The sequence below is a fragment of the Bubalus bubalis genome, chromosome 21 (genome assembly GCF_019923935.1).
Source record: "Bubalus bubalis isolate 160015118507 breed Murrah chromosome 21, NDDB_SH_1, whole genome shotgun sequence".
Classification (NCBI taxonomy): domain Eukaryota; kingdom Metazoa; phylum Chordata; class Mammalia; order Artiodactyla; family Bovidae; genus Bubalus; species Bubalus bubalis.
The window spans coordinates 53,073,774-53,135,250 of NC_059177.1; the positions used below are offsets into that span (position 1 = coordinate 53,073,774).

General features: G+C 46.2%; 1 protein-coding gene and 1 long non-coding RNA gene across 3 annotated transcripts; both read left to right on the top strand.

Annotated features, from left to right (window-relative positions):
• Nucleotides 1-7,019: 7,019 nt before the first annotated feature.
• CCR1 (C-C motif chemokine receptor 1) lies at nt 7,020-13,206 on the top strand. Of its 2 annotated transcripts, none has more exons than XM_006071551.4 (2): nt 7,020-7,355; nt 10,759-13,206. In XM_006071551.4, the coding sequence occupies exon 2, from the start codon at nt 10,824-10,826 to the stop codon at nt 11,889-11,891; it is 1,068 nt and encodes a 355-aa protein (XP_006071613.2). In that variant the 5' UTR covers nt 7,020-7,355; nt 10,759-10,823; the 3' UTR covers nt 11,892-13,206. The 2 variants fall into 2 exon arrangements, with proteins under 2 accessions (XP_006071613.2, XP_045019920.1); XM_045163985.1 differs by lacking the exon at nt 7,020-7,355 and adding an exon at nt 8,236-8,259.
• Nucleotides 13,207-24,322: 11,116 nt separating this feature from the next.
• Nucleotides 24,323-24,870, top strand: LOC112581209. The gene is made up of 2 exons (XR_003105701.3): nt 24,323-24,362; nt 24,677-24,870. It is a non-coding gene; the product is annotated as an uncharacterized LOC112581209 (long non-coding RNA).
• Nucleotides 24,871-61,477: the final 36,607 nt, after the last annotated feature.

The following is a 61,477-nucleotide window of genomic DNA, read 5'->3' on the forward strand; positions in this document are numbered from 1 at the left end:
TAGATCCAGGCATTGCCTAACTCATATTTGACTGTGTGGATCACAATAAATGGTGGAAAATTCTGAAAGAAATGGGAATACCAGACCACCTGACCTGCCTCTTGAGAAATCTGTATGCAGATCAGGAAGCAACAGTTAGAACTGGACATGGAACAATAGACTGGTTCCAAATGGGAAAAGGAGAACATCAAGGCTGTATATTGTCACCCTGTTTATTTAACTTATATGCAGAGTACATCATGAGAAACGCTGGACTGGAAGAAACACAAGCTGGAATCAAGATTGCCAGGAGAAATATTAATAACCTCAGATATGCAGATGACACCACCCTTATGGCAGAAAGTGAAGAGGAGCTAAAAAGCCTTTTGATGAAAGTGAAAGAGGAGAGTGAAAAAGTTGGTTTAAAGCTCAACATTCAGAAAACGAAGATCATGGCATCCGGTCCCATCACTTCATGGGAAATAGAGAAACAATGGAAACAGTGTCAGACTTTATTTTTTTGGACTCCAAAATCACTGCAGATGGTGACTGCAGCCATGAAATTAAAAGACGCTTACTCCTTGGAAGGAAAGTTATGACCAACCTAGATAGCATATTCAAAAGCAGAGACATTACTTTGCCAACAAATGTCCATCTAGTCAAGGCTATGGTTTTTCCTGTGGTCATGTATGGATGTGAGAGTTGGAGTGTGAAGAAGGCTGAGCGCCGAAGAATTGATGCTTTTGAACTGTGGTGTTGGAGAAGGTTCTTGAGAGTCCCTTGGACTGCAAGGAGATCCAGCCAGTCCATTCTGAAGGAGATCAGCCCTGGGATTTCTTTGGAAGGAATGATGCTAAAGCTGAAAATCCAGTACTTTGGCCACCTCATGCGAAGAGTTGACTCATTGGAAAAGACTCTGATGCTGGGAGGGGTTGGGAGCAGGAGGAGAAGGGGACGACAGAGGATGAGATGGCTGGATGGCATCACTGACTCGATGGACATGAGTCTCAGTGAACTCCGGGAGTTGGTGATGGACAGGGAGGCCTGGCGTGCTGCGATTCATGGGGTTGCAAAGAGTCGGACACGACTGAGCGACTGACTGAACTGAACTGAACAGACAAAGGGGCGTCCCAGAAGGTGCTAGTGGTAAAGAACCCACCTGCCAATGCAGGAGACATAAGAAATATGGGTTCCATCCCTTAGTGCAATGGCAACCCACTCCAGTATTCTTATCTGGAGAATCCCCATGGACAGAGGAGGCTGGTGGGCTACAGTCCATAGGGTCGCAAAGAGTCGGACACAACTGAAGCAACTTAGCACATACAACAGGCAAGGAAAGAGGGCATTTGGTAGACGTGTGAGAAATGAGATGGAAGGGAATGAATACCAGCATGCAGCAACCATGGATTAGAGCTCTCAGAGCAGATAGAGTTGGTGGGTGCATACGTGTACATGTGATGGTCTGCAGCTTAGATCTGAGGTACAAAGAAAGGATCATACTCACCGTCTTCATTCCTTCCTGAGTTCCCGCCTAGCAGTGAGCCAGCACCCCGTGCTTGTAGGTACTGTTTCAGGGAACTGTCACCGTCTGGTTAGCAGCCCTTGGCATCCGCTTTTGTGGGCTCAGTGGCCATGCTCTGGGCTCTATGGACAGGAACCACCCCCAGAGGCCCCTGTATTCAAGTAGGTTGTGGAGAGGAGGAAGGAGGCTGGGAGGAGATACAGTGCTCCCCCTTTGTTCATAGCTTCTCAAATCCTGCCCCCCAGTGTCTGCTTCCTGCTGAGCAGCTCCCTGAGGCAGAAGAACTACAGAGAGGGGCTGATCCCTTCCCTGTGTCACTGTTGCCTAGCCCTACCCAGGGAGGCCAGGTGGAGGGACTGTCTCCTGGTTTCACTGCCGAGAATCCAGCTCCCAAGTGGATGTTTTCTTACAAAACGGCTGTGAGCTTCCTTGTTTCTAAGAACCAACAGCAGGAAGAAACAGCACTTTTTGTTAGATGTCATCATGCCTGGATGAGCTCAGCCATCTCGTGGCCATACACAGCGCTGATCCGTGTGTGTTAGAAAGATGGTAGTGCCCTGGGTCCTGGATAAACTGCAGAGCTGTTGCTAATGTGCTCTCTGGGTATCCTGACTGTAAATTTCTTGCAATTTAGCCATTCAGAAATGCTTACTGTGGGACTCCTGGCAGTCCAGTGTTTAAGAGTCCACCCTCCGCATGCAGGAGGCACAGGTTCCATCCCTGGTAAAGGAACTAAGATCCCACATGCTGCACACCATGGCCAAAACAATGTTTACTGAGCACCTGCTGTGTGGGGCTACAGCAGTGGACAAAAGAGGGAACATTCCTCAGGAAGCTGTCATTACACTGAGAGAAACAGTGGACAATAACTACATATTAAATATATGTAACCCAGGAAGTGATAAGTAAATCTGGGAGGGGGGTCATTGATTTCTAAGGTGGGAGAAGAGGAGATTCAATTTTAATAAGATGGTTAGAGAACACCTCCTGAGAAAGCATTGCACGCGTGTGGAAATGAAGGAGGTGAGGGAGCAGGCTTTCCGGACATGTGGGGGAGGGGCATCTTGGCCGAGGAAACAGCACGTGCAAGGGCGCTGAGGTGGAAAGGCACCTGGCGTGTTCAGGGGCATCCTGGGAGCCAGTTTGGCTGGAACGGAGTGAGCGAAGGAGAAACTAATAGATGAAGTCAGAGAGGGGAGGAGGGCAGGTGGTGAAGTGCCTTGCAGACCACTGTAAGGACTTGGAGCAGGTGTGCCTGACCTGAAGCAACCCTTGAGGAATCCCTCCAGCTGCTGTATTGGAAAGAGACTGTGGTCTTGCTTGGTTTGGACCAAACTGGGGCCAGTGGGTGAAGCAAGAAGGGATTGAAGTCTTTGTATGTTGAAAGTGGAGTCAACAGATTCTGCAAAAAGATCGCAAGTCAGGTTCCAAAGAGTAGATTCAAGTGTTACTCCAAGGTTTTGGTAGCTTCCATCAGAAGAAGGGAGCTGCCATTTACCTCCAGGTGTGGATGACAGTGACAATAAAATTTGGAGAGATCAGGAATTCTATTTGAAAAGCTTTCAAGAAAACCACGTGGAGACATTGAGCAGAGTGTTGGGTATGAGCCTAGATTTGAGGGAGCTTGGCAGGCTGGAGATGTACATTTGGACCTCTTCAGAGAGGATATGACATTTTCAGCCATGAGAGAGAGTACAGCCATCAAAGGTGTGACTGTAGATTGGGAGGAGAGGGGTTCAGGGACCATGGCCTGGTGTGTACCAGGAAAGAAGCCAGAAGATTGAGCAGAAACCAACAGTGGCAACTGACAAGGGGCTGCCTGTGAAATGAGGGAAAAGCCTGGAGACCGGGATCCTGCACTCACAGAGGAAGAGTATCAAGAAGAGGGAGCAACAATGGTGTCAAATGTGCTGAGCTGTCAGGTCCAGTGCAGCCTGAGAGCTGACCATTGGATTTAGCCACGTGAAGGTCACTGATGACCCTGACAAAATCACTGGGGGCTAGGCAAGAGCAGGTTCTAGAAACTGGGGTGAAGTGGAATTGGATGCAAATAAAGACAGCTCTTTTGAGTACTGCAAAGAGCTGTGCAGAAATGAATCAGTAATTAGATGAACTTCCCTGGTGGTCCAGTGGCTGAGACTATTTGCTCCCAATGCAGGAGGCCCAGGTTTGATCCCTGGCGAGTGAACTAGATTATGTATGTCACAACTTACAGATCCCGCAGTGAAGATCCCATGTGCCACAACTGTGAATCAGCACAGCCAAATAAATAAAATATTTTTAAAAAGAAATGCATCAGTAAATAGACTTGAAAGTGGAATCAAGGGAGACTTTGCTTGCTAACTTGTGTGTTTCTTTACTTATTTGTTTCAGATCAAATAAGAGCTTTGTGTGTATACTGATGGGAATAATCTGGCAGACAGAAAAAAACTGGTGATACTGGAGACGATGACTAGAATGATGCCCTCGTGCTGATGAGAGAGGATGTGATCCCGGGCAGCGTGGACGAGATGGGCTTGGAGCATGGAGAATCCATCCGCATGGCAGGAGGGAAGCAGGTAGAAGGGCCAGGGAATCGTGGATGGGAAGGGAGGTGGGATGTGTAAACAGTCTCTTCTGAGCCTTTTGTTTGCTCGCTGACATGGGGAACAAGGTCATCAGCTAAGACTGAGGATGATGGAGGTGGTGCTGGAGGTTCAGGGAAAAGGCAGAAAGTGTGACATGTCTAAGAGGGGGAAAGCCATTGATGGGCATGAGGGACCCTTTGCATGTGGCCATCAGTAATTTAGGGGAGTCCCAGTCAGTTCCATTGTGTGGTTTCCTCCAGCCACATTCAACTTCAAGGTGCTGGTGGGGATTTGGATCTGATCAGGACTGGGTTTGTGCCAGGTGGACACAACCAGATCAGAAAAGAGTGAAGGTGTTGAGGATGTTGTACGGGAGGGACTGTGATGATGGCCCCTGGACTCTAAGGTGGAAGTAAGGGCAGGAGGAGGCTGAGGGTCAGGAGAAACTGACACGTCACTGGTTACACTGGGGTCAAAGCACCCCTGGAGCGGAGATGCTCGAGGAGTGAGGAGTAAAGGTGGGCGGGGCACGAAGGGCTGGGGTGTCGGGACCCGAGAACCCCTGGAACTGAGATGCTCGAGGAGTGAGGAGTAAAGGAGGGCAGGACACGAGGGGCTGGGGTGACGGGACCTGAGAACCCCTGGAGCTGAGATGCTCGAGGAGTGAGGAGTAAAGGTGGGCGGGGCGTGAGGGGCTGGGGTGTCGGGACCCGAGACAAAAGGACACAGATGTCGATGACGGTTAAAATCCCGGGATTAGGGAGGGTCAATGGAGTGAGTGGCTAAGGATGGGGCAAGACAGGCCCATCAGAGGACAGGAATTCAAGGAACCCCGGGTGAGGGAGCTAGAGGAAGCCTGTGCTTTTGGTAGAAGATAAATATGGCTTCAGAGCCCTTCCATCTCAGTACACACTGGCTTTTACAATGTGGCTTTATTTCTTCCCCTGAAAAGGCAGATTCTATTTCCTGACTGCCTTGTCTGTAGCTTGGCTCTGTGTGATAGACTGCAGCACAGGTGATCCTCTGTGCCCTCAGAGACTTTTCCTAGAGATGCGTTATAGGTTCTTCTCATGCCTGAGACTGTCATGCACAAAGCCAGTCTGGCCGACTGGAAGACGAGAGCCACGTGGAAAACTGAGGCACTCCAGTCAGCAAGCAGCGCCCACCATCAGATGTGGGAGTGAGGCTAGGTGGGAACATCCGCCTAGCTCACAGAATCATAGAACAATCTCCTTGTGATTTTAAGCCCCAAAGTTTTGAGATTGTTTATTAGGCTGTGAAAAAAGAGATGCATGTGAAAAGTGAAATCAAGGATTATTACAAGAGAGCATTAGAGAGTAGTACCCAACCTGAGCTAACAGCCAACGTTTCTTTTTAGAAAATTATAGTTGCTATTTATTTATTTATTGGCTGTGCTGGGTCTCCATTGCTGCTCGGGCTTTCCCTTGTGGCAAGTGGGGGCTACTCTCTTTTTGCAGTGCCTGGGCTTCTCATCGCGATGACCTTGCTCATTCCAGAGCACAGGCTCCAGGGCATGTGGGCTCAGTAGCTGGGGTTCCCAGGGTCTAGAGCACAGGATCAGTAATCATAGCACACAGGCTTAGTTACTGCGTGGCATATGGGATCCTTTGGACCATGAATTGAACTCATGTCCCCTGCATTGGCAGGCAGATTCCTATCCACTGAGCCACCAGGGAAGCCCAGAAAATTATGGTTTCTATTCTTTTTCATTGTTGAGCTATTTTGAGTGGTGCCTTGCTGTTTATTGTCCAGATGTCCAACCTATACGATAAAGTGTGAATAAGGGAAACTCTACCACCACCACCCCCCTCAAAATCTTAAAACTCTCTGAGCTCCACCACCTGCCTGCCACGAATGACTTCCTGCTATAGAGAGTAGGAAGGCTTCATGGAGGAAGTGTCTCTTTGGTGATCTGGGCAGGATGAGAGAGATCTGCATGGATGACAGCACCCTCTTTGACTTTGCAACCTGACCCAGCACAAGGGGGCAGCTGAGCAGAGCAGAAGGACTACTGGACCTTTCCCTGTGGTTTGTCAGGTTGGGGGTTGTAGAATTCTGGCTGGAGGGCCAAGAGAGCCTATGGCGTGAGAAAGGGTGGCGGAAAGAGAGCCTGGGGAAGGAAATTAAACAAAGAGGAATGGAGTGGGAGGGTGGGGGAAGAGATGGGGTGATGGGGAGGTGGCAGAGGGCTACTGCCTAGGACCCACTTGTACACCCCAAAGGCCCTTCTGTCCATCTGTGGGACACTCACCCATTGGGCTTTGGTGTCTGAATGTGACCTGGGACCAGAAGCAACTTCCTTGGCCCTGGAGGGAGAGAGTGTGTCCCAGGATTAGGCAACAGAGAGCGCTCCAAGGTCAGGATGCTGCATCCCCTCTCTTGGAAATTAACCTGCTGGTGCAGCTTTTGAATCTGAAAGGTGCGCCTCATTGACAGACAGGATCCCTGCAGCCCAGGAGCCTGGCCTCACCCTTCTTGGTTACACAGAGCATAAGCTTTCTAGGATATTGACATTGCGACAGGAAGGAGAAGCAAAGAGAGGACTGGGTCAGAATCAATTGTCATGGATGAGACGCAAAAAGGAAATCTGTAAGATCAAAGAGAAGGGGCCAGACAGCGACAGCCATCCAACAGACCTGTACTCTCTCCAGGTGGGAGGCTCTTCCTCACAGAGCCGCTCCCTGGGGCTTGTGAGGCAGACTGGGGAGCAGAGAGGGGCAGTGAGCAGTTGCTGGCATAGGCACATAGGGGTGCCGAAGAGAAATGACCTCCTGCCCTTCTAGGGCTGGTAGAGCCAGATTGTTTTGAAGACCCAGAACCCGGATTTTCTGTTTAAATCCTTCCATTTGCAATCTTTTAAAAAAAAAAAAAGAAGAAGAGGAAGACTACTTACTGAGGGCAAGAACTCAATTGCTTCAGAAGCTCCAGAAACATTCATTGCCACCCACCTCACCCTGCTCAACTCCACCCAGCCCCACCACCCAATCCCCTTAGAGCAGAGCCGCCTGAGGAGAAGTACAGCTGAGTGAGCAGGAAAAAACCTTAGAGTGAACTTGGCGTTCAGGAACTGGACACCCAGCAGTACAAGAAAGAAGATCTTTGTCCCCTTCTTGTTGTTCTGAAAGCCTGAGACCCGGAGTTCTATCTCCATCATCACACAGGAAACTGACAACTTCCGACTCACTCAGGACCTTGACCTTGAATTCTTAAAGCATCTAAAAGCTTCAGAAACAAACACTTCGTGGACACAGTCCCCTGAAGCCAGAGTAAGTAGAATTTGTCTCTTTGGTCTTGTCAGTTATTTTTTAAGGCACCGTTGTTTGCATGTGGCCAGATTGGACTGTAGTTCTCCTATTGCAGGACATGACTTGTTTAACAGTCCGTCTCCACAGAGATGGGGAGTTCTTTGAGAGCCAGTCAAATGCCTAAGTAACCCACCAATGCATGAAAGGCAGTGCTTTGTATAGCAATACTGAGGATGGTTGGATTTATATGAGTGCTGAGATGTAAAATAGGGTGTTGTTTTTGTTTTGAGCTGATTCTTCTTTCTAAAAACAGTATACTTTCTTGTATGATTGCTTGTTGATGACTGATTAAAAAGTCAGCCCACTATTAACATACTTTCTGGCGAAAGCTATTCAAGACACTGACAATTGCCAAATTTCCCCATGTACTCAAAGACCAAACACGGTATAAGAGGAAATTGCAGCAAAAGGATAATACTAATTAGTAAAAGCTTTGCAGATGCAAAGATGATCTGATACTGAGACAGTTTCTTAAGAGGCTAGACTCAAGGAGCCCCAAAATCAGGACTGTAGACTGTCTTTGAAGAAGGTAAGATCTCACCCACCAGAAGGTAGGCAGCTGGCCAGGTGACCTCCTTGGGGGGGGGGGGGGCCTGCAGGGGAGGGCAAGGGGCATCCATTCTGTTCTAAAGAAGAGGAAGGTCAGAATTTTGTTCTGAAGAGAAGCGACACGGGGGCTACTTGGAGGTATCTACTTCAGCCTTTCCTCCAGTAGGTCTGGAGGGTCCCAGACTTTCAAGAATAAAAATCCCCAGAAGTTTGCACAGCCAACCACCAGGCTCTGTGCCCCTCACTGACCCTTAAGTCCCCACTCTGGCTCCAGGACAACTCTAGGCTATTCAGACTGAAGGGCATGGATGCACTGGTAAGTGTTTATCAGCTAATTCTCCTGAGAAACGTGCCCTGATTCCTAGTGTTGGCCTATTCCCATGTGTAAATATTCCCATTCTGGTTGACTTCAAGTCACCAGCAGGCTGGATGCAGAACAGCTGCACATGGCTGGCTCTTATGAACCAGTAGAAGCCAGCTCCTGCACCGCACCAGGCCTGGGCATCTTCCACCACCACAGATGGCCCTTTGTCTGTCCAGAGGCTTCACCAACTCCTAGGATAAAGGGTGCTGGCGCTGGACCACTGGGGCAGCGGCCTGGGGCAGACGTTAGTAGCAGGCTGCAGACGGACTGGCACGTGACATGGCAACATGCTCCTTGGGTCTCGCCTCCAGGGCCTCACTCCAGTCCATCTCCCTTTAGGGACAACATGCCCAGGAGCTGTTTCTGGTGCCCAGCAAGTGGGGGAATAGTGACCTGGCTTGAAGGTGGGAGTGGGTGTGAAGGTGACTCTGTTCAGATGGCCCCTGACGGTGCTGACGCAGTTTGCCTCCACCTTTGCCAACATTCCCCGGAAACTGGGCTCACGGGCTCAGCCTCGCACCCCTTGCTGTCTGTGCTGCCCCTGCTAACACAGTAAGCCTGAGAACCCACCCGGAAGTGCTGACTGCCACGTGAAGTTGTCGGCACTGGCAGTGGCAGCAGAAATCAGAAATTGCCAGCACAGCTTGTTTAGTGAGTGGCAGCCTGGGTTTCTCCAGAAAGAGGCTTGACTGGCTGTATGCAAGTTCAGAGATGGAGGAGAGAGCCCTAAGGATGGATTGGATGGGAAATGACCGTCCCCCAGCCTGGGGGGCCTAGCAGCACCTCACCCCTCTGTGCCTTAATCTCCAAATGCCACTGCAGAAATGTGAATTTTGTGAGCAGGAAGCATTCATTAAGCTCTGTGGAAGGAGGAGCACTGGAGTCTGAAGATTTTATATGGAAATTATGCTGCAGGTACCACTCACTTTACTGATGGATGTTTAGGTCAAATCAGTTAGATTGATGGCAGCATTTTGGAAAGTTCACAGTGCAGTGCAGATGGAAAGGACTGTCAATGTCCATCACTCTCAAGCAGAATTCATTTTCCAGATTAACTACAGGGAGACTTATAGGGAGTGGGGTGCATCCTGGTGGCACCAGGCCTCAGAGCAGGGCACCTGCAGGGAAGGAGGTCCCCTCGTATTTACTGAGAACCTGATAATTTCCAGGGGAAGGCTCAGACATTGCCTTACATTAGCCCTGCAAGGTAAGGATACTTTCCCACATTACAGATGAGGAACCGAGGCTCAGGGAAGTAGGTTAAATTATATGAAGTCATAGAGGTGGTAGGTTACACAAAAACCTGTGCTCCCTTTGGGGAGGAGTCTTCAATAAGTGATTGGAAAGGATGGAAGGGAGTGCTGAAAAGCAGGGGCTGGGGATTTTCTACAAAGGCAGGCTATCTAGTAGTTTTGTTTTGAGGCAACCCTGGTTAGAAAATATCTAAAGATTTTTTTTTTTAGGAGAATTCCGCCCTGTGTCTGGTCACTATGTGACACTTCCTGCCTTGAGGCTGTTCTGAGCCTTTCTTTCCCCAGGGCCCTCTCTCCTTACCAAATCACCCCACTCCTCCCAGACTGTTACTGACTCCTCCTCACGGCTGTCTCAGGGGGTCTTCGGAGAACCTGGGTGACGACAGAGGACCGTGTGGCGTGGGCCAGGCCGGCGGATGGTTGGCCTCCTAGGATCTCACTATGGCAGCACTGTTGGTGTTTGCTGTAGGGTAATTTTTACATCGCGATGCATCCTCCGCCCTGGCTACCTAATGGCAGTAGTGACCCCCAGTGTTTGTGACAACCGAAAAAACATTCACCTTTACCTGTGCCCCCACGACACTGTATCACCCCTGGCTGAGAATCTTTTTAGCCCCCAAAGCCAGAAAGATCTGCTAGTAAGTTTTGGACTTTCGGCCAGAACTGTTTTCTTTCCCAGCCTCGCTGGGGACGCCACAGTGCAGTCACTGCCCTGTGACTGGGGAGGAGAGCCAGGGGGTTCAGGAATGGGCCTGAGAGTGGCACGCACCAGGGTTTGAGCTCCAGTTCTTGTTCTCAGCAGCTTTGTGTCCTGACTGCTCCCAACTTGTGTGCATTCACCTCTAAAGTGGGGAATGACCATGGTGCCCCCTCAAGGGCTGTTTATCACTGAGCCCAACACCGAGTCCATGGGAAGCCCTCAGGAAGCCTTGGTCGTGAACATGCGTGAGGCCTCCCTTGTCCTCCCCTGTCTGCGCTCTCCATCCTCTGGACGTCTCCTTCAGAGCACTCACTGCCGGAGCACTTGGGTTAGCCATGTGTGCACGCCTTGCTTGTTAGTGTGGTAGACTACAGGTTGCATCAAGTCCAGAGGACCTGGGTCTCCCTTGCTCCACAGGGCGTGGTACACAGTAGGCACTAGTAAACAGTTGCCCAGGGGTTAAGGACGTATACTCACTGCCTTGTTTTTGTTGTCCAGAGCCCACTGCCTTTAACAGCAAATACATACAGAAACATTTCCCTTGACCCGTGGGAGAAGCCAGGATGGAAACTTCAACCACCGCAAAGGACTATGACATGACCACAGAATACGACTATGGGGACACGACCCCATGCCAGAAGGTACAGGAGAGGGCTTTTGGGGCCCAGCTGCTGCCCCCCTTGTACTCCATGGTGTTTGTCATTGGCCTGATCGGCAACATCCTAGTGGTCCTGGTCCTCATGCAATACAAGAGGCTCAGAAGCATGACCAGCATCTACCTCCTCAACCTGGCCATTTCTGACCTCATCTTCCTCTTCACGCTGCCCTTCTGGATCGACTACAAGGTGAAGGATGACTGGATTTTCGGAGATGCCATGTGTAAGTTGCTCTCTGGGTTCTATTTCATGGGCTTGTACAGCGAGATCTTCTTCATCATCCTGCTGACCATCGACAGGTACCTGGCCATCGTCCATGCTGTGTTTGCTCTGCGGGCTCGGACTATCACCTTTGGTATCATCACCAGCATTGTCGTCTGGGTCCTGGCCATCTTGGCTTCTGTCCCCGGCATGTACTTTTCCAAGACCCAGTGGGAGTTCACCCACCACAGCTGCAGTCTTCATTTTCCTCCTGAAAGCTTCACAAGGTGGAAGCAGTTCCAGGCTCTGAAACTGAACATCATGGGCCTGGTTTTGCCTCTGCTGGTGATGATTGTCTGCTACGCAGGGATTATAAAGATTCTGCTCAGAAGACCAAATGAGAAGAAGGCCAAAGCCGTGCGTCTGATTTTTGTCATCATGATCATCTTCTTTCTCTTTTGGACGCCCTACAATCTGAGTGTGTTTGTTGCCGCTTTCCAGGATTCCCTGTTCACCCATAAGTGTGAGCAGAGCAGACAGCTGGACCTAGCCATTCAAGTGACGGAAGTGATCGCCTACACTCACTGCTGCGTCAACCCTGTGATCTATGTCTTTGTCGGCGAGAGGTTCCGCAAGTATCTGCGGCAGTTGTTCCACCGGCTGGTGGCTGTGCACCTGGCTAAGTGGTTCCCCTTCCTCTCCACAGAGAGGCTGGAGAGGGTCAGCTCCATGTCTCCCTCCACAGGCGAGCATGAACTCTCTGCTGGGTTCTGACTCAGGCCCCTGGAGGCGGAGGCAAGACCCAGCAAGAGCGACCTGCCAGGCATGCTGGCTGGGGAGGAGGCAGCTTGGTCTCCCAGCAACTCTGTCACCTGATGTGGAATTCTAACCACATGGGGTTGAGGGGATTCCAAGCTGCTCAGGACAAAATCACTTCTGGCATTTGAATTTTCTCCATGAACTTCTCTTTTGTAGAAAGGAGATGAATAAATGAAATGGGACATCACAGAAGACTGGGACAAAGGATGATAGAGAAGGGCTTAGTCCCAAACAGGAGTTCAGATTTGTGAACATTAACATTAATTAGTGAACCAGCCACTGAGCATCCACCGCCTTCAACACCGGTAACCTTGGAAACTGATTTCCATAGCTGCCTCTGCTCTGAGCTGAGAGCCAAGCAGGAGTCTGCAGCCTCCTCCATCCCCTCCACCCAACCCCCATGGCGCTTGGAAACCGTGAGGAACCTCGAGCTCCTGATGGAAGAACTTGACACCTAGCGTTAAATAGGATTGGGGAACTGCTGTTGGTAGTGGAGCTAAGAAAGCCCTTGGGTAGAATTTTTATAGCTACTGAACTGGAAGAATTCAGGCAGTGGGCTAGACACAGACAAAACGTATAAGATGCTGTACTTCTGTCTTTCTGAATATTTTTCAGAATCTCTCTTCCCTGTCAGTTGAGGGATGCAGCAGTAATTTCTGACAGCTTTACTGTGGAAATTATTATGAGGCAACAGGAGACAGGGTTGCTTTTCTTCCTCTGGACCTCCATCCTAGGCCTTGTAGTTTATGGATCAGAGTTCTGGCTGCCATCTTAGACCCAGCACCAGAACAGTGACCTGGTGTACAAGTGGACCGGGTTTGAGGCAGGCAGGGAGGGCAACGTCTACCAGGAGGGGTGGGGACTCGGTCAGTGTAGGAAGTCAAGGAGCCCTTAACTCAAAGAAATTCATTTACCCTAAAGGTCCTTAACAGCTCAGCTCTCGCCTGAAGTGAGACATGTCTTTATTCCCTTTTCCCTCAGTTGTACATTTCTCTAAAAGATAATTTTTCCAATAACATAAATTGTTTACTAGAAAAGCTTAAAAATACAAACAGAAAAAAGACAAACAAATGTCAAAATCATTCATAATCCCCTAGGCAGAAACAGCACTGTACATTCTTAGATGTATCTTTTAGTTTTATCTTCCCTGTGCATATTTATGTTTATAAGCAAGATGACCTTTGACTGTGGTTACTCTTCTACTATTGTTGTCTTTAAGCAGCAGCATGTTGGGATCACTTTCCCAGGCAATAAATCATTTCTAAGCTTCGGCGTTGGGACCTGCGCTGAATTCTACCGCTGGAATGAACCCTAATTCATTTGCCAGTGTCCTCATGATTGTTTGTGCAAATCAATTCAGTCCGGCAACAGTGACCAAGGACCTGCTTTGTTTAAACCCAGCGCCCTGAGACCCAGGAGACACGGGTGCAGAAGGGCCGTCTGCCCTCCCTGAGCTATTAGCACAGTGCAGTGGACAGGTGCATGGACGTCAGCCCAGCCCCGGCGGGCAGGGGGACCTGCCTCCGAGCCCATGGGCCCAGGACAGCAAAGGTGGGGGAGGACCCCCTCAGTCAGAAAGCAGCCTAAGTGAACGGGGGTCCCACCTAACAACACAGTGACACCACTGAGCGGCTTCTTTCTGGTGGACGCTAGAGTTTGGGGTTCTTATCAAATCGCTCTTTCACTCAGGGACCTACTGTGTTTTCCTCTTTATGCAAAGAAGATGTCATGAAGGTGTAAGGAATTTGTGTGCCAGGAGGAAGCGGTCAGTCTGCACTGGGCTTATGCTTCCACACAGGAAACGTGGGCGAATACAGGCCTCAGGGGTAAGGTCAGGGTCAGCTCTCCACATGTAACCCTGCCAGCCTTTTCTGCAGTGTGAAGAGGAGGTTTAATGGAATTAAGAAATATTTGTCTACTACTTTGGTAAAATAACACTGAATCAAAGTATAATATTTGATCCACTACAGTATCACAATGAGAACTATTTCACAACATTCTCCAATTCAAGTTTTGAAATAATACTTATTTTTAAACTTATTACAACGGCAATCTATGTTCTTTGTAGAAAGCTGGAAACAGGCAAAAAGCCCAAAGAAGAAAATGGAAGCACCTGTTATTCCACTATTCAAATGCAGCCTCTTAGCATATTAGTAATTTAGTGCATCACCTTCCAGTATTGTTTTCTAAATGCATGCACGTGCACACACACACAGACAACCAATCACACTTAACATTTGTTTTGTGTAAACTCAATGAAGTTTAACACATAGCAAGCTCGGTAACTGCTGGTTGAATGGATGACTGTTTCATTATAAAATAAGGATTAGAGTAGTATATACACTATGAGGCTATTCTGAGGATTAAATGAAATACAGGAAGGAAAGTGGGGGTGACCTTTCTCCAGCTCCATCAGATGAGAGATCTGACTGCTCCTGCCAGACACCTCCTTGGTCACTCAGGACACCTCCAGCCCTTCCCAACAGGGAATGCCTGTCTCCCATTCCCTCCCCTCCCCGCTCCTGTGTGATCAGAGCCCTGCCTCATTATATTGTTGTTCTTAACTCTTGTCTCCATTTCATCCTAGACAGAAAGATACTGTGTTTTCTCCAGAACTCTTTGAGTTCAGTTCAGTTCAGTCGCTCAGTTGTGTCCAACTCTTCGCGACCCCATGAATCGCAGCACACCAGGCCTCCCTGTCCATCACCAACTCCCGGAGTTCACCCAGACTCACGTCCATCGAATCAGTGATGCCATCCAGCCATCTCATCCTCTGTCGTCCCCTTCTCCTCCTGCCCCCAATCCCTCCCAGCATCAGAGTAGAACTCTTTGAGAGCAAGTTGCAAATAGGATCCTCATCACCTGTTAGCATAATACTTTGAGATAATTTTATTTAGACAAGGAAGCACTCCTGCACAGTAAAATCTAGAGACTAACATGGGTGCGGCGAATAATTACATGGATTACTCACCATGTAATCCACAGCCCTGTTTCTGATTTTGTCCACTTTGCAAACAATGTCCTTTAATGTCCCAGGATCTGGAACCACTTGTTCCGTGTAGTCACCTTGTCTTTCTAGTTTCCTTCGTTCAAGAATATGGGCCTTTTGTGACTTCATCACTTTGTAACACAAAAAACTACACTTTCACATTTTTTTTTTTTAACCTGACAGGTGGTTCCTTGTTTGGAATTTACTGATGTTCTCCCGTTTATTAGATTCACATTATTCAAAAAATCAGGAAAATCACAGCAGTGATGCTGTGTTCTTTGCAATATCAGGAGGCATATGGTGCCAACTCGCCTCACGACTAAAGATGTTAAACTTCATCAGTTGTTTTATAAGGTGTTTACCAAATTTCCCCACTGTATTTTGTACATGTTAATTCATAAGTGATTATTATTAGCTGACAGTCTACTCTAAATCTTTTCTATCCCACTTCTGTGTGTATTTACGTATATTATTGCCACCTCCTGATTCCCTTTTTTCTCCAGTGGCATACCATCTAATATTGTGTTTCTTTTGATGCACAGATTGTCCCAGATCTATCTAGTGAGGTTCCCTTTAAGCTGGATCTTCTATCCTTTCGCTGCCCCTCCCCCGCCCCCAGGGGTCTCAGTGCATTCACCAGAGTGCTGTGGAACTGTTTCCGTTTTCAAGAGCTGTAAATTGATACCTGACATTTCTTGGACACCACAGGAACTACCAGTGTGAGGTAGTTGACAATTCCAATATGAGATTGTAGTACATGCCTTTCGAAGTTGTCACGTCTTTTGCAGAGCGGGGTTTCCAGTTGTTTGAGATAAGCAGTGAGAAAGAGGAAATGAGGATGGCAGTGCCCAGTGGGATTCCAAGGTCTGAGAAGCTGGGCCACGCCCAGCAGCTGCACATATCCCACTGGTACTGACTGTTTAAAAATAAAATCAGGGCACTCCCTGGTGGTCCAGTGGTTAGAACTTTGTGCTGTCACTGCTGAGGGGCTGGGTTCAATTCCCGGTCAGGGAACTAAGATCCTACAAGCTGTGCAGGGTGCCCCCCCCCCTAAAAAAACTAACATTATTTTTTTCGATTTATATGGATTGTCTTTTCAAGCATGCTTCAGTTGTTTGGATCTAACCATATAAGAAGTGGAATTGTTGGGTATTTTGGTCCAGGACACTGAGAACAAAAAGTATGAAGATAATAAGGGCACCATGAACTGAGAAAGCTTGGGAACCTTTGGAGGTATGGGTTTGTTCGGGAATTGGAGTGTGTACCGCTGTGGGAGCTAGTCGGTGAGTCTGTGCAGGCTGTTGCCTCCACATCCAGTGTTGAGTCATCCCTGCAGAGGAGGGCTCCAGAGGGCACCACCAGAGCCCATAGGATACACTGGGACCTGCAGGGCAACCTGCGCTTTCAGCCTGGTGATGCCTCGGTGCCCCAGGACGCAGGAGCAGTGGACTCTGGGTGCAGACACTCCCCTACACACATCAGGGGAGCCTGTAAGCCAGCACACCGGCCCCTGCTATCACCTTCAGAGCACAGCACTGTGCCTGTTGCTTCGCTCTTGAAATTCACACGGCAGTCATTTCCTGCAGGCGCTCACCTGGACCCTGCAGGGGATTCTGGGCAATGGTCTTTCGGCGTGACTCTGAGGATGCCATACAAAGCACCACCTTGGGGGTTTATTTTGTTCTGTACCTTCTTTCAGCGCTCTCCAGAATTTCAAATGAGCACACCATAAGAATAACTATTCTTTGTGAAAAGAATTGATGAAGGAAAAGAGAGAGGGAAGAGAAGAGAGAAGAGCGGGGAAAGAGACAGGAAAGAAAAGGAGTGATGCTTCTTCCAAGAACATCCAGCATCAGCATTCCTGAGGCAGGAGGTAGTGCTGGGCGGGGATGGAGGCTGGAGTGGGAGCCATGAGAAAATGCTGAGTTTGAGTTTTCTGTTCAAGAGGGGCCCTGTGCACACAGTGAGCACAGTTTTAAAACACAGGTATATAAATACCAGAAGATGCCAGGTAAGTGCTTCACCATCTCCCTGAGCCTTGCTTTTCATATTAAGCAAAAAGAGTAGCTTCTAATAGTTATAAGTTATAAAGACTTGGTAGTTATAAAGACTTGGGATGAAGCTTTGTGGGGTAGTGGTAATTGCTCGGAACCTTCTTGGTACCACACTATTCAGTCCCCAATGTCCCCTGTCCCTCTCATCTCTCACCCTCCCCAGCCTCCCAGGTCTCTGCCCCTTCCTACTTTGTAACAATGTGCATTGCTTGCTTGCTTGCTAAGTCACTTCAGTCGTGTCCGATTCTGTGTGACCCCATAGACGGCAGCCCACCAGGCTCCTGTGTCCCTGAGGTTCTCCAGGCAAGAACACTGGAGTGGGTTGCCATTTCCTTCTCCAATGCATGAAAGTGAAAAGTGAAAGGGCAGTCGCTCAGTTGTGTCCGACTCCTCACGACTCCATGGACTGTAGCCCACCAGGCTCTTCCGTCCATGGGATTTTCCAGGCAAGAGTACTGGAGTGGGGTGCCATCGCCTTCTCCGAACAATGTGCATAGAGCTGCATAATTGCACAGAGCTCCAAACAGGGATTTAATAACTACTATATGAAGAGTATCTACCCCTCATTTTATTTTCACTTCTTAAAAGGTTTTCCTCAAAAGGAAGATTGGGTGCATTTTCTTTGAAATAGTGTCACACCCCAGTAATTTCCTCATATTACTCAGAAGCCCAGATGCCTTCAGGAAGCTGACACATTGTGGCCATTGACAATTGACATCACCTCAGTGCCTGTGAAGACCAATATTTGACTCTACCGCATTTGCTTAATTGGATACTTGGTTCCTAAGAGGGAGGAAAAGAGAAGTCAACCCCATAATTTAAATGTTGAATGTGTGTCTTTGCAAAATTGCAGAACTTCAAGCAGCTTTGTACTTCTGTTTGGTCAAAACTGAGTTTTCTTTATCTTTTTCAGGAAGTAAGGTGGGGACTTGTCCTGAAGGTGAATATGATGGGCATTATTAAATACGGCCACAGGAAGGTTGTTGCCGTAGTTGTGCTCATTGTGAGACAGAAGTAAAACTCTCTGGAGGGCCAGCATTCTTTTATCGCAGGGAATAAAACAGACTGCTGCTTCCTGCTTTGAGGGACATCTTTTATATACTGAAAAAAAACAGGAAGCAAACAAAACTCCTCCAATGACCCTGGTATTGATTAAATAGATTCAGTAATGTGCTGCAGCCAACTTGTAGCAGTTCATAAGAGCCAGTTGTGAGATCTGTCCCCAGCTCCATGATATTATGTAACATTGGTAACCTGAAATTGGAAATGTTTGGATTATATACACCAGGGGAATTCGTAAGTGCCACTTATTAGGGCTCTTGGGTTTTTTTTTTTCTCTTTGTTTTGGTTTGTTTGTTTTTGTTTCTTTTTAGAGACAGTTGTTAAGCATTTATCAGGATCTTGCTATTTAAAATATGTTCATGAAATGGAATAAGTTTCTGTCAACATTAATGTTATAGAAAACTATTTCATAATAAGACAGTTGTGTTTGCAAAAAAATGAACTTAGACCCTCACCTCACACTGTATGGAAAATCTAAGTCATACACTTAAATGTAAGAGAGAAAATAAGTAAACTTTTAGAAGAAAACACAAAAAATCTTTAGACTTTGATCTAGGCAAAATATTTCCTATGTGCAATACCAAAAACATAGTTCGTAAATGGGGAAAAAAAAATGGATAAAATGGATCTCTTTAAAAATCAGAACTTTCGCACTTCAAAAGACAACATTAAGAACATGTAAAGACGGATTTCCCTAGCGTTTCAGTGGTTGGGGCTCCAAGCTTCCACTGCAGAAGCATGGATTCAATCCCTGGTTTGAGAACTAGGATTTGGTGTACCGCATGGCACAGCCAAACAACAAAAACAAAAAAACACCTGTAAGACAGGAAATAGACTGATAGACTAGGAGGAAATATTTGCAAAACACATAGCAGATACAACGTGTAACCGGAATTTACAAAGAACTCATACAACTCAATAATAAGAATACAACGGACCCAAGCAAACACTAGGCAAAAGATGTGAGCCGATATTCCACCAAGAACATTTATGAATGGCTAATAAAGTATGAAAAGATGCTCAACATCTTTAGTCATTTCAGTTCAGTTCAGCCCAGTTCATTTCAATCGCTCAGTCGTGTCCAACTCTTTGCGACCCCATGAATTGCAGCACGCCAGGCCTCCCTGTCCATCACCAACTCCCGGAGTTCACTCAGACTCATGTCCATCGAATCAGTGATGCCATCCAGCCATCTCATCCTCTGTCGTCCCCTTCTCCTCCTGCCCCCAATCCCTCCCAGCATCAGAGTCTTTTCTAATGAGTCAGTTCTTCACATGAGGTGGCCAAAGTACTGGAGTTTCAGCTTTAGCATCATTCCTTCCAAAGAAATCCCAGGACCGATCTCTTTTAGAATGGACTGGTTAGATCTCCTTGCAGTCCAAGGGACTCTCAGGAGTCTTCTCCAACAGCACAGTTCAAAAGCATCAATTCTTTGGCGCTCAGCTTTCTTCACAGTCCAACTCTCACATCCATACATGACCACTGGAAAAACCATAGCCTTGACTAGACGGACCTTTGTTGGCAAAGTAATGTCTCTGCTTTTGAATATGCTATCTAGGTTGGTCATAACTTTCCTTCCAAGGAGTGAGCGTCTTTTAATTTCATGGCTGCAGTCACCATCTGCAGTGATTTTGGAGCCCCCAAAAATAAAGTCTGACACTGTTTCCATTGTTTCCCCATCTATTTGCCATGAAGTGATGGGACCAGATGCCATGATCTTAGTTTTCTGAATGTTGAGCTTTAAGCCAACTTTTTCACTCTTAGTCATTAAGTAAATGCAAATTGCAAATTAAAACCACAATGAGATACCAATTCACACCCATACCCACACAGCTCCCATCCTTCTTAGAACTGGTCATACAGTCAATTAGGAGTTTATCCTGTACTCTTCTTTTCCCACCCAGACACTTGATCCGTAGATGTCCTCATGGCATAGATTATTTTTAACATTTAAAAATTTATTGACAACTATTGAGATAAATGTTTCAAAACTAGGGTGAGAATTCACACTCATGACTTTCAGTTCCATGTTTGACCCTTTGGAGGTTGAAAGATTCCTTGGAAGGTCATTTCCAATGTGGTAATACTCTCTGCAAAAAGCCAGCAGAAGGTCATCCACCCCTTTTGCGTTTTTCCACTGACTGAGAACTTGTTTTCTTCCATGCATTCAGAAAGAGAGGGTGCCCTTGGTCAGAGTCAGCCAGTATTTGACCAGCCTGAGATCAAGAGCTGGACGTTGTATTCTCACCCTCAAAATTGGCAAACAGGAAATGCCACGTGGAACATGAATCTGTAAAGTATTATAAAATAATCACTATAAGAGAACTAAAAATTTGACAGGCATTGTTGAGCTGTATTCACTTCCTCTCCCTTGAGGAAGCCAAAGATCAATGCTGTAGAGATCGAAGTAGTACAAAGTTCACTGGGCACAGTGGCATCAGAGTAGTGGGTACAGGGCAGAGGGAGACGTGAATCCTGGCATGTGCTCATGTGTGTGTACGTGGGTGTGCAAAGGGCAAAAAGCTGAGGCTTCTGTGAGACTCGGTGAGAAAGACAAAAGGAAGGAGGCCTAGGAGAGCAGTACTAGTGCATTTGGATGAGGACAAGGAACAGCAAACACAAGATTCCCGGAGGTGTCTCGTCACGATTTCCACAGTGTTGATTTTGCTGTCTGTCTGCTCGGTTTCTCTCTTTCGACGCATGATGTTACTTGGAAATGCAGCTGTGCTTTTTCAGTTCCTGTGCAGTGAGAGGGTGGGGGGGAGCCTCAGCAACTCCAAGGCCCCTTTGCAGACAGGTCAGCTCAGGGAGAAGGGGAAACAGGTGATATGGGCCAAACCCAAAGCAGTGGAGGGAGGAAGGGCGGGCGGCTTGGAGACAAGCTCAGACCCTTAGGCAGAGCCGCCCCTGTCGCACACAGGTGGGGTGTTTTCTCCTCCGAAGGGGAGGCAGCGGGATGGAACAGGAAGCAGGGGTCTCTGCACTCCTGACTGCAGGCTGCTGACAGTCACAGCGCCGAGCGGGTACCTCCAACACACGAGTCTCTATTCGTTGTCATGTCTGCGCTCTACTACGCTGGTATATTAGGTTAGAATAACACCAAAAGAAGACCAAAGTATGATATAAAAATAAATATAAAGAGCAGTTCTGTTTTCTCCCCACCTCCCGGTGGAAGGTCTTATACTCCCTTGCCCACGTCTACCCCTCCAGGCATCTGCCTTTTTTTATATGGGGAATTATGCGGCATGTGATTTATGTATCAGTACAGCTGTTAGGTGAAAGAAAGGTAGAACACCAGCTGGCAGGAGATGGGGACATCTGGGAAGGCTTTATAACTCTAAGATGAGGTACAAGGAAGAATTTGTCAGCTTGTGTGTGGGGTGGAGTGAAGGCTGTGCCAGGGCAGCTGATGCAAAGACCTGGAAGTGAGAGGGGGCTTTCCTCAATTCAGGAACTGAGAGTAGCCCACAGAGACAGGCGCAGGATGGGGCGGGGCGGGGCGGGGCGGGGCGGGCGAGGAGGGCCCAGACCCCCAGAAGCCTTGTAAGTCAACTGAAGGAAGCTTAGCGAATGAGTGTTCAACCTGAGAGTGACGTGCCCAGGTTTGCATCTTAGAACCATCATCCTGGCTGCAGAAAGTATGGAAAAAGGATAAGAGGGGGACTCTCTTATCAGGAGCAGGTTGTCCTCAAGGGATGAAATGGTGGGGACCCAGCACCGGGGAGGGGCACTGAGGACAGAGCCAAGTGGGCAGGCTGCGAGGGCAGGCCCCCAGGTGTCTGTCTCAAGCTGTTCACTCAAGGGCATTGCCACTTGCTGAGATTGTGAGCCCAACCTGGGCAGGGAGCCTGCTAATGAATTGAGTTCTGGGGTTACCACGTGTGGCTACAAGACGCTCAGTGGGTACCTGGAGGCAGTGCTGCCAGAGATCGCCTAAATGCAGGCATTTAGTAACTATAAGATTTCAAACAAAAATCCAGCTTTCTGGCTTCTCTGCGAAACCTGACACTGGGAACTCTGGCCACTGTGGGTTTGTATTCACTCTTGTGCACAGCTCAGCAAACTAGTCTGAACTGGCGCAACACTCAGCCCTGGGCCTGTGTGACCCTAGACATAAGATTTCTTTGTTTTACATTTTTAGAAGGTTGTTCAGTTCAGTTCAGGTGCTCAGTCGTGTCCAGCTCTTTGTGACCCCATGGACTGAACCACGCCAGGCTTCCCTGTCCATCACCAACTCCCAGACCTTGCTCAAACTCGTGTCCATCCAGTCGGTGATGCCATCCAACCATCTCATCCTCTGTCGTCCCCTTCTCCTCTTGCCTTCTATCTTTCCCAGCATCAGGGTCTTTTCCAAGGAGTCAGTTCTTTGTATCAGGTGGCCGAAGTATTGGAGTTTCAGCTTCAGCATCAGTCCTTCCAATGAATATTCAGGACTGAAGAATGTATGGCAAAGATCGTGGCCCACAGAGTCTACAGTATTTGCTCTCTGGCCCTTAAAAAAGAAATGTTTTTTGCTGACCCTGCTCCTGGCAGGTGTCTGCTGGAGCTGAGTTGCTGCTGCCACCTTTCCATGGGTGCAAGGCCCCTGGTTGCTTCACTCCCCAGGCTCTGCTCCTGCCCAGCCTGACTCACTCGTGTACAGTTTCTCATTGGCTCCCTGCCAGGTCTTGGGGTCCTGAGAACATGTGACAAGAGGAAAGGGCAAGAAACCAAGGTAAGGACAAGCTTTAAGAGACAAGCAAAGAAAAGTCTGAAAGGAACAGAGAAGTAGGAGGGAAACTAAGATAGGGATGTTTTCCAGGTCAGGAAATAGAGCTTTTCAAGAAATGTGTGTGGTCAGGTTCTCTGGTGCAGCTGAGCAGCCTGGCAGGGGGAAGCCTTTAGAACCCCCAGTAGGTTTAACAAGTGACAGCGAGGTGATGAGCTTTAGTGGAGTGAAGAGTGCAGATGCCAGATTTGAGTGGTTGAGGAGCAGCTGGCTTCCAGGTCAGCTATGGAGGGAGAGGGAGACTGGGCAGCCACTGGTGGGACTTTATCAAGACTTGATCAAATGGGAAAGGCTTGAGCTACAGAGAGGGAGAGATGGAAGGTGGGGGCAAAGCTGATGGAGTCATGTCTGCGGAGGGAGTCAGGATTTGCCTTGGCCAAGCGTCCCTTGGGAACAGGGCCTGGGGATGTGAAAGTGCAGGTGGAGAGGGAGGTTTTCTAGCAGGAAGTTTGTGCTTTGTCCTATTGGCTTCTGTTTTCTTGCTGAAAAAGTGGTGGGTCACCTGCTGATTGTGGGGGTTGGGGGAAGGTAACAGAATTCTAGAGTGAGAGGGTCTGAGCTACACGCGGCACAGAATAGGGAAACTTGACAGTGTTGCTGGGTAGCTCAGGAGGCTGTGAGTCACAGAGGCATGACCATCTTCCCCTCCGTGCTCTCAGGGACCCTGTAGGTGTCAACTGGTGGCCCCAGTCACAGGACTAGGCAGATGCAAGCGCGTCAGTCCACACACTCCAGCCAGGACTTCCAGGGGAACAGGAAGAGTTCGAGTTACAATTTAAAAAACAGAAGAAAAGAAAAGCAGAAGGAGCCCTTTCATAAAACTTTGGTTTAAAACCAATACATTTCAACATGAATTACGATTTAGCAGCTGCAGAGTATCTCATCGTTTTAATGAGCAGTCACATTGAATTCCGCTCATGCGAACTGCACGGCAGTGACAGCGTGCCGAGCAGGGAAGGGCCAAGGGAGGCGCGCTTCATTTTTGCAAAGAAAAGGAGTGAAGTTCACATAATGTGTAAATGCCACGTCCAGGAATGTTAGGCTTTGGATAAGCCTAAGAGACATTACTTTGCCAAAAAAGGTCCGTCTAGTCAAGGCTATGGTTTTTCCTGTGGTCATGTATGGATGTGAGAGTTGGACTGTGAAGAAGGCTGAGCGCCGAAGAATTGACACTTTTGAACTGTGGTGTTGGAGAAGACTCTTGAGAGTCCCTTGGACTGCAAGGAGATCCAACCAGTCCATTCTGAAGGGGATCAGCCCTGGGATTTCTTTGGAAGGAATGATGCTAAAGCTGAAACTCCAGTACTTTGGCCACCTCATGCGAAGAGTTGACTCATTGGAAAAGACCCTGATGCTGGGAGGGATTGGGGGCAGGAGGAGAAGGGGACGACAGAGGATGAGATGGCTGGATGGCATCACTGACTCAACGGACGTGAGTCTGGGTGAACTCCGGGAGTTGGTGATGGACAGGGAGGCCTGGCGTGCTGCTATTCATGGGGTCACAAAGAGTCAGACACTACGGAGCGACTGAACTGAACTGAACTTATCCACAGGTACAACTACAACCAGAATTCTGAACTCATCCCGTGACGAAGGGGAAGGCACTGGGGCCCATTTAGTTAAGCTTGAGTTCAAATTCCAGCTCCAGTTTTCTTAGCCTTGTGACCGTGGGCAATGCTTCACCTCCTCTCAGTGTCGTTTCCTCATGAGGGAGGCAGGGTATTGACCACAGTCTTGACAACAGAGGGTGTAGAGCCTCAGTGGGGTCTTGGAGGGAGAGCCCCATGGAGCAAGCACGGGGCACAGGGGAATCCGTCAATAAGGGCTCAGGTTTCTAATTGTCACAGTTATGTGTCTTCCTGCACAGAAAGGAGAAGATTTCAGAAGACCTGGCCCTCAGTCTTGTTTCAACTGCCAGCTTTGTGACCTGAGAAGGTCACTTTTCTTCCTGGGGACGTGACCTCATCGATTAGGCTTCTGTACATTTCCTGCCTCATTCACTTGACCAGCTTAGATTATGTGCTGTCATTTGCTGCATTAAAAGAAAAACCTAAAATTTCATGGCTTAACAATAACAAAAGTGTTTACTCTCTGTTAGGGTTCTGTGAGTGACCAAGCAGTTCTTCTGCTTCGTGTGGCATTGACCAGGGTGCTGGGATGGCTAGAAGTTCCAAATTAGTCTCTCCATCAGCAAGTGGGCAAGCTGGTGCTGGCCGTTTACCAGAGTTCAGTTTCCCATGAGGCCTCTCTGTGCGGCTGCACTGGGCGTCTCACTGCAGGACACTGGATTTCAAGAGGCAGCAAGCAGCAACCGAGAGTGAACGTGCAAGAGGAAGAAAGCAGGAGCTGCCAGGCCTGAAGACCTGAGCCAGGAGAGTTCCAGAACATTAGGTCAAAGCAGTCACAGGCCAGCCTCAGTACGAGGGGCAGGAAATGCAGTCCACCCACCCACCAAGTTCCAAAGACAGAACTGACATGACCTCTTTGGAGATTACCCACCCCCCAGGTAGAAACACTTTTCTTCACCAGTTAATAGTTCAGGAAGATATAGCTTTCCTCTCTGAGGCCCCACCCTTCTCAAATTGTGGAAGAACCTTGGGGACTTAAAGAGCCTTAGTCCTTCTTCCAAACGCAGGCTGGGAGAGAACTTGAATGGGGCTATGGTGCGAATTGTGTTAGCACACCCGTCACTGTCGAAGCCCGAACGGGCTCGGCCTCGAGGACACTTGCCTGTTCAGGAAGTGATGTCCTCACTGCTCTGGCTCCATCCGGACCCCTTACAGGTGTCACACACTGGCCCCCAACACTGTCGCTCCTTCAGCTCACGCGTGCTCAGCCATCGTTCACAACGTGTGGCACCATGCCTGTCCAGGGCTGCTGGTCTAAGCCGCCAGCTATTCCAGAATCACTGCTACGCATGCACGCACACATGCACGCACACACACACACACACACACACACACCTCAAAGCCTTGGGCCCTGGAATCAAGCTCAGACCCCTTTCCCCCCAGCGAGTTTACCTTTGCCCATAGAGCCCTCGTCCTTTCTGATCACCATGGACCCCTCAGCCAGGTTCACTCAGCTTTTGATGTGTGCAGTCCTTTCCCTCCCAAGGCTTTTGGCTCCTCGTGTGAAATGATTTTTCCCTCCCTAAAGCTCCAGGTCACAAGGAGACCCAGGAGGGGCAGCTTTCATCACGCTGCACAAAATACATGGATGTTGCACTCTCTTCAAAAAGCAATTCAGTTCTCCTTGTTGCCATTAAGTTTAATCAACTAAATGGGACATTCAGGAAATACTGCTCCCAGGTGACCTTCAGTCCAGAAGCCTCTGGTCAAAAATTAATGATATAGAGAGTTTACTCTGTAAACCCTGTGAGAATCTTAGCAGAAGCTGGTCCTTGCCAGAGGGGAGGGAGTGAGGGCTTGGGCAAAATAGGTGTAAGGGATTAAGAGGTACAGACTTGCAGTTATAAAACAAATGCTGCTGCTGCTGCTGAGTTGCTTCAGTCATGTCCGACTGTGTGTGACCCCATAGATGGCAGCCCACCAGGCTCCTCCGTCCCTGGGATTCTCCAGACAAGAATACTGGAGTGGGTTGCCACTTCCTTCTCCATTGCATGCATGCATGCTAAGTTGCTGCAGTCATGCCCGACTCTATGCGGCCCCATGGATAGCAGCCTACCAGGCTCCTCTGTCCACGGAACTCTGCAGGCAAGAATACTGGAGTGGGTTGCCATTTCCTTCTCCAAGGGATCTTCCCAACCCAGGAATCAAACCTGGGTCTCCTGCATTGCAGGCAGATTCTTTACCAACTGAGCTACAAGGGAAGCTCAAAGGTCGATAATTATTATTAATAATACTTGAAGAACACATTTAAGTCAGTCTTTTCAAAGAATGATTCTAAAGAAAGCAAAAAACCCAACTTTGGTTCAGTTGCTCCCTTCACAAAGTTGAGTTTATTCTCACCCTGAGTTTAGATTCCAGCCCTAAGCAGAATCCAACCCTGACCCCTGCCTTTGCTTCTTTGTGAGTTTTAAATTTGATATAATTTCAAATTTATACACAGACATTTCAAAAATGGATCAAAGGACCCAAGTTCAGAGAACATTTTATCCATATTTGCCAGTTGTTAGTATTTGCCACCTTTTGTATTATTGTTCCCCTCTTCCTCTGTATTTAATACATATGTTGTTTTTCCGGGTTATTTGAGAGTAAGTTGCAGACACCATGTTCCTGAAGACCTCCTAAGTACTTCAGTGTGTATTTTCTAGGAACAGGGACATTCTCTTATGTAGCCATGGATCAGTGATCAAAGTCAGGAAACGTAACATTCATCCAGTGCTGTTTTCCAGTCCACAATCCATATTCAAGTGTTGCCAGCTGCCCGGTGAGCTATGTCTCCCTGTAATTCAGATCCAGTCTGGGCTCTTGCTTTGTGTCAAGTTGCCAAGTCTCCCCAGCTGCCCTTCATCTGGAAGAGCCCTCAGCCTTTCTTAGCCCATGTCTCCTCTTCAGGCAGGTGCATTTCTGTGCAAGAATTAGGAGTGTGGAACCCTTCACCTCTTCACAGTCGGGCCTGCTGCTTTCCCTCTTTGCCCCCTAGTCCTTCTTGGAACTGCGTTTCTTCTGTAGATTAAGAAGCCTCGCTGAGCAGCCTTGCCTTGGGGCAGAGAAGAGACAGAATGGTGGGGTAAGCATCTCTACTGTTTCTTGTGACTTCTCTCCATTCTGGAAAAAGTGATTCTGGTAACTCCATGCTTGTTCCCTTTTTGTTTTAACCATGTTCTGTTGTAAAAACAGTGTGCTGGTTATAACAAAGGAAAGTTACTGAAGCAGAAAGAGAACAGAATCCTGCTTTAAGAACCTGCTTATACTTACATGTACAGTCTACTACTGTATTTTATATAGTTGAAGTCATTGGGCTCTTTTTTTTTTTTTTTTTGGTCATCTGCTTTTTCACATTTTTTAAAAAATGTTAATTGTTCTCGACCACTCTCCTCCACCTAGGACATTCAGGCCAAGGTTCAGACAGGATCTAAGATAGTTTGTGAGGCCCCTGCCTGGCCTCATCATCCCTAGTATGCACCCCAGGCCAGGCCCTCAGAGGCCCCTGAACCCCCCAGGCCCTTTCTCTGCACTGTCCTTCAATCCCACTGTTGATGCTGACCCATGGTTCCCACCAGGCAAAGGTCCCTGTGATCTTGGGTGGCCTCGGCCTGCAGGGTCTTGAAGCAGGGGTTGCGATTCCCTGGCCAGAGATTGAAGTCCGGCCACAGAAGTTAGCGTGCTACATCCTGGCCACTGAGCCACCAGGGACAGCAGCCACCGACGGCGCCCTGGCCCGTCCGCAGGGTAGGAATGAATGTCCACATAGAGATGGGAAGTAGTAGAACGAATGAAATGTTTATTCAGAGGAAAAGGAGTCCATGTGGATAGGCACACCGGTGGGCTCAGAGAGGGAGCCACACCCTCATGGTAGGGTGAATCACTCATATGCGGCATTTCTTCTGAGTTTCCTTTGGCCAGTCATCTTGTTCTGCCTGGCTTTGAGTCCGTATTTGGTTTATCTCAGGTTCCTTCCATGTGGGCGCACATACACACCCCTTAGCCAAGATGGATTCTACCAAAGAGGCCTATGGAGTGACGCCCCTCCCTTTTGACCTTCAAGGAGCATTTCTGTGCATGTGTAGATGGTAAGATCTTGACTTCGAGAATGTGGAATACATGGTCTGTTTATCTCTTACTTGGCCAAATCTCAGCTTCTGTCTGGTTCCTATATCTTGGAGTATCTGTCCACAGGGGGCAAGCTCCAGCTGCTGAGCCTGGGGCTGGTCTCTCTCTTGCCTCCCCTGGAGGCAGCCTGAGCATCACTTCCTTGTTGCAGGTGCTTCTGACTCTGATCTTGCCACCCCAGCCCTCCCTGCAGCCCAAGACAGTCACTTGCTGCTGGTTCCAAACAGCAGTTAGCGGTTATCGTTCTGTTTTGAGCATGTGCTCTGTGAGTTTCCTGTGGGCAGCACCTGCTCCCTGTATTTCCATGTTCCCCGGTACCAAGCACAGCACACAGTCTGGGAGCGAACCCTGCAGATGTGAGCGTCAGTAGCAGTATCCTTCTTTCACCCTGATTTTGCTCTAACCAACACTTGTGTCCACTGAAAAGAAAGGCAAAACCTAAAATTTGAGAATTCTGTTTTATTCAGGGAATTTCTGTGGACTTAAGCCTGGAAGACAGATAGCTCTGAGGGACGATTCCAAAGAAGTAAGGGGGAGCCCAGGATATAGGAGTTTTGCAACAAAAACCAGGTAGTCAGAACATCAAAAGAAAGTGAAGAGGAACTCAAAAGCCTCTTGATGAAAGTGAAAGCGGAGAGTGAAAAAGTTGGCTTAAAGCTCAACATTCAGAAAACGAAGATCATGGCATCTGGTCCCATCACTTCATGGCAAATAGATGGGGAAACAGTAGAAACAGTGTCAGACTTTATTTTTTTGGGCTCCAAAATCACTGCAGATGGTGACTGCAGCCATGAAATTAAAAGACGCTTACTCCTTGGAAGGAAAGTTATGACCAACCTAGATGGCATATTCAAAAGCAGAGACGTTACTTGCCAACAAAGGTTTGTCTAGTCAAGGCTATGGTTTTTTCCTGTGGTCATGTATGGATGTGAGAGTTGGACTGTGAAGAAGGCTGAGCGCCAAAGAATTGATGCTTTTGAACTATGGTGTTGGAGAAGACTCTTGAGAGTCCCTTGGACTGCAAGGAGATCCAACCAGTCCATTCTGAAGGAGATCAGCCCTGGGATTTCTTTGGAAGGAATGATGCTAAAGCTGAAACTCCAGTACTTTGGCCACCTCATGAGAAGAGCTGCTTCACTGGAAAAGACTCTGATGCTGGGAGGGATTGGGGGCAGGAGGAGAAGTGGACGACAGAGGATGAGATGGCTGGATGGCATCACTGACTCGATGGACGTGAGTCTGAGTGAACTCGGGGAGTTGGTGATGGACAGGGAAGCCTGGCGTGCTGCGATTCATGGGGTCGCACAGAGTCGGACACGACTGAGCAACTGAACTGAACTGAAGGAAAAACTGGACATCTCCAGTTAATGAATTTAGCACTTTTCTGTGTACAGGATGAGGCAACAGTCTAGACCCACTGAAATCATTCCTTTGATATGCACCTTAGCCATCTAGGGTGAGTATCTGGCTTTCCTCCATCCTGAATCCCCTCCGGGTGCACAGCTGGGGTGGCTGCAGAGGCTGCTGCCGCAGCATCCTTTGTTCCCTAATGTAATGGTTATATTTTTCGTCCACCCTGGTAAAGACCCCTGTCTTTGGAGACTAATGGCATCTGCCTGGGCCCTCCCTCCCTCATTGTTCCCATTGTTCCTCATCCCCTTGCTTGTCAGCTCCTCCTCTCTGGGTTTTGAGTCTACTTTAAATCCGACCAAGATTCTTTGCTTGACCAAACTTTAGTCAGCCTGCTGAATCTTCTCCTAGGCCTATCTCTGCACTTCCTTGTAAAATCCAGTTTTAGCTAGAACCCTGCTAAGTTGGTTTAGTAGGAACCTCCATCCTCCATACCTGATTGGATTCCTCATCCTCCACCAGCTCCAGGTGGTGTCTGATCACCCTGGCCTGCCTACAGAGTTTACCTGTTTACCTCTGGCATTCCTGCTTAGTGATCATCATCCACTGCTCCCTCACTCTCTGTTCCTTGGCTATACATTTCCATTTGCTCACTCTGCTATTTGGAGTTGAGCCCCCAATCCCTACCCTACTGCAGAATTTCATTCCAGCAGGCCCTACACTGGTTTGTACAGCCTCCTCTTAAATAAAGTGTGCCTACTGTGCTTTAACAAGTATCCTTGAATTATTTTTTTTTTTAAAACAAACCCCATCTCTCTTAGTGGCTAGCTGAGTGATCTTGGGCAAGTGAACTTCTCCACCCTTGAGTTTCTTGACCTCAAATCCTTTGCCCTCCCCATCCCTCAGTCACCCACACTCTAAACATTGTCACCTCCAGGATCTGCTTTACCAGGAAATCTTTAACATCTCCCTCACTAACCACAGCTTCCTTTATTTCCTACTTTTCATGCCCTTGTTACCATTACTTCCACCTCCCTTCAACCCCATCAAGACCTCTGACACCTTGGACCTGCCATTTCCCTTGCTGTCTTGACTTAATTATTGATCCAATCAGGGTGCATGGTTACTGCCTCTGTCCGTCTCTCGTCAATACATTCTCCACACTGTCCTCTGACACCTCAGCCTGGAAGACCCCAGCCCTGCTACTATTCAGCAGTTCCACCTCTGTTTTTATGCCCAACTGCCTAGAGAAATTCACCCACATCTGAGGACTTCACAAGTTCATGGGCAGTCATTTCAGCCAGACCCTCAGCACCCAAGAAAGCTGTATCAATAATTAGACACCATGTGGACAAATCTTAGCTGTACTATTTCAGGCCTGGAAATGTTTGTCTCTTCATCTCCGTAAGGCTTGGTTTCCTCATCAGTAATTGGGAATCCCAAAAGTGTGTGCCTGTCATAAGGTTTTGAAAGGGTCAGAGCCTGGCAAATAGCATACCCTCAGTAATTGTTAGCATAACCAATTGCTGTTGCTGTTGATGGGTGCTGTTTACACATGAACACGAGGAGACTCTTCCAGAGTTCCCCATGGCAATTCCAAGCCTTCATTCTCCACCAGCCCATCACCCTACACTTCCATCATCACCTACCTCCCACCCTTTCCTGAAGGAGACAGAAACCACTGGAACAGTCATTCTGCCTCGTTAGCATTTACGTGTACCCTTGACCCATTCTTACCTCCATTTTCAGGATCTACACTTCCCTTCCCCAAGGCTAGTCCTCCCAGCCTCCAAAAATGCACAACTTTTCTCAGGACTTAAAGAAACTCGGGCTCTTTCTGTCTCAGCACAGAAGGAATTCGTGAGAGACAAAATGCTAAGTAAGAGGTAGATTTATTGAGAGATACATCTTCCATAGGTAGAATGCAGTTTGTCTCACAAGGTGAGAGTGGCCCTGAAGTATGAGGTGGTTGGTGTTTATGGACTCAGTAATTTCATAGGTTAAAGAGTGAAAGGATTATTTCATCTATTCAGGGAAAGGTAGGGGTTTTCCAGGAACTGGCCCACTTTTTGACCTTTTATGGTTGGCCTGGGCACTGTCATGGTGCCTGTGGTTTTGTCTTTGAGCTTAAGGTAATACATGACAATGAGCATGTAATGAGGCACAAGGTCTACCAGAAGTCAAATCTTCCACCATCTTGGACCTAATCAGTTTGAACCAGTTTTTTTTGTCTCCAATTTTCGTCACCAGCTATGTCATTCTTTAAGGGCGTGTACTGCCTGCTTCCCTCCTGTCTCAGAGAGAAGGCGGCAGACTGACCAGATACCCCAGGACCAAGAAGCAGCATAGCAGTGAGCTCCCTGGGTTCTCTTTTGGCCTCACGTATGCCAACATAGGAGCTGAAGAGGCCGGCAAACAGGAGACACCAGCAGGCAAGGAGGGAGAGAGCTCCCACCAGACCCTGTGCTCCTCAGCTTTCCTGCTGGGGTGGCATCAGCGGATGCCCAGGAGGAAGGGGGGCTTTCATCTCCACTGGGCTGTAATGAGATCCCCTCTCCTTAGAAGTCAGAAGGGACCACGTGGGGAGCCTTTACCTCCACCCCTTCTGACAAGAACCAGCTGCCCTCACCCATCCTGACAAAGGAGGGTTCTTGGGGAGTCAGGGCTTTCACCATTTTAAGGGGTAAAAAGGCCATCGCCGCATCCACCTTGTAGTCAGTGGAAGCCACTTGGAGGCAATAATGAGACACTCCTACCCTTTCTTGGCCAGGGGGTACCAGTGGAAGTCCTCGAGGCAGCTGGGACCCCCACCTCTGCAGGTAGAAATAAGGAGTCTGCCCACCCTGGGTGTAGCCTGACAGGAACCAGGTGGTATCCTCCCCGCTCCTGCCAGAGCCAGTTCAAACAGAAAGTTTAAATAAATTCCAAAGTTTTATAACATATTGCCCCAAACGTCCAGGTTTTTAAGATTGTCTTTAACCATTTTTAAGTGTGCAGGTCAGTGACATGAAGAACAATCACATATTTGTGCTACCATCGTCGCCATCCATCTCCGGAACTGTTTCATCTTCCCCAGCTGAAACACCATACCAGTTAGGCATAAAACATTAAAATGCCTTCATTATCAGGACTTACCTGGTGGTCTAATGGTTAGGACTCTACACTTGCATTGCAGGGGGCACAGGGATTTCAGTTCCTCTGGAAGGGGAACTAAGATCCCGCAAACCATGCAGCCAAATACCAATAAACCCCAAAGTCCCCATTATCAGTCTCTGATGACCACTACTTTAACTTTCTGTTTTTGAAGTTGCCTATGTATTCTAGGTGCCTTTTACAAGTAGAATCATACAGCATTTGTCCCTTTCTCTCTGTCTTGTTAAACTTAGCATAGTGTCTTCAAGATTCATCCTTGTCGTGGCGTGTGTCAGAATTTCATTCCTTTTTAAAGCTGTTCCACTGTGTGTATATACCACATTTTATCCATCCATCTGTTGATAGACATTTAGGTTGTTTTTACCTTGTATTGTGAGTAATGCTGCTATGAACATTAGTGTTCAAATATCTGAGTCTGAGTCCCTGCTTTCAGTTCTTTTGAATATATACCCAGAAGAAGAATTGTTCGGTCATTTGGAAATTCTATTCTTAATTTTTCTGAGCAACTGCCTTACTCTTTCCACAGCAGGTGCACCAAATTACATTCCCACTAGCAGAGCACAAGGGCTCCAGTTTCTTCATATCCTCTAAAACACTTGTCAGTCTCTGCTTTTTGATAACAGCTGTACTAACGGGTGTGAGGTGGCATCTCAGTGTAGGTTTGATTTGTAATTCCTAATGATTAGTGACAGTGAGCATATTTTTATGAGCTTATTGGCCATTTGTATATCTTCTTGGCAGAAATGTCTGTTCAGATCCTTTGCCCATGATTGGGTTGTTGTCATCATTAAATCTTACAAATTCTCCGTATATTGTGGCTATTAATCCCTTATCAGATATGTGAGTTGCAAATATTTTCTCCCACTCTGTGGGTTGCTTTTTCACTTCGTTGATAATATCCTTTGATGAACAAAAGTTTTAAATTCTAAGGAAATGCAGTTTGCCATATTTAGGAAATCGTTGCTGAATCCATTGTTATGAACATTTCCCTATGTTTCCTCTCAGAGTCTGTGAGCCATTTTGAGTTAATTTTTTTAATGTAGTGTAAAAAGTAAAGGTCCAATTTCATTCTTCTGCAGGTGGATATCTAATTTTCCAAACACAATTTACTGAGAAGACTGTCCTATCCTCCACTGAATGTTGTTTTAATTTTCTAGGCTGTCGTAACAAAATACCACAGATTGGGTGACTTAAACAACAGAAATTTATTTCCTCACAGTTCTGGAGGCTGGAAGTCTAAGAACCCAAGTTTCCTCTGAAGTCTCTCTTCTTGGCTTGCAGATGGCTGCCCTCTATCTCTTCACAAGATCATTCTTCTGTGCCCCCTGCCCCTGCCCCCACCATATATCTTCCTCCTTATAAGCATCAATCATATTGAATTAAGGTTCCACTCTAAAGGCCTCATTTTAACTTAATCACCTCTTTAAAGACCTTCTGTCCAAATATGGTTACCTTATTTTCGAGCGCATCGCTGGCGAGGCATCGCGCCTGGCGCATTACAACAAGCACTCGACTATCACATCCAGGGAGATCCAGACCGCCGTGCGCTTGCTGCTACCTGGGGAGCTGGCCAAGCACGCCATATCCGAGGGCACTAAGGCTGTCACCAAGTATACCAGCTCAAAGCAAATATAATATGCCTAGCCGCTGTTAACGGAGAAGGCAATGGCACCCCACTCCAGTACTCTTGCCTGGAAAATCCCATGGACGGAGGAGCCTGGTAGGCTGCAGTCCATGGGGTCGCTAAGAATCGGACACGACTGAGCATCTTCACTTTGACTATGAAGTACTAGGGTTCCAACTAGGGTTGGAACTTCAACACATGCATTTGTTAGGACACAGTTCAATCCATAACAAAGGGTCTTGGCTCTCTTGTTAAAAATCATTTGTGAGAGTTTAATTCTAGTTTCTGTGTTCTGTTCAGTTGATCTGTGTGTTTGTCTTTATTCTATTACCATACTGTTTTGATTATTGTAGCTTTGTATGTAGTAAGTTATGAAATCAGGAAGTGTGAGACTTTTTAGTTCTTCAAAATTATTTTGGTTATTCAAGTTTCCTTGAGATTCCACTTATATTTTATTGTGGATTTTTCTATTTCTGAAAAGAAATGTCATTGGGATTTTGAATTTGTAGGTCACTTTGGGTAGTATTGACATTTTAACAATATTAACTTTCAATATATGAACACAGGATATTCTTCCATTTATTGGTATCTTCTTTAATTTCTTTTAGCATTGGTAGTCTTCAGTTCACAAGCTTTTCATCTCCATGGAAGTGTTTTACTCTTTTTGATGCTGTCATACATGTAGCTGTGTTCTTAATTTCCTTTTCAGGTTGTTCAGTTGTTAATGTATAGATGTGCAACTAATTTGAGGGTGTTGATTTTATATTCTGCAACTCTGCTAAATTCATTTACTAGTTCTAACCATTTATGTGTGTGTGTGTGAGAGAGAGAAATTTCTATATATAAGATCATGTCATCTATTCAAGTGAAAGCCTCTCAGTCGTGTCCAGCTTTTTGCGACCCCATGAACTATACATCCATGGAATTCTTCAGGCCAGGATACTCGAGTGGGTAGCAGTTCCCTTCTCCAAGAGATCTTCCCAACCTAGGGATCAAACCCAGGGATCAAACCCAGGTCTCTGGCATTGCAGGTGGATTCTTTAACAGTTGAACCACCAGGGAAGCCCAAGAATACTAGAGTGGGTAGCCTATCCCTTCTTCAGTGGATCTTCCCAACCAGGAATCAAACTGGGGTCTCCTACATTACAGACAGATTCTTACCAGCTGAGGTACCAGGGAACAGCCCATGTCATCTGTGAACAGAGATAATTTTATTTCTTACTTTCCAATTAAAAAAAGTGCATCCAAATTGGAAAGTAAGAAGTAAAAAAATTTTTTTAAATGTCATCTGTGAACAGAGATAATTTTATTTCTTACTTTCCAATTTGCATGTACTTTTTTTTTGTTTCCCCTTGGTGGCTTCCCTGGTGGCTTGGACAGTAAAGCATCTGCCTGCAATGGGGGATACCCGGGTTCGATCCCTGGGTCGGGAAGATTCCCCTGGAGAAGGAAATGGCAGTCCACTCCAGCACTCTTGCCTGGAAAATCCCATGGACAGAGGAGCCTGGTAGCTACAGTCCATGGGGTCGCAAAGAGTCAGACACGACTTCACTTTTCACTTTTTTTTCCTTAGCTGTCTAAAACTGCCAATTCTAATGTTAAGTAGAAATGGCAGAAGTGGACATCTTTTTCTTATTTCTAATCTTAGAGGAAAAGCATTATTTTTTTCACCATTGAGTATGATGTTAGCTGTGGGTTTTTTATATGTGGCCTTTATTTTGTTAAGACACATGCCTTCTATTCCTAACTTGTCAAGTGTTTTTATCATGAAAAGATGTTAAAGAGTGTTGAATTTTGTCAAAAGCTTTTTCTCCATTAACTGAGATGATCATGTGGGTGTTTTCCTTCATTCTGTTAATGTGACATATTATATTGATTCAGCTTCATATGTTGAGCCATAATTGCATTCCAAGAACAAATCTCACTTGGTCATGGTGTATAATCCTTTTCAGTTCAATTCAGTTGCTCAGTCATGTTCGACTCTTTGCGACCCCATGAACTGCAGCATGCCAGGCCTCCCTGTCCATCACCAACTCCCAAAGTTTACCCAAACTCATGTCCATTGAGTTGGTGATGCCATCTAACCATCTCATCCTCTGTCGTCCCCTTCTCCTCCTGCCCTCAATCTTTCCCAACATCAGGGTCTTTTCAAATGAGTCAGTTCTTCGTATTAGGTGGCCAAAGTATTGGAGTTTCAGCTTCAACATCAGTCCTTCCAATGAACACCCAGGACTGATCTCCTTGAGAATGGACTGGTTGGATCTCCTTGCAGTCCAAGGGACTCTCAAGAGTCTTCTCCAACACCACAGTTCAAAAGCATCAATTCTTCGGTGCTCAGCTTTCTTTATAGTCCAACTCTCACATCCATACATGACTTCCAATCCTTTTAACATGCTGCTAATTTGGTTTATTAGTTTTTTGTTGAGGGTTTTTGCACCAGTATTCATAAGGGATATTAGTCTGCAGTTTTCTTGTCTCTTCATCTGGCTTTGGTATAATGGATAATGCTGGCCTCATAGATATAAGAATTTAAGAAGGATATGTACTAATTCTCCTTTAAATGTTTGGTAGAACTCACTAGTTAAGTCATCTGATCTAGGGCTCTTCTTTATCAAGAATATTTTGATTACTGATTAAATCTCCTTTCTAGTTACAGGTCTGTTCAGATTTTCTGTTACTAGAAGCCATATGCAGATCTGGGGGGAGAACATTCTGGGCAGATAGAAGAGTAGGTGCAAAGGTCGAGGTGGAAGTGTGGTTGAAGAGGAGCAGAGAGACTCATGACTGAAGAAGAGTGTTTGGGGTGGGGGAGGAGTAGGAGATGGGGTCAGAAACGTGGTGAGACCAGATCAGATAGGGTCTTGTAAAGAATGAGACTTCATGGCAAGTTATGGGAAGCTTTCCATGACCAGGCCCCTTTCTCCTCCCCATCTCCCTTCCACCAGCTCTCCACCTTTTGCCCTGCACTGTGGATATCCTGTAATTACCTAGAACTTAGGCTGCTCCTCTCTTTGCCTGGCTAAGCCCTGCTTACTCCTCACAGACCACCCTGGACACCCATTCTTCTGAGAGGCTGTCCCTGACATCCCAAGCTACATGGAGCACACGTCCCTGGGCTTTGATGGTGCCCTGCAGCTAAGTCCTATAAGACCTCTTATCTTCATGACTAGAAATTTTCTCTGTAGGCTGGTCATTTTTGGGTTCCCAGCCTCTGGCTAACAACAGACACTGATAAGATCGATCATCTGCACCCTCTGGTGCACCCTCCTGAGCAGAGAGGCTGATGCCCCAGTGTGTTCTTTTGCTCTGAGTATCAGCTCAGTTGGAATCCTTCCTGGGTCCCAAACATCTGATTCTGACTCTTGGTTCACGCTGTGTGTAGTGGGGCAGGGATGGCAACAGTGAACTGGGACAGTATCTTTGTCAAATAAATTTAAGAGGAGGAACTGAAACTACACATTCTCATTATCACAGACTTTTCCTTCTTGCTATGTACTTCTTCCAATTTTTGTGTTCTCATCAGAGTGTGATCTTGTTCTGACTAAATGAATCAGCTGAGTTTGGATTATTCATCTTAGCAAAAGCATGGGAATGGAGCATGTGGTTGGATGGACCTGCTCATCGACAGGGGGTGGAGATGGGTGGAAACTGACATAGCCTCTCTGGAGAGTATCTTTCACTAACTGTACATTAGCTCTTAAAATGGTTCTTACCTTTTCACCCAGGAACATTTCTAAATATGATCCTAAAGAACTGATCAGAGATATTTGTACAGGAATATTCAACACTGTACTAACATTCATACTGAAAAGTGGGAGACAGCCTAAGTGCCTAACAATATGTGCCTGGTTAAGAAATTACAGTATACCCATATGACGAACTGTATGTGGTCTTAAAAATTATTTTGGAGAACTGAAATGACATAGGGAAATGTGATGCAGTGCAAAGTGAAAAAAGAATGGTATTTCACCTACCCCTCTGAAAAAAGATCAGAATACCTCACCTCATAACATTGAAAATAGTTATTGCTAAGTTGTGTTACTATTGGTGAAGTTTTGAGTTTATTTTTGTTGTATCTCTCTAAATTTTCAGTAGTCACTATGTGTTTTTTAAATGACTTTCATATGTATTATGAAATATTTCAAGCATTCAAAAATATAGGAAGCAATGAGCAGATATATATATTAGCTCTTTACCTCATACAGAAAAATAATTCCAGATTGAGTATGGTACATTAGTGTGAAAAGCAAATTGGAGAAACTTTGAGAAAAGAATTATAGAATTCCCTGTAGGATCTCAAGACCGAAAAGACTCTCTTCAGCAAGACGTGTTTTACTTAAAGATTTCTGCCTAACCAACCAGTCCCAGACTTAACGGCTTGAAACACCCATCTTTTGTTGTTGATGATTCTGTGGATTGGCCGTTTAGGCCGGCCTTATCTGGACAGTGCTTATGGTCCTTGCGGGGCTCACTCATGAACTATGGCCAGCTGCCAGTTAACTGGAAACTGGCAATTGGCTGGGGCCACCGGGTCTCTGAGCCATATGATCTCATCATCCAGGAGGCCAGCTGGGGTTCATTCCATGGCAGCTGGCGGAATTGCAAGAGAGAGCCGCGCTCTGCGCTCACAACTGCCACAGCATCTCTTCTACTGCATTTCCTTGGCCGGAGCAAGCAGTGAGACTGACGAAGGATGGAGACAGAGTGCACCTCCTAACAGGAGAGGCTGCAGAGACACTGCACAGAGGGAGAATAATTGGATCAAAAATAGTGCGGCCGTTTATGCAGGCTGCCACAAGAAATAAAATGCACAAAGGAAATGCAAATCATAAAGGAAAAGGCTGATACACTCAAATACACTGAAACAAAAATCTTCTGTATAAAAACCGATACTTTGAGCATGTATTACTTTTAACATCACAGAGTAAAGACAGGTAGCTCAGGGTGCTGCAGCAGAACACGTTGTCTTTTTTAAAGCGCTGAAGAGCGTTAAAAAAAATCTAGTATGTAAACAGCTCAGCTTTCAAAATGGGGAAAGTATTGGATCAGTAATCCCATTATCCTTGGATGCTTTCTTCTCAAACAAGCATGTTAGAAGACTTAATAGTAGAGCCTACCTCCTGCATTTGAAAAGGAATTGCCCCCACAGAAATCGTTATTCTGGGATATATCTATTGTGTATAATAAGGTGTGCCCTTGAAATTGTGTTTCTTCACCTTAATTCTTGTTACTTCAAAAGGATCCTCAAAGCAATCACCAGAATTTTGAGAGGAAGTCCTTTTTCCTTTTTTTTAGAGAAGTGAAGAAATTGATACGTTCTGTCTTCATGAGAAAGTGAGAAGGAGCTGAGGTCAAGAACAGACTTAGGGGGTGACAATTTTTTTTTTCCCTGAATCTGTCCTCAAGAATGCATCCTCATCCTTGCGTATGACTTGGCATGTGACCAAAACACAGACCTCTCCCCATGGCCTCCTCCAAGGCCACATATGAATGATTTGGGGTCAGACCATGTAATGAGTTATCCTAGAGGCTTACGGCCCTGAATAGGGTGAAAAGAGGGGGCTAGGATTTCTTAAGGATGTTAACACAAGTGCACCTCCATGAGCAGCAAGAAGCTGTGTCAAAATGGCTCAAAGGAAAACCAAGCAGCCCTGGTTTCTCTCTGGATTATGCCCACAGAGGAAAGGAGAGAAAGAGAACAACAGTGAGAGAAGAAGAGGGTCCCAGAATCTTCCAGATGCCTGTGTCACCTGCCCTCCATTCTCGTTTACTCACTGTGCCAGCCAACATCCTGGAAAGAGCCAGGTTTGGGCTCAGAGATCTTTACATAAAGAACATCTTGGAGAGTGGGTCACCTCTGCCTTTGAAGGGCCAGCAAAGTCGACAGCTGAGCGCTGGTGTGGTCTCCTTACCCAGCCAGGCACAGGATCTTCCTGCCAAAGTGGAGGGTACCACAAAGCACACCTCCTTGCCACCTACTGGCCCAGCTCTCCAAGTGGGAGGGCAGGCTGGTGCCTCACTGATGTATGTCAGGGCCCCCTTGGCACAGATGCCCTAGCACTGGTGATAAATCTGGCAGCATCTCGGCCTTGGACAGCCCTGGCCAGAAAGGCCTGCAAGCACTGTGTGGCAGGCCTGTAAGACGGGAGAAGAGCCTGGTTACTAAACTCAACCCAGAGCTGCCAGCCTTTGGAGGAGGGACTGCTGGGGCAAGGGCCACTGTCCTATTCCTGTGGCGCCAGGAAGGTGGGACCTAGGGCTGCCCTAAGGGACAGCCAACAGAGAAAGGAAACTGTTCATTCCTCAGTGAAGGTGTCCTGAAGCATGAGCGCACTGCACTGGAGGGTTGCCCACGAGCCAGGATAACTAGTACCAGGTCATGGACAGCCTTTGAACCAGCTGCAAATCTGCTGCTCACAGATATTGGGGAAAATTAGACATTCTGCCAACCCAGAGAATCCTCTCCACGTATGTGGAAAGGAAAGAAAACAGGCTTACTATTGACTAAGTGTTAAACCGGATTACAGTATGTGCCACAGGCTCCCACTGATGAGATTACAAAGGCAGAAGGAAAGCTACCTAGTGGCTACACCCATTGTGAACTTGTGCCTAAGACGATGGCAGCTTGTCTTACGGGAGGAGGACCGGGCCGCACCATTTGCTATGCATTCTCTCATACTTCACCCAAGCTCACCTGCTAACTGGGAGGCAGGGGCAGCTGTGCTAGCTGATTGCCTCTATCTGAATTGCCTCTGTCTCTGTGACAAGCAGGATTCCCTAATAGTTCAGTTGGTAAAGAATCCGCCTGCAATGCAGGAGACCCTTGTTTGATTCCTGGGTCCGGAAGATCCGCTGGAGAAGGGATAGGCTACTCACTCCAGTATTCTTGGGCTTTGCTTGTGGCTCAGCTGGTAAAGAATCCACCCACAATGCAGGAGACCTGGGTTCGATCCCTGGGTTGGGAAAATCCCCTGGAGAAGGGAAAGGCTACCCACTCCAGTATTCTGGCCTGGAGAATTCCATGGAATGTAAAGTCCATGAGGTCACAAAGAGTTGGACACGGCTGAGCGACCTTCACTTCACTGTGACAAGCTGACAGGTACAGCTTAGAGCAGGTGCCCAGACTGAACTCCATGGTAACAAGGAGATAAGGGCGCTGTTTTCCTTGGTGTTTATCTTTCAAAGAGATCTCAAAAACATTGAGCACTTAAAAAACATTCCTGGGTTTTAAAGCTGCAAAAGGCTTTACTTAGCTCTTCCAGATACTTAAGTTCTATCTTAAGGGACAGAGGACGGATTTACCAACATCAGGTTTCTCATGTATCAAAGCAAGGGAGGAAGTTTCTTTGCTTTTTTGGCCACCAGGAAAGCTGAGTTTTAAAATTTTCCCTTACATAGGTGATGGCAAGGCACTAAGAACTGGGCAAGGCTTGGGTCTTCTTCCCTAAATTCTGCGGGAGATTCCACAGTTTCCAAAAGGAAATGATTAGGGAGCTGGTGGTGACCAATGGATGACACAAAGGGAATTTTTTCCAGACCTGAGAGATTGCTTTCCTGCTGGAGTGATTGGATGCCTTTCGTTCAGTTAGAGGTGGTGTTTTTTCAGTGAACCTGCCAGATACAGCTTGTCCTCGTCTCTGTGAATGATGTCTGAAGTTCTCTGTGGGGTCCAGAGCCCCTGAGATGCATTGCAGGGACTCAGCACACAGGGAAAGTATGCAACCGCCTCTCATCACAGGGCCAGCCCTGAAATGGCCACTCCATGTGCCCCGGGGGGTCTCTTTCTGTGGTCTCAGAGTACTCTTGGCGGGGGCCCCCTTTTAACACCTAAGCCATCTCACCTCTGTGTGAAGCACAGTCATTTCCAGCAGTGGAAGATTGCAGATGTTTCCAGAGTTGCTTCTGCAAACCGCAGGCATTTTCCACAGCACCCCATCCCCTGCCTCAAGTCGGGGGTGTCACGGAGGCAGTGCGGCCTGAGCAGAAGGACTCATTCTCTCTGGAACAGCACCGTGGAAACCACGGCTACATTGCAGACCCCTCCCCAAGAGAAAGGATGCAGGCGTGGCAGCAAAGAGACTGCAAGAAAGATTCCAAGAGGAGGCTGTGACTCCATGCCTCTAGGCAAAAGAGGGTTGCAGAGCAGCAGAGGGCCACCGTCATGTCCTTGGTTGCTTTCCTAGTGAATTTGGTGCCATTCCAAGGCCCAAACACCCCGTCTTTCATGATGCCTTCCTACTCTCCCCGAACCCCAACTGCCCCTGCTCCTTCCCGCCTCCCACCATTTCAACTGAATAACTAAATGACTGTGATCCTTCACATTTTTTTTTTTTTGCTTCAAAAGCAAGAAATAGTCATTATAGAAAATCTATGAAAGAAAAAAAACACAATCCCTCCATCTTGATGGACATTTTTCTATGCTTTCTCTTGTCCATTTTGTATATACCTTAAAAAAAGTAAGAATCAGACTGACTGTATTGCTTTGTAAGCCACTTTGTCATTTTGATCTTATCTATGTTTTCCTGTGTTCTTCTAGAACATCATTTTTTAAAATTTTATTATATTGAGGTATAGTTGATTTATAATGTTTTAATTTCTACTGTATAGCAAAATAATTCAGTTATATATATATATGTATACATTCTTTCCCATATTCTTCCCCACTATCGTTTATCACAGTATATGAAATATAGTTCCCTATGCGGTGCAATAGGACCTTGTTGTTTATTTATCCTGTATGTAATAGTTTGCATCTGCTAATCCTAAACTCCCAGACTGTCCCTCCCCCACCCCCATGTCCCTTCTTTGGTCACCACCGGTCTGTTCTCTATATCTATGAGTCTGTTTTTCTTTCATATTTATGTTCATTTGTATATTTTAGATTCCACATATAAGTGATATATGGTCCTTGTCGTTCTCGTTCTGACTTATTTGACTTAGTATGATAATCTCTAGGTTCACCCATGTTGCTGCAAATGGCATTATTTCATTTTTCATGGCTGAATAGTATTCTAGTATACAGCATATCGCATCTGCTTTACCCACTTACCTGTCAGTGGATGTGTAGGTTGCTTCCACGTCGTGGCTGGTGTAAATAGTGCTGCAGTGCACGCTGGGGTGCACGGATCTGTTCGAGGTATAGTTTTGTCTGCCTACGTGTTCAGAAGTGGGATTGCAGGATCATACGGCAACTCTTCTTTTTAGTTTTTTGAGGAATTTCTACTGTTTTTCCATAGTGGCTGCATCAGTGTGCACTCCCACCAGAGTTGTAGAAGGATTCCTTGTCTGCACACTCTCTTCAGCATTTGTTATTCGTAGACTATTTTTTTAATATTCATTTATTTATTTGATTGCACTGGGTCATAGCTGTGGAAGATCTTTGATCTTGGTTGTAGCATGTGGGTTCTTTACTTGCGGCGTGTGAACTCTTAGTTGTAGCATGGGGGACCTGGCTCGCTGACCAGCGATCACAGCCTTGTCACCTGCGCTGGGAACACAGTCTTAACTATTGGACCACCAGAGAAGTCCCCGGAGACTTTCTGATGATGGCCATTCTAACCGGTTTGAGGTGATTTGCATCTCTCTAACAATTGGTGATGTTGAGCGTCTTTTCATGTGCTTACTGGCCATCTGTATGTCTTCTTTGGAGAAATGCCTACTTAGGTCTTCTGCCTATTTCTTGACTGGGTTGTTTGGTTCTGTGTTATTGAGTTGTATGAGCTAACTGTATATTTTGGAAATTAAGACTTTGTCAGTCACATCAATTGCAAATATTTTCTCCCATTCCATAGGTTGTCTTTTCATTTTTTTAAAATGGTTTTCTTTGCTATATTAAGTTTGACTAGTTTCCATTTGTTTATTTTTGCTTTTATTTCTATTGCCTTAAGGGACCGACCTAAGAAAACAGTGGTACAATTTATGTCAGAGAATGTTTTGCCTGTGTTCTCATCTAAGACTTTTATGGTGTCCTGTCTTATACTTGTCTTTAAGCCATTTTGAGTTTATTTTTGTGTATGGTGTGAGGCTGTGTATAATATCTTTTTGATGCTTATGGACTGGGGTTTATTTGAGGAAGTAGAGAACAATGATTAAAACTGTGGGCTGTGCAGTTGGACCACCTGTGTTGAAATCCTGACTTGGTGACCTTAAGAAAATCAACTTCTCTGAGCCTCAGTTTCCTTATCTGTAAAACGGGGTTAATCCTCACTGGGTTCCATGAATAGTGAAAATATGCATAGTACTTAAAACAGTGTCTGGCTCATATAAGCACTATACAGACGTTAACTGTTCTTGCTTTATTCAAAGTAATGTAGAGCTGAGTGTTTAAGAGTCAGAGTTTCTCTTCTAAGTATCACTGCAGTGACCATCCATGATTTTTCCTTAGGATAACTGGAATTTCTGGGTTATAGTATTTACATATTTTAGGGTTTTCATATGTATGCCAAATGACTTTCCATCAATATGGAACCAATTTAAAATTCACCAGTGTAGGTATGTGTCACAGTGCATGGTAACACAGGATAAAGGATGACGAAGGTCAGATCAAACTTAAAACTTGTATAACCATGGCCCTCCACTTTCAGACAGTGTAACAAGCCAGTCGTATGTTATTCTCCCCTTGTTAAATCACAGGTCATGCACGCAACCGGCTCTCTACGTCCTCTCTATAAAGAGGGAGCGCTGAGAGACAGAACTGTGTGCCATTGTGCAGCTGTTCTGTCCAGAGGAGTAGTCAGTAGATGAGGAGGGAATTGAATTGACTGACTATTTTTAATGTTTTTAGAAGAAGCAAACTCGGCCCCTTAAAATCATAGCAAGTCTTTGTTGGAAGTCTAAATTTAAAGAGTTAGTGAAGAATTTCTCCTCTGTCCATTTCACATTAGCCTTTCTGCCACTAGACCTTAAGCCCAGCACAAACTCAGTGGGTCCCAAAGCGTTGTCCACTTCACCCCTTGAATCCAGCCTTATGCTGGCAGGTATAGGGAAGCTCTTCCCTCTGCACTGGAGAAATAATCACATAAAGATTATACAGAGGTGATTACAATCAGTCACGTCTACCTTTGGTCAAGTGTGTGGCATGAACACCACGTTCTCCATCCCACCAAGAAGAACCCAGTAAACAGACCACTTTTGTCGATACAAGTAGAATTGGGGCTGCAGACAAGAAACAACAGTTCTCACGCAGAGCAGACAGAAGATTCCCAGAGGTCTAGACTTTGATGTGATTGGGGCTTCTCAAGGCCTGTGGCTTCATCAGTGTTCACAAGAGCCAAGAAACAGGAGTGGGGAGTTTATCTCTGGCTCTGTGGAACACTTTGCTGTTACAAAGCATATTCTCATTAGAGCCTCAACACAACTCTTCAACATATGCAGGGGAAACAAGGCCAGTAAGCTAAAGGGGTATGTCCAGGGGTTGCACAGCTCAACAGAACAGAACTGGAACCTGAACCAGTCTTCTGGCTCCTAGTTGCCCCCTCCAGTATAGATGTGAGGTTTCTGCTTAGGCCAGGGGACTCCGGTCAGGACATCTCTGCACACTTTGTGAGACAGGCAGTCATGTGACTATCAGAGTTTGGTTTCATTTTGTAAATATGTAATACTGATATTAATTCTTCCTTGCATCTTGTGATGATTTTGAAACATGCGTGAATTCTTTGACACACCTCACGTTAAGGAGTAGAGTCTGTGTCCTCTCTTCTTGAACTTGGACAGGCCCAGTGGCTGCCTTAATGAATAAAACATGGGAGGAGTGATGCTGTGACTTCTAAAGTCAGATTAGAAAAGATCGTGCAGCTTCTGCCAGTGTTTCTTTAAGACACTCACTCCAGGGTTCCAGCTATAAGGAGTCTGGCTACTCTAAAGCCGTTTGGGGAGCCCTCTTAGAGAGACTAGAGAGGTGAATAGATCTATACATGGATACATGAATAGATTGAGCTCCATCTGTTCGAGTCTTCTAAGCCAAGGCTGTAGTCATATGAGTGAATAAGTGTTCACAATAACCATTGCCCCAGCCACTGTCTTTCTCCAGCCCCCAACAGAACAAAAACTGCCTTGTCCCATCACCTGCAGGTTGGTTTTGCTTTAAGCCACTGTTGGGGGTGGCTTGTTACACAGCTATAGCTGATCAGAACAAGTCCTATTGATTTGTTTAATAGCAGTTCATATTTATAGAAAATCATATCATATTCTCTAATCTGGGACTCCTTCTTCCATGCTTCTGATTTGAGTTCCCTATCCATATTCCAGGCAAAATCATTCCCTTGGTGGCAGTGACCCGAAGATTAGAAATTATTTCTGGCTCAGAAACATACATCGTTCTCATGAATGGTGGTTGCTATTTCCATTATTAATGAAACCATACTAAACAAACTAAGGCCTTCAAAGTCTTCCCCTTTACATGCTCTCCTGCCCCAGAGGAGGAAACTGAGGCTTTCACTTACCTCAGGTTGCACAATTGTCAATAGGGGAGATCAGAACCCTGGTCTCCAGGCAACCAGATGGATGTCCTCATTATTCCATTTCATCACTTCCTGCCCAGAACTTGAAATAGACTGTGCCATCTTTTGGACCCAAAACAAGAGTAAGTCTGAGGCAGAGGAATACTGTAGGCCAACAGGCCATACCAGAGTAGAGAGAAAACTAATTAATATCCTCCTCATTGACCTTCTAGTATGTTAAGAAGTAGTTGACTGTAGGTCAAATCAGGACCCCATTCAAGCCAATACATTTGTGTAAACAGCTATTAAAAACAAACAGAACCAAACAACATAAAGCTGAAAAAGCAGGGATCTCTTTTCACTGAAAGGGTGAAATCAGTGAGAGTTGCTGTGGCTTGCTTGTGTATTAATTACATGAGGAGGCCAGGGAAGATGTGGGAGTAGAAACAGCTCTGAAATCCTCCCTCCCTCACAAAGGTAATAACCACCAAAGTTTTGTGTTTGTGTTTTGTTGTTTTTTTTTTTTTAAAGACAAAACAAAACAGAAGTACATCAGCAGCTATCAAACCAATAAAGGAGCAAATGTCACAAGATGTACCGCTTTGCGAAGTGCTGTCAAAAGCAGAACTAGAAAATTCTTGACACCAGAGAGTGCCTTCCCCCAGAACTAGTGTGAATGGGAAATGGGTGGGGAGCAGGAGGATGTGGACTGGAAGCTGAGTGGACAGATTCTGAAAAGTATTACTTAAATCCCCAGTTTTAAAGAAGTAGATGGGGAAGGACAGTTGCCAGAGTAGAAACCCTTTCTACCAACATACCAAAGATTAAAAACAAACTCATCACAGGTATAAAGAAGAAAACAGCATTGCTTATAACCTCTTCTCTCACTGATAGCACTAATTAATATGAATAGTTATGTTTTATATCATCAAAATCATGTGATATATACAATTTTATGTCCTTTATCTCACTGAGTATTTCACCTTAAAAATTACCTCACATCATTAAAAATGGCCCACATATATCACTTTTGGGAACTGTATAGTATTTGTTGTTGGTGGTTGGTTTTAGTCGATCAGTCATGTCTGGCTCTTTGGCGACCCAATGGACTGTAGCCCACCAGGCTCCTCTGTCCATGGGATTTCCCAGGCAAAAATACTGGAGTGGGTTGCCATTTCCTTCTCCAGGGGATCTTCCCAACCCAGGGATCGAACTCTCATCTCCTGCACTGGCAGGCAGATTTTTTACCACTGAGCCACCAGGGAAGCCCCCATTTGTTTGGGAAGTATTTGTTGACTCAACCATAATTTAGTTATTTTCTTATTGCTGGATATTTCCCCAAATTTTCAATATTATAAATAATACATTATTAAACCACATTGTGTCCTATCTATGTTTTCCAGAGATATGCTTCTCTCTTAGCCTTCCCTTGTAAACACCCAGAAATAACTGGAACAGAATATGATAAAGAGAGAGAACATGGTGTTGTTACAAAAGTGGAGGTTAATGAGCTGGTAAAATGCAATATTATACCATATCATGTCATTAGAATATAATTTACCCCAAAGCTTAGGACAGTTGTGGATATTTGGATTATTTAATTATTTACCAGGTTATCTACCATGAATGTATATCACTTTATAACCAAGAAATTAAGCTTCATTTAAAATAAATTTTATTTTAAGTAATAGTTGACTTTTTTAAGTTCAAGATGACAGCCAACCACATTTATCACCCCTCTCTTTTGAAAACTTGTGGAAATAAGATTAAGAGTTCCAGGGGTGGATAAAATCACAACACTGTGTATAGAGAAGAGGGCAGCAGACCAAATGATGATGAATTTGTAAAGATGGCAAGTGGATGGAATACTGTCTGTAAAATCTGAATTATGGAGGCCAGTGCTTATAGCACTTCGGGAGCAGCTGTCAGAGTGAACATTAGTGACCAGGGCAGCATGGGGCTTTCTCATCAGTCCCCCAGAGGTGACAAGTACACAGACCAGAGTGTGTGTGAAAGGAGGTGACTGATGGAAAGCACCTAAAATGCTTTGAGAACAGCCCTCCCCGCCCCACTGAGCACCAACGCTGTGGACCAGAAGTGGCAGTTTGTACCACAAAGGTGAAGCTGGATAAATCATTTTTCCAAATAAATGAAAGCTGACAGGGAGCGGCTAGGGCTCACAGTAGGGTGGGGACAGGTGGAGCCCGCTTGCCTTCTCCCTGCTCTCCCAGCTGAACATGAAGCCCCCCAGTTCCCCTTCCACACCCAGAAGGCTCACCATCAGCCTTCTTGTTCAGAGGAGAGGAAATGATCTGCAGTTACCTCAAGTAACACCCAGCCTGGTGCAAATAAATAGGGATGGGCCCTATTCACACAGAACAGTAAAAAGGAAGGACTGAGACAGGTACTGAGAACAAATGAGCCTGGAGGAGGAGGGCCTGAGGAATGAGAACAAAAAGAACCCTAAACTAGACTTATCCTCGTGGGAAATCAAGAGTATGCATCCAGAAGACAACAACCGTCTTCTAAAAAGGAGCAGTTGGAAACTAGGAAAGAGTTTGTTTTAAATCACTTGTGAACTATATTTTTAATAATTATAATGCATGGAATAAAAAACAAAATTCAAACAAAAGACTACACTATAAAGTTTAGAAGATCTTGCAGAATAGAGAGTAAATTGACAAGTGGATAACTTGAAAAAATACACAAAAGGTCAATCCAGATGGGCAAATGTTTATGTAACAAGAGTTTCAGGAGAGAAAGGGGAAGAGTGAAAATGGAGAGGAGGAAATAAAGAAATAATTGAAGAATATCTCCCAGCATGGGAGAAAGACAGAAGTTTCGGTTTGAAAAATCCCAAGTACCAAGCATAATGAATAAAGAATAATCCATAGAAATAATCTCATGTAATTTCAGAGTACTGTGTATAAGAAGAAATGCTAAATGCACTCAGACAGAGACACGTAACCAACAAAAGTGTAAGATGATTAACATCATTCTTCTCATCTGCAACCAGTGCTTGAAGATGGAGCAGTTACCTTCAAAGATCAAAGAAATAATTTTGTACCTAGAATTTGATGCATTATCAAATTATTGATCCACTGTGGAGGAGAAAAGCATGCAGGAACTCAGACTCCCAGACACCTTCTGAAAAGAAAATTATTTGATGATGTACTGCCCAAGAAAGAGAAAGATATGAAAACTAAAACCCATAAAACCAAACTAGAAATGCGATTAAAAGAAACTCCACCCCAGATATGCAGTTAGCCTAGTCAAAAGTCAGTAGAGTTTGGTGCATGTAATAAATGCTTTTGAACTGTGGTGTTGGAGAAGACTCTTGAAAGTCCCCTTGGACTGCAAGGAGTTCCAACCAGTCCATTCTGAAGGAGATCAGCCCTGGGATTTCTTTGGAAGGAATGATGCTAAAGCTGAAACTCCAGTACTTTGGCCACCTCATGCGAAGAGTTGACTCATTGGAAAAGACTCTGATGCTGGGAGGGATTGGGGGCAGGAGGAGAAGGGGACGACAGAGGATGAGATGGCTGGATGGCATCACTGACTCGATGGACAGGAGTCTGAGTGAACTCCTGGAGTTGGTGATGGACAGGGAAGCCTGGCGTGCTGCGATTCATGGGGTCGCAAAGAGTGGGACACGGTGGAGCGACTGAACTGAACCGAATAAATAATATAATTAAAACTAGCTGTATTACAAAGGAGGCATATGCTTTTATTGTCAATCAACTAAAGATTTCAGAAGCAGTAAGTTGTAAAAATATAGACAGAGAAATATAGAGAGAGGTAGTTGATAGAGAATCTCATGGCCCAAATATAAAACTCACCAAAAAGTATGTTTTTGTGTATGTAGTTGGTGAAGTTCAAGAAAAGAAACCCCACTTGACCTTGATCTTGGAACATTCCCCTCTGCAGAACTCAACATAATAGCAGCTTCTGTTGGGAATAATATTTACATCATCTTTATACTTTAAATACTGTTGGTTCACTGGCTTTCAATGATCAGAATTAACTTACTGATAAAACATGGAGGACAACTTTACTAAACAGAAGTCATGTACTATAAACCTTGACAGCGTTAAAGAAGTGATATGGATGAGAGAGGGTATGGGAGTAGAAGCAAGAGAAGAGGGAAGTAAAGCAGTATTACTTTCCTATCTTACATGAAAAGCATGAATGTGAAACTCGCTCAGTCGTGTCCAGCTCTTTGTGATCCCATGGACTATACAGACCATGGAATTCTCCAGGCCAGAATACTGGAGTGGGTAGCCGTTCCCTTCGCCAGGAGATCTTCCCAACCCAGGGATCAAACCCAGGTCTCCCGCATTGCAGGAGGATTCTTTACCAGCTGAGCCACAAGGGAAGCCCTTCCAGTCTTACATAGTGGAGAATCTAGAATTACTAGCTAAAATTAATGGGTCAATAAATAGAAATTGAGCATGATGTAAAATCATAGTAAAAATACACAACAGTCTGTGATTTGGAGATGGGAGAAAGGGGGTGGATAAGTGAATAAGTTACTCACAAGTCAAAACAAAGTCTATAAACAGTGCCCCAAGCTGATAAATGAAGACATAAGGTGTAGTAGGTTATTTTAAAATATCAAGAAGAAATAGAATCAAAAAATGATACGTACTAGAAGAAAAGCTAGGAAAGGAGTGAGGAAAAAGACTTTTTGTCTTTTTTTTTTTTTTTACACTATTTTCCATTATGTTTTCTTTCCTGGGAAATCCCACAGACAGAGGAGCCTGGCAGGCTGCAGCCCATGGGCTCGCAGAGAGTCAGACACAACTGAGCGACTAACACACACATAAGACAGAGTACAGTTTCCTGTGCTATAAAATAGGACCTTGTGCTTACCCGATCTGTACATAATAGTTTGCATGTGCTAGTCCCAAACCCCAGTTCAGCTCTCCCCGTCCCTCTCCCCCTTGGCAACCACAGGTCTGTTCTCTGTCTGTAAGTCTGTTTCTATTTAACGAAAGTGTGAAAGGGCTAGTCACTCAGTCGTGTCCGACTCTGTGCAACTCCATGAACGGTAGCCTGCCAGAGGGGGACAGTGGAGGAATTCTCCTTGGACATGGAGTGGGTTGCCATGCCCTTCTCCAGGGGATGTTCCCAACCCAGGCCTCAAACCCAGGTCTCCCACGTTGCAAGCAGATTCTTTACTGTTGGAGCTACCCGGGAAGCTCAAACAGAAAACGTTCTGTTTTGTAGTTAAGTTCCTTTGTATCGTATTTTAGACTCCATGTATAAGGGATGTCATAAGGTATTTGTCTTTCTCATTCTGACTTCGTTCTCTTAGTATGACAGCCTCTAGGTTCACCCGCGTTGCTGCAAAGGGCATTATTTCATTCTTTTGAATAATGGCTCAGCAGGTGGGCTGCAGTCTATGGGGTCGCTGGGAGTCGGATAGGACTGAGCGACTTCCCTTTCACTTTTCACTTTCATGCATTGGAGAAGGAAATGGCAACCCACTCCAGTGTTCTTGCTTGGAAAATCCCAGGGACGGGGGAGCCTGGTGAGCTGCCGTCTATGGGGTCGCACAGAGTCGGACACGACTGAAGCGACGCCGCAGCAGCAGCAGCAGCAGGATTCCATTGTGTGTGGGCCACCTCTTCTCTATCCATGCACCTGTCGATGGCCATTTAAGCTGTTTCCACGTCTTGGCTGTTGTGAGTAGTGCTGCTGTGAACACTGGGGTGCATGCAGCCTTTTGAATTATAGTTTTGTCCAGGTATATCCCAGAAGTGGGATTGCAAAATCATATGGCAGCTCTAGTTTTCGTTTTCTGAGGAACCTCCATACTGTTTTGCATAGTGGCTGCACCTGTTTCCATTCCCACCAGCACTGTAGGAGGGTTTCCTTGTCTCCACACCCTCTCCAGCATTTGTTATTTGTGGACTTCTTAATGATGGCCCTTCTGACCAGTGTGAAGTGGTATTTTATTGCAGTTTTTATTTTCATTTCTGTAATTATTAGTGATCTTGAGCATCTTTTCATGTGCCCATTGATCGTACTAATATGTATTAAGAAGACTTACTTTTTATGGCTTTCTATACTGTTTGAATTTTTATTTCCAGATACCTATATTTTAATCATCAAAAAGCAACATTTTTTAAATGCCAGAAGATTTTATAGTACCAGTTAGGAATATGGGGTCAATATGAAATTGTGTGGGTGATTTGTCTTCCTCTGTTTTCCAATTATGCTGTTATATTTTCCAATTATACTGGTTTTTGTTGTTTCCATAATGGAAAAATTTCTAAAGGAAAGAGAGAAATGGTTAATAACATATTATTTTTATCACATGATGGATGTAAGTTGTAGATAATGGGAATGCTAAAGCAAAGCAATTAATCTGGAATATTTGTGGGATGATCCTATGATAAGCATGAAGGCTAGGCTAGCTGTGTGCCTGTGGGCAAATCATGTAACCTCTCTTGACTTTGGTTTCTACATCTGAATCATAAAGGAGATAGCTTCAAAAGTTCTCAGACTCTGTTCAGCTCCCAAAGCTTTTAAGTCTCTTGCTGCTGCTGCTACTGCTGCTAAGTCGCTTCAGTCGTGTCCGACTCTGTGCGACCCCATAGACGGCAGCCCACCAGGCTCCCCCGTCCCTGGGATTCTCCAGGCAAGAACACTGGAGTGGGTTGCCATTTCCTTCTCCAGTGCATGAAAGTGAAAAGTGAAAGTGAAGTCGCTCAGTCATGTCCGCCTCTTCGCGACCCCATGGACTGCAGCCTACCAGGCTCCTCTGTCCATGGGATTTTCCAGGCAAGAGTACTGGAGTGGGGTGCCATTGCCTTCTCCTTGAGTCTCTTAGGATCTAGCAACTCTGAGCATTGCCACTGAGATCATGTGACCCAGGCATTCTTGACTATCAAAATAGCTGGGTTCTATTCTCCATCCTTGTTGAGGGGCTGAAGGAGACTTCCACTTGAAATCTGAAGCTCTGAGGTGTTGAAAACCTCCTGTTTCTCTAACAGGTTTGCAGTTGTTCATTCCAACAGAAAGTAAAGTGCATATAGATTATATCCTGGGGCTCACATAGATAAAAACCAAAGGCCTCACACACTGAGGACCAAGGATGTGCCCAGGCCCTGCCCAAGCCTCAAAGAAACCATTGAGGTTTCTTTTAGGCTGTGGTCTGCAAGAGAGGGTAAGTCATCCTTTGTTTTGCAAGAAAAGAAGGAAGTGTGTTGAAAGACATAGCCACAGTAAAAATTGCCACATCAAACTGAAAGTTGTCCTCTACACATGGGGAAATTGCACACCACCAGGAACCAGACGGAACTACATCCTGTTACCTGCTGGGTTAAACATCATCTGTCAGTGCCATGGCCAGGATATGGGCATTTTATCCAAAATGAAGTTCTCCCGGTAGTAGGTTATTAACAACGATAACAAAAGAGAAACAGAAGGAAAAACCTTATGGTGAGGTCATGTAACAAATGGCAATTCCTTTGGTTTTTGTGGTTATAGTGTCTGAAATTGTGGTGTCAAGTTTGGAACAGTTGAGGGACAGTAACTGAGGAATATCCATAAGTCACTAATAAAGAGTCTACAGTCTTTTTTTTTTTTTTACTGAAATATAGTTTACGATGTTGTGCCAATCTCTGCTGTACAGCAAAGTGACTCAGTTATACACATATAGACATTCTTTTTTAATATTCTTTTCCATTATGGTTTATCACAGGATATTGAATATGGTTCCCTGTGCTATCCAGTACTGTGCTGTTTATCCATCTTATATATAACAGCTTGTATCTGCCCGTCCCAAAGCCCCAGCCCTTCCCTCCCCCACCCACTTTTCCCTAGGCAACCTCAAGTCTGATCTCTATGTATGCAAGTCTGTGTTTTGTAGATAAGTTCGCTTGTGCCATATTTTCGATTCCACATGTAAGTGATATAATATGGTATCTGTCTTTTTCTGATTTACTTCACTTAGTGTGATAATCTCAAGGTGCACGCATGTTGCTGCAAATGTCATTATTTCATTCTCTATGACTAGGTAGTATTCCACTGTAGCACATCTTTATTCATTTATCTGTCAATGGACATTTAGATTGTTTCCATATTTTGGCTATTGTGAACAGTGCTGCTATGAACATAGGGGTGCTCTTGAACTATAGTTTCATCAGGATGTATGCAGTCCGTGAGGTTGCAAAGAGTCAGACATAACTGAGCAACTGAACTGAACTGATGCTAGAGCATATGGTAATTCCATTTTTAGTTTTCTGGGGAACCTTCATGCTATTTTCCATAGTGGCTGTACCAATTCCCACCAGCACTGTAGGAGAGTTTCCTTTTCTGCACACTCTCTCCAGCATTTGTTATTTGTAGACTTTTTAATGATGACCGTCCTGACTGGTGTGAGATGTACCTCACTGTCGTTGAGAGTCTACAGTCTCACTGTGGGACATGTGGCCTCCAGAAGAGCAGCAGCATCCGCAGGGAGATTTTACATATGCAGAATCGTAGATCCCAGGCCAGACCTGCTGAATCAGAAATGGCCTTTTACCAAAATCTCCAGGTGACACATTTGGGCATTAAGGTTTCAGAGGCCCAGGGGTGTAAGACCTGAGAAGTCCACGCACCTACCCACATCAAAAACTGAGGATTCCACTGTGCACGAGGTCTAGAACCAGAGCCCACAATAACCCTTCAAAGAAGAGGTTGCACTTGCTGTTGTTATTATTTCTCCCGCATACAGATGGAGAAACCCAGATTGACTTCCGCAGAACTGAAGTTTATTAAAAGGCTACCAGAAGCTTGGAGAGAAGGCTTAGAGAGGTTATTAATAGAAACTTAAAGAAGTGAGGTCACTCAGTCGTGTCTGACTCTTTGCGACCCCATGGACTGTAGCCTACCAGACTCCTCCATCTGTGGGATTTCCCAGGCAAGAGTACTGGAGTGGGTTGCCATTTCCTTCTCCAGGGGATCTTCCCAACCCAGGGATTGAACGTGGGTCTCATTGTAGGCAGACGCCTACCAGGCTCCTCCATCCGTGGGATTTCCCAGGCAAGAGTACTGGAGTGGGTTGCCATTTCCTTCTCCAGGGGATCTTCCCGACCCAGGGATTGAACGAGGGTCCGCATTGTAGGCAGACGCTTTACCATCTGAGCCACCAGGGGAATAGAAACTTTTTCTACATGAAAAGGTAGTAAAGGGCAGAAAAGTGAAAAAAGTGTTACTCAGTCGTGTCCGACTCTGTGACCCCATGCACTGCAGCCCTCCTGACCCCTCTGTCTGTGGGATTCTCCAGGCAAGAATACTAGAGTGGATTGCCATGCCTTCCTCCAGGGCATCTTCCCAGTCCTGGGACTGAACTCAGGTCTCCCACATTGAAGGCAGATTCTTTACTGCAGAACTAGGGCTTAAAACAATATCTCCTTGAATCTCACCATTACTTTCAGTTGCCTGCCTAGGGTTGAATGTTTTCAAGGGATTTGCTTGAACAATGGCATCCAGTTGGTAGCATGTGGAGAAACATTTTCCAGAATGTCATCCTTAGGAGACATCCCAAGGAGGTTTTCACCTGATAGATAGGCTGGGAGGTACACTTCCTAGAGTTTTGTATCAGTGGGTGTGACCCTCCTAGGCAATGGAATCTGACTCACCATGGGCTGAGTGTGACAGTCAACCCCAGAAACAAAGTCTAGAAATGCCTCAGTTTAGAAGCAGAAGGCCAAGGCTTCCTGGAAGGATGATCTATTTTATGATGCCTTAAGGTTTCAAAATGACTGTGGGCCCCCCTCACCTTCTTCCTCTTAAGCTCCACCCTCTGCCACTCTTGGTTCTGGAGACAGAGTGGTTCGGGGTATGGAGGCAGTTGCCACTGACAGAAACCTTGCTTTTCAAGAACCTGGGCTCAGAATAACATGGCGCAGGCTCCCCAAACCCCTCATGGCGTGGCCTGGGGAGATGAGGGTTTGCTGGAGAGTCACGTGTGCTTTTTCTGGAAGAGGGAGAAAGTGGTGAGCTTCTCAGCAGCCCATTCTTAGCCCCACTTTCTAGATGACCCCACACAGGAATCATCTCCTCTGTGTGCAGGAATTAGATTCAGCTGCCCACAGCAAGTGAACAGTAATGATAACAGTGGCTTAAATTCGTGCTTCTCAGACCATCATGTGCACATGAATCTGCGTTTAGAAGGTTCGGCATTTCTAACCAGCTCCTAGGGGGAGTCACATTTCCGGTCCTTGACACACACTGAGTGGTGAAGTCTTCAACTAGACGGAAGTTTATTCCTCACTTAGCTCAAAAAACCTTGAGGCTGACCCTCCAGGCTCTTTGGGATCCACCGCAGATCCAACTCCAATGTCTCTGCTGCTCCAATTCAGCAGGTGGTCTCCACCCTGAAGGTCACTTTACAATTGAAGAGGGATCCTAGAGAATCAGCCCATCTGGGCTCTGAGCCAGCAGCAAGAGGGAGAGGGGGAAAATAATGTCCCTACCAGCCAAACCAGTTTCTCTGAAAAATTTCCTTGCTGTCCGTTACTTTCTGTTTAATCCCTTGACCACAGCCAAGCTGAAAGAAGCTGACATTTGGATTTCTTTTCCTTAAAAAAAGAGAAGAGACTGGGTGGCTGATAGGCAGTGGGATGTCTGTCTCATCTCTCCAGCTTGCTTGTTATTTTGAAACCGTAAGGAGAAGGAGCACAGCCTCTGCGGCCCCTCTTTGCCAGCAGTTTCCCCAAGGAGGAAAACGCCAGACTCCGCCGTGCCTTGTCTAGGCAGTCAGTGAGCCATGGCTAGAGGCCAGAGTAAGAACAGATGCAAAAATGCTGGCAGCAGGGCAGGAGGGAGGATGAATCGAGCAGAGTGGGAGGAAATCTTGTGCTGGAATTTGACAGAAAAGTGGAAAGACCTTGGGCAGACCTCACGTCCCGCTTTTGGAAACTGGCTTCGGTCTTGCTTCTGAGATTTCAGGTCTATCTTGTACCTGAAGGGGTGGGCTCTTCCCTGGGCCTGCCAGCCTCTTTTCATCCCCCTAAAACAAAAGTCCTCTCTGCAATGTTCTAGTTAGACTCTCCCCATCCTTCCCCCCTACTCAGAGATGGGGTACTGCCTGAGCCCACTCCAGCAGAAGCCTGGGGCCTCACTTTTGGCTCATGCCTTTGGCAGCTGGCCTCATCCAATCCTGGGTCTCTTCTCTTGCTTTGAATAGATCTTCCTCAATCCTATAATCTGCCAAAATCACCAGAAGTTGCTGCTAATTCCTTGATCTTTTAGGTGTTTTTTTGTCTGCGATCAGTGTCCCCTTGAGCTGAAACCGCCTGGCCTGCAGCACACACCTCCTCCATACACCCCTAGGGAAAGCAGTTCTACACACCTATCCCACCTTGGGCAGGGGTGACCATCTAGGGACTCAGGAGTGGATATCCTCCCATGCACTCCTGGTGGGTTATGACATGGCCTGATGCAGAGGGAACTGACAAACCAAGGCAGTAGCATTAACTAAGCCATTCAGAATCACTTACTACAGACTTTGATGTGAGATTGCAACACGGAAAGAGGCAGACCTGCGGCTTCTGTGGGATCAGACTAAGGGCCCTGTTTCTGACATCTGTGCTCCTTGTGCCCTTGGGCCTGCATTTCTGGCTATGCACCCTGATGGTTTTCAATCTTGCTTACCATCTAGGAACCCCCTCAGATTTTTTGGCAAGCGTAGTTGACATCCCTTTCTGTCATCCATCGACATCTTGTGACATTTGACTAATGCCATGCAAAGTCCTTATTTTGATGTCTGCCCTGCCATATTGTATGTCCCTTCCCAGAGCTCCTGGGGAAGCAGTACTAAACTACTCTGTGTGTGAAGGTGGCCACTGATTGGGTGAAGGGTGGGCACTGACTAAGAGAACCCAGCTATAGGCTTTCTGGTTCGGGTGGCCAGCTTCAAGGCAACAGCAATTTCCTAAATGTAACAATATCTCAGCTGCCATGAGAAAAACCCACTAACATGCCTAGAACAAGTACATGCTTCCTTTTTATCTCACGCAGGAGTCTGAGGTCACACGGAAGCTCTATTCTGGAAAGGTGTCAGGGCCCAGGCTCCTTCTGTCTTGTTGCTCTGTGCACTGAGGTGGTGTCCTCATCGGTGCTGCCTGAGAGGGCTCAAAGCATGTCTGCGTCCCAACTAGTGGGGGAGGAATAGGAACCCCAGAGGACAAGCCCCCGTCCCTTTAAAACACAACCTGGAATTCACGCAGATCACTTTCACTTGCATCGCATTGGCCAATGGAAGACTCAGATGTAAGGAAAGCTGGGCAATGTTAGCCCTATTCTAGGCAGCCACGCTGAACTAAACATCCAGGGTTGTGTGGTTTTGAGAGAGAATGAATAGTAGAGGGCATCTCCATTCTCTACGGGTCAGATGGAGAAAGACAGATGACCATCTCCCTCAGAGTAGGAGGTGGAGGGTGGCACACAGAAGGAGCCACAGCCGGGAGGCCCAGCAGAGAGGCTGGGGGCGTGGGCAGGCCCCACGCTCCTTGTGCCACCAGACGCTGCTCCCGGCCCTGCGCTTGCAGGTGGTGTCCTCCCAGGAAATCTCCTTCCTTTAAAGGGCCTAAGGTACTCAGACATCTTTGCTTCATGTCCAAGATGTTCAGTCCTCTCATCAATGAGGTCTGAGCAGTATTTTAATTGTGGTTCCATTCTCCAGGTGAGAAAACTGAACCTTCAGTGCTTCATCGTCTGTCCTCAGGTCCCCCAGCCCTAGTCAATCAAACAAGAAAAGAGGCATCAGAATCTGTTGCTTTCAGCCTCTTGATCAGTGAGACAGAAACAAACCACTGATGCACGATGCTATCTGGCTTCCTCTGTGAGGAAAGACAGATAGAGATCTTGAGGGTCTTGTTTGCTGAGACCACAGGCTCAGTGTGAGTCAGCCATATAATATAAAAATAGCAGAGATGTGAGACTGACATGTTTAAATGGGCACTGGACATACAGGCCCTTGCTGAGGTCCCAGGTGTATGAAGCACCCCTTGGAGATCACAGTTCAGTTAACCACAGTGCACAGAGGGGCTGGGAAATGTAGGCGAGGAGAGCGGGGCCAGGACATAACCAGCATGGAGGGGTTAGGATTAGCCTTCGGTCTTGGGGGAGGAAGTCCTTCCCAGACCAGCAGAAGAGGTTCTCAAAGGGGATGGCCAGGGCGATAACTTGCCTGGAGATATAACTTTTGAAAATAAGAATCTGAAATCACTTAACAGGCCTTAACTGATGTATAATATGCATGAGCCATTTGTGGGCAAGCTCAATTCAGTTCAGTCGCTCAGTCATGTCTGACTCTTTGCAACCCCATGAACTGCAGCACACCAGGCCTCCCTGTCCATCACCAACTCCCAGAGCTTGCTCAAACTCATGTCCATTGAGTCAGTGATACCATCCAACCATCTCATCCTCTGTCGTCCCCTCTCCTCCTGCCTTCAATCTTTCCCAGAATCAGGGTCTTTTCTAAGGAGTCACCTCTTCTCATCAGGTGGCCAAAGTATTAGAGTTTCAGCCTCAGTCCTTCCAATGAACACCCAGGACTAATCTCCTTTAGGATGGACTGGTTGGATCTCCTTGCGGTCCAAGGGACTCTCAAGAGTCTTCTCCAACACCACAGTTCAAAAGCATCAATTCTTCGGTGCTCAGCTTTCTTTATAGTCCACCTCTCACATCCATACATGACTACTAGAAAAACCATAGCTTTGACTAGATGGACTTTTTTTGGCAAAGTGATGTCTCTGCTTTTTGTAAAGTAATTAGCCTCAAATTAAAATAAATAAATTTATATTAAAACAGAAACAAAACATGCTGTATAGGTTGGTCATGGCTTTTCTTCCAAGAGAACCCCATGAACAGTATGAAAAGGGCAAGCTCAGAGGGGCAGAAATCCTGCTAACCCCAAGAATGGGCATCTGCCAGACACACTGGCCATAAGCCAACTGTACTGCAATAATGAGGGTCTCCATTCTGGCCTAGATGGTTCTCAAGTTAAGATCGGGCAGCATCAGGAGGACAGAGTGGGTGCTTGTGGTCCTTAGCGGCAAGCGCCAGAGGTACAGGTGGTCCTGTAGAGCAATTACTGAGCACTGATGGATAGGTTAATCAGAAACCTAATTCAGACCTGCTTGAGCCAAAAAAGGTCACTGTGGGCTGTGCAAGCAAACCACACAGAGTGTACACTTGGGTAGAGCTGGACCAAGTACAACTGGATTTAGAGAGTCAACTACTGTCAGGACTTCTCTCTCCACCTACATCTTAGCTGACCCAGGCTGCTGTAACAAAACACCATAGACTGGGTGGTTTAAAGAGCGGGCATCTATTTCCTGTAGCTCTGGAGGCTGGTGCATCCAAGA

Excerpts from the sequence above, each read along its gene's own strand:
- CCR1 (XM_006071551.4), top strand. The coding sequence starts at position 10,824 with ATGGAAACTTCAACCACCGCAAAGGACTATGACATGACCACAGAATAC.